The 72,089-nt window shown below is 41.0% G+C and overlaps 1 protein-coding gene across 3 annotated transcripts; it reads right to left on the reverse strand.

Annotated features, from left to right (window-relative positions):
• Nucleotides 1–30,098: 30,098 nt before the first annotated feature.
• LOC109163645 (myb-like protein P) lies at nt 30,099–36,901 on the reverse strand. 3 transcript variants are annotated; one of them, XM_019312397.1, is made up of 3 exons: nt 36,647–36,901; nt 31,479–34,201; nt 30,099–30,498 (listed from the first exon to the last, which is right to left on the reverse strand). In XM_019312397.1, the coding sequence occupies exons 2-3, from the start codon at nt 32,615–32,617 to the stop codon at nt 30,441–30,443; spliced, it is 1,197 nt and encodes a 398-aa protein (XP_019167942.1). In that variant the 5' UTR covers nt 32,618–34,201; nt 36,647–36,901; the 3' UTR covers nt 30,099–30,440. The 3 variants fall into 3 exon arrangements, with proteins under 3 accessions (XP_019167942.1, XP_019167941.1, XP_019167940.1); XM_019312396.1 differs by lacking the exon at nt 36,647–36,901 and adding an exon at nt 34,299–35,282 and having other exon boundaries at nt 31,479–34,187; XM_019312395.1 differs by lacking the exon at nt 36,647–36,901 and adding an exon at nt 34,299–35,282.
• Between the last annotated feature and the right edge of the window lie 35,188 nt (nt 36,902–72,089).

A 72,089-nucleotide genomic window follows, 5' to 3' on the forward strand; every position in this document is an offset into this window, starting at 1 on the left:
ACCTCCACCACCGCCACTGCTAGCGTCCACCACCACTCAGATCTGGAAGGATTCGCTATCTTTTCGCTCAAAATATACTCGCCGGAAGAAGTAGAACCGGAGATTCAAGCTTATTCAATTTTCCGTCTCATTTCGGCCCCCTTTTCCTACGAACTATGGAGACGAACAAATGGCGCATCTACGATCGGGAATATGGAGCGAAGGGAGTTGACAGAGCAGGAGACTGCCATCTACGATCGTCAGATTAGGGTTTGGGGCGTTGATGCTCAAAGACGGTATGTTTCGCACTTACACGCTCACTTAGGTTGCCATTGGAACTCTTAAAGGATTTATTTTAGACTATCATTAGGACTTATATTTGCTTGAATAAGAAACTGCAAAGTATTTCCTTTATCTATATTTGCAGTTCTGCAAAAATATTGTTTTAGCTAGAGTTGGTAGTTTGACGATGAATGATGATCGCATGGTGACCGAGGAAGTTGCTAATTTCCTCATTCCCCCAGATGAAAATGTTTTCGGTGGGAAATCTGTTGCCGAGCTCTATTGTGATTCATTGAAAGATCAGGATTCAACCCTGTGGTTTATGTTTCTGTCCAAAAAGGTTAGTTAACTTTATGAGTCCTGAGACTATTGAAACAGCTTGCATTAAAAATTCAACTTAAGAATAGCATTTTCTCTTAAGGCACCTGACAAGATTTGTGCTTTTGGTAAACTATGCTTAATTTATATGGCTAACATTAACTCTTAGTAAACGTTAGAATTAGAATAGATCCCTCTAGTTGTATTTAATTAATTTCTTGTCATATTGTTCTACATAATTTACATGCCACAGTATATTTCAATAAGAGAGTTACATGTTTTGTACATCAAGCTACAAGAGTCAAGGACTATACTTAAAAGACATGTAAATAGAAGATTGAGTTTCTCAAGACTGCCATTATTTACTATACTTGGGGGCTGCTACTTAGACTATTCCAAATGTTATTGTTAGTATACATCAAATTGCAAGCATTGCTACCTGTTTATGTTTGAGAAAATGTGCATGACATTAGCATACCTATTTCTCAATAATCAAGACTGCTGATATGCCCTGTGTCTGCTTAAGGGCCCTTGCATAGAGGATTACACATATTACTACTTTTATCTCATATTGCCTTGAGATACTATGGAACATGCGTATGTTGCAGTTGTCATCATATGCTCACCAGTGAAAAGTTATATCGTGGGTTCAAGTCTTAGAAATTACTACACATCTGAGAACAAAGTTGTGCTTGCCTACAACCTGCTCATAACCAAGAAGCTTCATATCAAGGAATTTTGACTTTGACGTCATGAGGGACTATGTATGAGGGTTGCAGTGTTGCACCCACATGCTGCTTTTAGTGTTTTTGCATTTTCAACTTAGGATGGGAGATCAAGATACTGAATTCACTTGGATGTATTTTCAAAGTCATGTTTGTGTTATAAAGATGTTCATATTTCATATTGAAAGTGTTGGTTTTAAATAACATAGTATCCTATTCTAACGACACTAACAAATTCACTATTTACATTCTAAGGTGATTTTTCAAGTTTTGATGCTAATTTCTTTGATAAGTTTGACGCTGTTGTTATCAGCCACTGCTCTACAAGTTCATATGTTCTGACTTCTTGTACTATGTTTGAGGCTATTCATCAAAGGCAGGCTCATCGGCGTGCCAACGAGGATGTTTGATTGCACAAGCGAGGAGCTTTGAAACACTCCTGAGATGCCCGGATTGCAATTAAATTGGATTGCTCAAATGCCCTCTCATTCTCTCATCGCTCGCCTCGGACTCACCTGTGACCTGTCCCACCACGAGCCTAGAGTCACACCGGACCTTGAGCTTTTCAACCCTCATGCTTAGCGCAAGCCGGAGCCTTCCCAAGAGCTCCTCGTACTCGGCCTCATTGTTAGATAGCTTGAATGCGAAACGGAGGGCGTAGTAGGCCTAGAAACTTTCCGGGGTTATGAGGACGACCCCTCCTTTACAGCTTTTGGCGTTGGAGGATCCTTCCGTTGAAAGGGTCCACCAATCCTTGTCTTCGTCACGGACCGGCTCCGTGGCCTCCCGGCTGGTGCCCTCGACTATAAAGTCAGCCAGTGGTTGCCCCTTGATAGCGGGTCTGGGCTTGAACTGGATGTCGAACTGACTTAGCCGCATGACCCACCTAACCAATCTGCTTGCCAACCCCAAGGCCCTCAATACTGCGTCTAGTGGTTGGTTGGTGAGGACATATACGGGATGGGCTTGGAAGTAGTGGCCGAGCTTCTTCACTGTGACATCCACTACGAAAATGTCCTTTTCCACGGGTAGTAGACTGGTAGCTGGACCCCTTCGTTGTCCCGGACAAGCATGGAGCTGACGCGACCTGCGAGATGCCGAGGTACAAATATAAGACCTCCCCCTTGATAGGTTTGGATAGGGGAGAGAGCGACAACAAGTACGCTTTGAGGTCTTCGAAAGCCTTCTAGCACTCTTCGGACCATTCGAACCCCTTGGTCTTTTTAAGCACTCCAAGGAATGGTAGGGATTTTTCGACCGACCTCGAAAGGAAGCGGTCGAGGGTTGCCAACCGCCCGTTGAGGCGCTGGACCTCTCAGATGGACCTCGGAGGTTCCATGTCCAGGATAGCCTTAACCTTATCAGGGTTAACCTGGTCAATGTTGGGTTAACCTCCCTCCCTCGTTGTTATGATGATGGTTGCGTCGAGAGTCACCTCCTCCTCGTATATCCTTCGGACGGGGCGAATTGACCGCCCCCTGGGTGACAGGAGCTTGGGGAGGTCGGGTGCTCGGACCGCTGCGCTCCCTGGTGGGAGGTGGAGGCGGGGCCTGCACCCCTTGTTGAAAGGCCACCACCCCCACTTGGAAGAGAGAGAGGTTCGGAACGGGGGCGGCGGGAGGTAGTGCACCATCGCTGCGGTGGTTCGTGAGTCGATCCCTCATGTCTCGCCCCGACCTGATGGAGGCGGACGGTTGGAGGCTGGGGACCCCATTGGGTCCATTCCCGGTCGCGACTAGCTGAGTGCCGCGGGAACCGTTGGTTTGGCGAGAGTTGGATCTCGATCTTTCCATGGTAGCTGGTCGCGGTAGACCAAAGAATAAAGAACACGCTTGAGCTGATACAGCAACTCTCGACGAGAGCAGCAATGATGGATTTAATTAACCCAGGGTGACTCGAATTACTTAAACACGATAAGAATATAAATTATAAATAACGAAGTAACGAAATGATGTCGTAAGGTCGTGGAAATCGTAGGTCGTGGAGACTGTAGGTCGTGGAGACCGTAGGTCGTGATGACCGTATATTATATTGAATATCGCTAATAAGCTATTACAATGCTTGATTAAGACAATAGCAGTAGGAAAATAATGAATGTGTCTTAATGTGTGACACCCCATAATCCAAATTCAATTAAGGGATTAATTAAGTAATTAATCCTAATCCAATTGGTAATTTAATTCGTTAAATTCCTGAAAATTCAATAGTCGGGGAATGTTGTACCTAAAGCTTTGTGAATAATTCCTGACTAGTCAACCCATAGTCAAATGTTGTACCTAAAGCTTTGTGAATAGTTCCCTTGTTCCCTTACACTTTTCATCTTAGTAAGGGTAAAGAAGACATTTCCCTTGTAATAGTCTTCCAAGCTAACCTAAGAGACACATTTCATTTCTTCCCAAACACTCTCCAAAATCATAAGCTCTTCATTCTCTCTAAAAAGCTAGATAGCTTTCTCTCCAAGCTAAATCTAGGGCTATCAAGATCCTCCAAGTTTTTCTCCAAGATTCCACCTTTCCTACTCTTGAGCATCTAGGAGGGTAAGATCTAAGCTCCGTTTTTGTTTTTAGTGTTTTCTAAGGTATCTTTTTCTAGAGGTGAAATCTTTATGATCTTTTGATGTGTTCTTGAAGTGGGTGTGGAAAAGGAACCTTGTTAGGAGCTTGTGAAGTGTTTTAAGGGAAGGTTAAGTCTTCAAGAGGTAACCCATGCTCTACAAAATCTATTTTGCTTACCTATATGATGATTTATTTGATTCTACATGTGATTTTGCTATGAAATGTGAGTGTTGATGCATTGTCTTGTGAAAATGCATATCTAGAGCTTGTTATTAGGGTTCATGTATGCCATTGCTTGGCAATTCCTTTGATTCAAGTCATTTTGTTGTATTTGGTGAGATTTGGCATGTTTTGGACTTGAATTTGAGCTTGGAGTTGAAAATCCCCGAAGGGATTATTTTGGTACAGGTGATGTACCCGCGGGCGAAACGGCGGGTAGTGCACCACCCGCCGCCCCACCCGCGGGGTACACACTCGTGGGAAAATGGTTCCCGCGGGTGGAACCACGGGTGGTGGTCTACCCATGGCCCCACCCGCGGGGTACATTATGTGGTTGGTTGGGGATTTGTTCCCCGTGATTCTTTTGACTTGGTATTTGGCCTTTTGACTTCCCGATGTTCTTTTGTGGAACTATTTGAGTGTCTTCTTGTTGTTTCGTATGTCTAGAACTATATAGTAGAAGTCAATGTAGGTTTTGGTGTCTTGAATCATGCTAAGTGTTCAACATTGTGATTCGTTGAACCGTAGTGAGTCTTGTGCATTCTTCGAAACTACCTTTGGTTTACCCATTTGATAAGCATGCTAGTTCGGTGTTTAAATGCTAGCGTGTGTGTTATTTGTCATTTCCTATTGTGGATGATGACTTGTGTTGTGTCCTTATTCTCTTGTGTTGTGCATGTCGGGTGTTATTCCACTGAGTGATGGCAGAATACGCCTTGAGCCGTTCTTGTGTGTCGTTGTACTTCATGATGTGTTTTGGGATGTGTTCCTTTGTCCTTGTTATGAGTGCATGGAGTCTTGTGTTTGACTTCTACTCTTGGATTTGAACTTATATATACTATATCCCGTTTCACAAATGATTTTGTATATATATCCTATCTGTGTATGATACTTCACATGTATTGGTGGGTTACCAGCATCATTCGCTGACCGGGCGTCGTCCCATATATTTATGTGTTTCTTTCAGGTGCTGAGTAGACGAGAGCGCGGTCTAGAGGCAGTTAGTATAGATCCCTTGAACCTTGTGATGGTTTGGTCCTGCGTGCCTTTGTTAGACTCTAGACTTAATGTTGTTGACTTTGTCTTTGGATAGATAGGTTATGTTGCAGATGTTTACGCCTGTGCGTTCATCGTTGGGTGGGCGTGGCATAGCACTCTACGTTTTCCATATATTCCATATTTAGTCTTCCGCTGTGTATGTTTTTATGGCTAGTTATCTGCATGATTAAGGTTAAAATTAGTATGGAAATTGAGGGTGTTACAGTTGGTATCAGAGCCTAGGTTTGAGCCTAGGATGGTAGGGTCTAGACTCTTAAGTGGTTAAGTGTGGTTTGAGACCTTAAGGTGAATGTAAGAATCTAAGTGTTTAGGCTTAGGATTCTTAGGATGCACAGTGAGCTGAGCGTTGTTTATAGTTGTTTGCTTGTTTGTTGTCTTGTTGGTAACTGTGTTGTTGTTGTAGAAGCTTTGCGATGCCTCCCCGTCAGCGTGCGCGTACACCGGAAACCCCGACGAATGAGCAGATTGCCCAGAATCTTCAGCAGTTGACGTAGACTATGCAGACTCTTAGTGAGGCGTTGTTGAACAACAATCATCCCGTGCCACCTCCTAAGCCTTCCGGGCATAGGGACATAGGGCGTCTCGTGTCGGGCCATAGACCACCAACATTCGCGGGTGAGGAAGACCCCGTTGTCCTGGAAGAGTGGATGAGAACGTTTGGTAAGATCTTTTCAATTGTTGGGTGCTTGGAGGAGCGGAGAGTAGAGCTTGCGACGTTCTACTTCAGCCATGAGGCCGATTTGTGGTGGATACACGAGGGCCCAGCTTGCCTCGAGGAGCCTGAGTTTAATTGGTCTGCCCTGAAGGATCGGATGCATGAGAGGTTCTACCCGGCGCATGTGCGAGCCGCGATGTACGAGGAATTCCTCCATCTTCAGCAAGGATCTTCATCGGTGGTTGAGTACCACAAGAAGTTTCTAGAGTTTGCACGCTTCGCTCGGATGCTTGTTCCTACCGAGCTCCCCAAAGTTGAGAAGTTCGTAGCTGGCTTGAACTACGAGGCACGAAAGGCCTTAACCATGAGTAGGCCGAGCTCTTTGAAGGATGCATATGTGAGTGCCACGGATTTGTATCGTGTTCAGCAGCTACAGCGAGGGTCTTATGAGCTTGCAAGAAAGAGGACCGAGAGTGGAAGCTCTTCCAACTACAAGAAGCAGTGGCCGAGCTTTCAAGCCAAGAATGTGTCGTCTCCGACCCAGGGATCAAATCGAGCGGAGCATGGAAATCAAGCCAAGGTGTTCCCTTGCCGTAGATGTAGGAAGGTGCATGCAGGCCAGGATTGCAACGACTTCGTGTCACGATGTTTCCGTTGCGGAGAGAAGGGAGACAAGATCGCCGAGTGCCCTCAGCAAGTCAACCAAAGGGCGTTGCCACCACCCCCAGGACCCGGAGGAGCAGCAGGAGGTAGCTCGAGCCGTGGAGCAGCCGAGGCCAGACCATCAGGGAGAGTCTTTGTGATGGGGCGATCGCAGGCGGAGACCGAGGGCTTAATTGAGGAGGAGTTAGCAGGTAATCTTTTTCTAGCCTACCCTTGTCTTTAGAACGCATCTTGTTCTTTGTTATCTACGTGTGTTGCCTTGTTTTCCTTCGTTGTTTGTTGGAGTCGCCTTGTTATCCTTGTTATGTTTTCCTCCTTGGTGAATGATTCTTTTGGACTTGAGTGTAAGCCTTTCTTGATGAATGATTCTTTTTAGTTGTAAGTGCAAGCCTTTCCTAGAGATAGTTGTTTATCCCTAAAATGAGTCATGCTTGGGTTAATTCCATAATCTTTGCACATGTATAATTTGAAGCATTCTGAAAATCCATAAAATCCTTTCTTGTGAAATCTAAAAAACCAAATAATAATTTTTAATTGCAAGCTTTGAGTTTTGAACTCAAGTATACCTTTTGCCAACCTAACCCTTAAACCACTTAAGCTAATTATATTTCTTAAAACCTATCCAATTTTTATTCCATCTAAATCATAAATTCTCACTTTATCCAAATCGCCAAATTAAATCATCTTCTTTTCCCAATTTTTCCCCAAATCCCTAAATCCCAATTTTCTTTTTCTTTCCCCTCTCCCTACCCGTGAGTCAGCCGAGACCAACCCCCCTCCCTCAACCCGTAGCAACCACCTGTCACACGCCGGTCCCCGTCGTCGTCGAAGACCAAGCCGTCACCGCCGCCGCCGGGCCGTCGTGAGAGAGAGAGAGAGAGAGAGAGAGAGAGAGAGAGAGAGAGCAGCGAGAAGAAGGAAGAAAAAGAAGATGAAAGCTTTGGGTTCCTTTTTATTGAGCTTTGGGTCATCTCCTAATCATGCCTAGAAGATCAAGTTTGGCAAGAAAGGTAGAATGGGTGGATGCCCATTATCTCGTTCTTGAAGGTAAAGATTTTGACCCGGAATCTTTCTCTAGTTCTTTGTTGGATATGCATAGATAACAAGGGTTGTTAGATGGGTTTCTCGCCATAAGGGTCAAGACATACCCAAGTTTGGTTAAGGAGTTTTACCGTCACATAGTTGTGGCGAAGGATGGTGGTAAGATTGAAATCACCTCTAAGGTGAGGGGTGTGAAAGTGGTTTTGTCTGAAAAGAGGCTAGCTCAGCTTCTGAGTCTATCCGCTTCGGGAGTTGCTCAGTACAGTGGTAACTCGTGGATTAGTACGGATACCATGGGGTACCGGGACTATTTGATTTATTTGTTGGGTCGCATGAGTGGTTTCACTCAAGCTTCAAGACCGGAGAAGAAGTGGTTGTCCGTCGAGCAAAGGATTTTGGTAATGCTTGTGTCAGATTGCCTGTTGCCCAATAACAACAAAAGTCGGTTGTTGGGAAAGTTGGAGTGCACCTTTGCTTTTTATCTGAAAATCATGGCAAAGTTCAATCTACCGGCTTTGATGTTGCAACATATGGTCTTCTGCCGTGATCACAGCCGAAAGAGCCTACCGTATGGTATGGTGCTGAGCTGGATTCTTGCCAAGAAAGGTGTGAGTGTTGATGGTTGTATACCGAAGCCTGTAGGAAAAATGGTGTTGGATGCCATTAATCTCTGGAATTGCAACTTTTTCTAGTTAGACGATGGTGATTACATCACTCTTGAAGAGGTTGCTAGAAAGACCCCCGATGAAAGAGTTGAGTTGGCGGTTCAGCTCGAGATTCCTACTGGAAAGTTGAACCTTGCGGTCCAGAGCTTGGGAGGTGATGTAGAGGACGATGTTGAAGCAGGCCATGAAGAGGAAGTGGAAGCGCAAGAAGCTGCCGAAGCTGAGGAAAGTGATTCCGAGAGTGAAGAAAACCGAAGGAGAAGATAAGCCCGAACCAAAAGGGAGCACGATTCTATGACGCACGAGGAGCGTGTGGTCACCTTGCTACGTCAACAGAACCGGATGATTGAAGAAGGCTTCGCTTTTATGAAGACACAGTTTTTTACCGTCCACTAGAGGTTAGATCAAATTGAGCCCAACTCAAGTCGAAGAGGAGGTGATGACGAGGAGTCCGAGGAGAGCACCGATGAATCAGAGAGTGAATCGTTTTAGCATGGTGTTGTGGTAATCCCGTTCACCTTTCCTTAGTTTGTTGTTACCTTTCAGTTGTTGTTACCGCTCGTGAGTTGCTTGTTGTTTGCCTTGTGTGTTTGTTCTTACTTGTCTGTTGAGTTGAGTAGTTAGATTTGTGGTTTATGTTTTGAGCTAGTTGTTTAGATCTTGAGTGTTGGTTAGAAGTTGGTAGTTATGTTTGGTTTAGAGTTTGATATGCTCATTATCTCCGTTGGTTATATCCTTCGATCCTTGTATCAATATAACTTCTTGTTTGCTTTTGATATATTTTGAATCTGTGAGTTTTGATCCAAAGATGATGTTCTTGACGCTCTTGTCACAATGTTGTTCTATTTCACCGTTCGTTCTAATTCGTCGTACCAAAGCTTCAGGGACGAAGCTTCTTTGAAGGGGGGAGAGGATGTGACACCCCATAATTCATGCTCTACAAAATCTATCTTGCTTACCTAAATGATGATTTATTGGAATCTACATGGGATTTTGCTATGAAATGTGAGTGTTGATGCATTGTCTTGTGAAAATGCATATCTAGAGCTTGTTATTATGGTTCATGTATGCCATTGCTTGGCTATTCCTTTGATTCAAGTCATTTTGTTGTATTTAGTGAGATTTGGCACGTTTTGGACTTGAATTTGAGCTTGGAGTTGAAAACCCCCGAATGGATTATTTTGGTACAGATAATGTACCCGCGGGCGGAACGGCGGGTAGTGCACCACCCGCCGCACCACCCGCGGGGTACACACTCGTGGGAAAATAGTTCCCGCGGGTGGAACCACGGGTGGTGATCCACCCGTGGCTCCACCCGCGGGGTACGTTATGTGGTTTGTTGGGGATTTGTTCCCCGTGATTCTTTTGACTCGGTATTTGGCCTTTTGACTTCCCGATGTTCTTTTGTAGAACTATTTGAGTGTCTTTTTTTTGTTTCGTATGTCTAGAACTATATGGCAGATTCCATGTAGGTTTTGGTGTCTTGAATCGTGCTAAGTGTTCAACATTGTGATTCGTTGAACCGTGGTGAGTCTTGTGCGTTCTTCGAAACTATGTTTGGTTTACCCGTTTGATAAGCATGCTAGTTCGGTGTTTAAATGCTAGTGTGTGTGTTGTTTGTCCTTTCCTATTGTGGATGATGACGTGTGTTAATCATCGTTGTTGTTGGATTGTGATCCATTCCTTGATTGAGTATGGTTTCATATCTTTGTTGTGATCCGTTGATTGATTCCTATCGTGGTGTGGTGTGTGTGGCTGTACCTGGATTGCACGATTAATGGTATGGGACATTAGTCACCAAGGTACGGCAGTGGTCCTCGTGGTGGCCATGACGTGATTATGGAGTTTGTGACCTTTGTGTAAGGTTCACGTATTTGTTTTGGGGTAACATGTGTTACCGTGTGTGTGATTGGTACCCTCGTGTACTATGAAAGCGGTGGTATTGTTGGAGACTGTGGAAGAGGGGACGACGGTCCTCAGAGGTATAAGGCTGGACTTGGTGTATAGGGGTCCTGGAGGTACAGGTTGGAACTAGCTATAAGGTTGAGGGTAGCCAAAAGGTTGGAACCGGGCATAAGGAATGCATATCAATTCGTGATGGGTGATGTCACGAAGGCATGTGTTTCCATTGTTGTGTATTTCTCTATTTGTGACATGTGTTGTCACAAGGGCATGTGTTGCCAACGGTTGTGTCTTTATTCTCTTGTGTTGTGCATGTCGGGTGTTATTGTACTAAGTGATGGTAGAACACGCCTTGAGCCGTTCTTGTGTGTCGTTGTACTTCTTGTTGTCTTGGGATGTGTTCCCTTGTCCTTATTGTGAGTGCATAGTGTCTTGTGTTCGACTTCTACTCTTGGATTTGAACTTATATATACTATATCCCGTTTCACAAATGATTTTGTATACATATCCTATCTATGTATGATATTTCACATGTATTGGTGGGTTACCAGCATCATTCGCTGACCGGGAGTCGTCCCATATATTATGTGTTTCTTTCAGGTGCTGAGTAGACGAGAGCACGGTCTAGAGACAGTTAATATAGATCCCTTGAACCTTGTGATGGTTTGGGCCTGCGTGCCTTTGTTAGACTCTAGACTTAATGCTGTTGACTTTGTCTTTGGATAGATAGATTATGTTGCAGATGTTTACACCTGTGCGTTCACTGTTGGGTGGGCGTGGCATAGCACTCTACGTTTTTCATATATTCCATATTTAGTTTTCCGCTGTGTATATTTTTATGGCTAGTTATCTGCATGATTAAGGTTTAAATTAGTACAGAAATCGGGGGTGTTACATAATGAGACAAGTTGGGGGGTTTTATACAAGCCAAACCCCCCAACCGCCCCACCTAAACTGAGGGGTGGTTGCATCTCCCGAGTTGACCTCGCCCGGGCCGAGACCGGGTCTACGGGTCAGCCGTGCCGAGCTCAACATGGCAGAGCTCACCATGGCCGAGCTCATATTGCCGACCTCTTGTGGCCGAGCTCACCATGGCCGAGGCGCCTTGGGCCGAGCACGGGGCTCAACCTCGAGGCCCCGGGTCCATTCCATACTTCCTTGCTCCGTTTTCCCGGGTCGATTTGCTCTGATCATAATATATCCATCAACAACGAACATTCTAATTATATAAAAAAAAAGTAAAAATAAATAAAATTGTGGTTATGATTTACTAACTCAATATGAAATTATTTTTGCAGGTTCACCAATAGTGAATGTTATGGGACAGTCTGTTTCAAATGGTGGCGATGGTTTTGCCTACCCAAATAGTTGCATAACGGATAAAGATTGTGACAAAAGTTGTAAATGTCCCCCAGGCAGTAGAAATAAGTGCGATGGAGGGTTTTGTGTTTGTGGTTGTATCATTGGTAGTAACAATGGCCATTAATTGAGATTAATTTCTTAATGAATAATATGATTTTTTAAATCTACTTCAAAATTCAACTTTTGAAGAGGCTGCTACAGAAACTCATTAGCTTAAGGCGATGGATGAGGAGATACGTGCCATTGAAAAGAATGGTACCTGGGAGTTAACAGATTTACCTCCTGGAAAGAAGCCAATTGGAGTAAAGTGGGTTTACAAAACAAAATACAAGTCAAATGGAGAAATTGACCGTTTTAAGGCACGGTTAGTAGCAAAGGGTTACAAGCAGAAACCAGGTATTGATTATTTTGATGTTCTTGCTCCTGTAAGTAGACTTGATACAGTTCGAATGGTTATTTCTCTTGCTGCTCAAAATGATTGGAAATTGCATCAAATGGATGTCAAGTCTGCCTTTTTGAATGGTTTTCTTGAAGAAGAAATATATGTTGAGCAACCTGTAGGATTTCTAAAGAAAGGGGAGGAAAATAAAGTGTACAGGTTGAGAAAAGCCTTGTATGGCTTAAAGCAAGCGCCTAGGGCGTGGTATGGTTGCATTGACTCATATTTTGTTGAAAGTGATTTTATGAGATGTCCTCATGAGCACACTTTGTATGTCAAATGCACGGATTCTGGTGATATTGTTATAATCTGTCTGTATGTTGATGATCTGGTTTTTACTGGAAACAACTTGAAGCTAATCTCAAAATTCAGGGAGGCACTCATTAAAAGGTTTGAAATGACTGATATGGGCCTTATGTCTTACTTTCTTGGCCTTGAGGTTGTTCAGATGGATGGTGGAATCTTTATTTCACATAAGAAGTATGTTGCTGATATTTTGAAAAAGTTCAAAATGGAAAAATCCAAACAAGTTTTAACGCCGTTAGCTGAAAAGTTAAAGGTGTCCAAAGATGAGTGTGGTAAAAATGTGAATGTTACAGCTTATAAAAGCTTAATTGGGAGTTTGAGGTATCTGGTGGCAACAAAGCCAGATATATCTTTTGGAGTTGGAATACTTAGCAGATTCATGGAAGAACCAAAAGAATCACATTGGGCTGCAGCAAAGCGAATTCTGAGATATGTCAAAGGTACGAGTAATGATGGACTTTTTTACTCTACTAATGAAGCTGTGGAACTTGTTGAGTACACAGACAGTGATTGGGCTGGAGATATTGAGACCAGAAAAAGCACATCAGGATATGCCTTCTATCTTGGTTCAGCCATATTTTCTTGGTCGTCAAAGAAGCAGCAAATTGTAGCACTTTCAACCGCAGAAGCAAAATATATTGCAGCAGCAAACTGTGCTACTCAAGCAGTTTGGCTGAGGAGAATTTTGGAGTTCTTACAACACAAGCAGGAAGCACCTACAACTATTTTTCGTGACAACAAGTCAGCAATATCGTTGTCCAAGAATCCTGTCTTTCATGGTCGCAGCAAACATATTGATATCAAGTATCACAAAATCAGAGAGTTGGTTGCTGAAAAACAAATCAACATTGAGTATTGTTCAAGTGAATGTCAAGTTGCAGGTATCTTTACGAAACCGTTGAAGACAGAAACATTTCTCAAATTGAAGAAGGAAATTGGAATGACCAATATATCCAACTTGGTTTAAAGGAGGCAATGTTATAATAATATTATAATTATTAAACCAAGTGTGGGTGGCAATAAATGGGATTAATGGCATTATCAAACTAAGTATGTGTGTCATGCATGCAATTGGAGTAGTTTAGTTGGAAACGTGGCAATACATGTGGAGAAAGTGAGGCAGCAGTACGTGGATCATGGTTGCAATGCATTGAGCATTATTTTCCCTATTTTCTAGCTTTACTAGTTTATCCTTCACTATAAATAGTTTTGTTATCAAGCATTTTATTCATCAATCAAATTCACTCCTCTCTCTTTCTCTCAATTTATATATTCGTATATATAATCATATATATATACACATATATACATAATATAGATATATTATATTTAATATATCTTATAGATGTATTATATTTAATATATCTAACAAAATTCAATATTGCTCTATTTTGTTTTGATACATATGCAGCCATGAGGAATAAGTCTTGGAGTTAATTACCAAAATTCATGGAATACATGGTTTTCTCCTATTGCAATTGCTGAATGATTATCACAAAACAAGGCCACAAGACTACTGATTTCAACTTTCAAATATATATATATGCCAATAGGTATAGCAACCATTGTATTTCACACACTGTTGAAGCCAATGCTCTATACTCAACCTCAGAGGATGATCTAGACACAGTAGCCTGCTTCTTTGTTTTCCATGAAATTAGAGAATGCCTAACATAAATGCAATAGCCAGTTATGGATTTTTTGCTTTCTGTGCATGTTGCCCAATCAGAATCAGAAAAACCTTGGATTTTAATATTGGGGTGTGAGGAATAAAACAGACCTTTACCAAGAGAGCCCTTCAAGTACCTTAACACTCTGTGAGCTACAATCAAGTGAGTGTCCCTTGGTTTGTCCACAAATTGACTAAGTTGTTGTACTGCATATGTTATATCTGGTCTGGTGTTTGTTAGGTACAAAAGCTTGCAAACCAATCTTCTATAAACTTCAGGTTGTTCAAGCAGAACCCCATCCAAACTATGAAGTCTTTGACCTGCATTGAAAGGTATATTTGCAGGTTTAGCTTCCAAGAAGCCATTTTCTTCAAGGATTTCTAGAGTATACTTCCTCTGACAAATGTTGATGCCCTTAGAGGATCTGAAGGCTTTAATGCCAAGGAAGTAGTTTAATGAACCAAGATCTTTGATCTTGAAGGAGTTATCCAGAAGCTGCTTTAATCCTTCAATCTGAACAGAACTTGTTCCTGCAACCAAGATGTTATCCACATACACCAATAGAGCAATGAAAGAATCACAAGTCTGCTTGGTAAATAGGGAAGGATCTGTGGATGATTGTCTGAAACCATTGTCTTGCAGGGCTTTAGTTAACTTGGCATTCCATTGCCTACTAGCTTATTTTAATCCATATAAAGATCTCAACAGTTTGCAAACTTGATTGGGCATATCAGTTTGAAAACCTGGTGGCACAACCATATACACTTCCTCCTGCAAATCCTATGAAGAAAAGCATTGTTTATATCAAGTTGTTGAATATCCCATCCTTTTGCCACAGCCACAGCCAAGAAGGTTTTGATTGTTGTCATTCTTGCCACAGGGGAAAATGTTTCAATATAATCAACACCTAGTTGTTGAGTATATCCCTTGGCCGCTAACCTGGCCTTATATCTTTCAATAGAACCATCTGATTTGTGTTTGATTTTGTACACTCATCTACATCCAATGGGAGTCTTTCCTGCAGGCAGATCTGTCAATAGCCATGTATCATTCTGAATTAAGGCTTTTATTTCATTTTGCATTGCTTTCCTCCATTCCTCACTTTTGACTACCTCTTTGTAGGATTGAGGTTCATGTGTTGTGGTAATAGAGGAGGCACACACTTAATGATTGGGTGACAAACTATCATAGGAAATAAATTTGTCCATGGGATAAGGTGAGGTTCTAATACTGCTTTTCATCATTGTGGACTGACAAAGATAATCTTGCAATTTAGATAGAGCATTTCTTGTTCTAGATGATCTCTTTGGCTGTGGAATGCTATTAGATTGAGTCTGCCCATCAACCTCATCTGATGTATCAAGAGAGGGCAGTTCAACAAAGAGGTTTGGTGACTGGCCATTCATCAAGGTATCATTGGCTGTCTCACCAGAATTGTTACCATTATCATTCATCAAGACATCATTGGCTATCTCATCAGTATTGTTATCATTATTTTGAAATGTGGCTTCAGGAATAACATGCCCTCTTGTTGGCTCCAATGAGCTAGCATCTGCCTCAACAGAAATAGGGATTAAGGGCAATGTTGGATTGAACATCTCTGGTGCAGTCTCATTTGCATCTGGATTTTTGTCTCTGAAAGGATAAATGTGTTCATAGAATCTGACATCCCTAGAAACAAAAGTAACTTTGTTAATAATATCATACAATATGTAGCCCGTGACATTAGCAGGAAAACCAAAGAATATACACTTTGTATCCTTAGATCCCATCTTGTTCCTCCCTGGTGAAATAGTTGCAGCAAAAACCAAACAACCAAAAGATCTGAAATGTTCATAGTTCACATCTTTTCCAAATAATATCTGAAATGGAGTACAACAACTAAGAACATCAGTGGGCAGCCTATTAATCAAATAAGAGGAATGTAGGACACAATGGCCCCAAAAATCATCAGGCACTCCAGACTGAAATTTCAAAGCTCTGGCTACATTTAGAATATGTTGGTGTTTTCTTTCTGCCACCCCATTCTGTTGGGGTGCGTACACACAAGATCTCTGATGTATTATCCCTTTTTCATTGAAGAAGGTGGTCATTATGAACTCACTTCCATTATCTGTTCTGACCATTTTAATCTTTGTTGAAAACTGAGTGTAAACCAGATTATAAAAACTCTGAAATATGGTTTGTACTTCTGATTTGTGTGTCATTAAGTGCAGCCAATTAAATTTATTATGGTCATCTACCATAGTCAAAAAATAATTTTCCCCTGTAATAAGTCAAAGCATTTTAAGCTCTTGTAACACTGACAGGGAAAATAGACCTCTTGTGTCTTGCAAAATGGCAGATATCACAAACAAAATCAAGAGGTTTAGAGGAAGATATATGAAAATTTTATTCCTTTCAATAATTGCACTTTATTCATGGGAATGTGCCCTAATCTACCATGCCACAATTGCAGAGAAAGACCAATACAAAGCATATCAGAATCTTTATTCACAGCACACAACTGCTTCTTCATAGGAGGATCAGAAAGTATATATAATCCATCTCTTTCTTTAGCAAAATCATCCATTTTCCCAAGATGTCCCTGAATGGTGCAAGAGTTAGGTTTCATAATGATTTCACAGCCTGACTGTCTCACTAATTTCCTTGCAGATATAATGTTGAAAGTGAAGGAGGGAATATACAACACATTCTGCAACAATATGTTCTCATGCAACTTGACTTCTCCTATATGTGATACACTCAGTGTTTCCCCATTTGGTAACTTAACAGATATTCCCTGAACAGAATTGCATGCTTCAAAGTACTCTAAGGAGCAAGTAATATGGTCAGTGGCAGCTGAGTCTAGAATCCAAATGGTGGAGGAAATTAAAACACTACTAACATGGAGATTAGAGATAAACTTGCCTTCATGATGTTTCTCCGTTGGATTTCTGAATTCTGGCCTCAATCCAGTAGTGTTGACAGTCACAGTTGCATTAGTTGAGGCTTGGCTTCCTTGATTTTGATTTTGCAATAGAGATAATAACCTCTGAAACTGATCATTAGTGAGACATATATCACCAACTTGGTTCACAGAAGCACTGTGGACCTGCTGAGCATCCTGAGACTGCTATTTGTTCTTAGATTTATAGCCTGCTACCCAACCTGGAGGATATCCATGCTTTTTATAGAATTTCTCAATTGTATGTCCAATCATTCCACAAAAAGTGCATTTAGGCACACTTTTCCCTACTCCATTACTAAATTTCTTCTTGTTGTTTAAGGCTAAAACTACCACTACAGGTTGGTCTTCTACACACTGATCTTGACCATTTGAATAGCATTGGCTTGAACTAGGTCATTACTCTTTTTATTAAGAGAATTCCTAAGCTTCCGTTCCATCTTCAAGGTCATATTGAGAACCTTCTTCATGGCTGGAATAGGCTCCATGACCAGGATTCTAGATTTGATATTTTCATACTCTTCATTCAATCTCTCTAAGAATCTTATTATTTGATCTTCTTCTCTTTCCTTTTGGATCTTCTTCATCAAAGTGCAGAAACACTTAGGCACACACTCACAGGCAGGAATTGGTCTCATTGCATTCATTTGTACCCATAAGGCATTACTTTTAGTAAAGTATTCATTAATTGAGAGATTACATTGAGAACATTTGAAAATCTCATTCTGTAACTCAGGAATTCTGTGTGAATCAACTTGAGAATACCTCCTCTTGAGAGTATTCCAAACATCCGATGCAACATCAAAATATAACACTCCTGCAATTGTAGGGCTTAGTGACTTGAAAATCTAGGAACACACTATGTTGTTACATCTCTTCCAAATAGTGTATTTCGGATCATTCAACTCAGGTTTTAGAACGGATCCATCTGCGAATCCGAACTTATTTTTGACTTCAAGAGCTATCTCCATTGATCTGCTCCAGGAGGCATAATTCACCTCAGACAGTGGTGGAGAAACCAGGATTAGGTTAGGATTTTCTGTAATATGCAGGTACCAGGGATCATCGAACTCATCAGCTGCACGTTGAGCATGATTTGGATATGGATTCATGTTCATCTGAGCTGGACTCTGGTTCGAAGAAGTTCCGGCAGAATTTCCGTTCTGATTTTCTATCATCACCACTGCGGCGTAGCTCCGACGCTTTGATACCATGATAAGATAGCTCATCTCATGGTGAAAGTAACAAAGTTTATTGATGAAGAGAAGCTAAGCAAGTGTTGTGTTGAAGAACTCCAACAGAAAAGGAAAGACTACAGCTTTTATAGAAAGGAAAGGGGATGGCAGTTATAACTGCCATCTTATTATGAAAAGACCAGAAGGCCCTTGGCCCTAAAACTGTTGCTTGCTAAACTGAACTGGGAACTGATCTGAGATACTTTATCATTGACTATAGCGAAATTATCAATTTGATTTTTGACTTTTTTTTTTATTTATTAAGTCTCTCAACTTTAAAAATCTCTTCAAAATTCAATATTGTTCTATTTTGTTTCGATACATATGCAGGCATGTAGAATAATTCTTATTAGAATTCATATTATTTTCAAATATTCATTTTTATTTTTATTGACATTATTCAACTCTTAATGTTGAATGTCGACTCCTAATAAACTAATTGGGGATAATGCAAATAGTGCAGTGCAATAACCTGCCCTCTCTAGTTTATGTTAATTACTAGTTTTACATGCGCATTGCGCGATTGAGTTAATGCCTAATGTTTATAATTAAATAAATATTTGAAAGAGTATCAATACAAGATTATATATGAGAAGTTCATACATAAGTAATTTAATATCAAATTTTTTTATTTAAATATGTAACTCATAGTATATGAATATAATGTAATATAGAAGAGTCATTATAATTGTTACTAAATTATTTTTTTTATTTGAATATGTAACTCATAGTATATGAATACAATGTAATATAGAAGAGTCATTATAATTGTTACTAAATTTTTTTAAATAGTAACCAAGTACTTTTTGTTTCAAATTAAAGGGTTCTAATGTTTTAATGAATGCACATATATACAAAATCAATGAATAAATCAACAGTACCAGTCAGTCCTTTAGGTGTTTTGCTCAGTGTTCATTTAGTTCAACCATTATTGTTGAATAAATTATTATGGATAAAGAAATTCCTAAATTAAGGAATTTAAATGTAGTAAAAATTTAAAATTTTTAATTATAACGTAACCCAAAGATATTGGATAATTGGTAAATATGATGTAACCCAAATATCAAATTGCTAAAGAAAGTGTTTAGTTATTCAACACTTTGAAGCAACAATTTGTTCCAAACCACTGAAAATACAAACATTACAATTTACAATATTTTCGATCACTTAGCGTTTTATAGAACGATTTCTCCAAAACCACTATATATTTAAAAAAAAAAATTACTATAGAGCCATTTCGACTCCTTGAATAACAAGAGCTAGTTTCACTGGCTCACTTTTAAATTGGAACCTTAAGGCTCCTCTCAAGGCTCCCATACTACTTTTCCCACCGATGTGGGAAAAGTAGCAAAACTAAGGGGAGTCGAACGTTTGGCTCCCCATATGTTTTATTTTTTATTTTTATTTTCTTAATTTGATTTATTTTATTAAATTATTTTTATTTTTATTTTTATTTTTTAAAAACTATTATTATTATTATTATTATTATTATTATTATTATTATTATTATTATTATTATTATTATTATTATTATTATGTATACTCTTAGATCATTTTAAATGTTAATCTAAACAGTTAATTTTTTCAAATATCTTTTTACCAATCGTTGATATAATTTGCTGGTCAAATTCGATAATATAATCCGCTAACGCTAACTGTTAACTGTTGATTGTCAAACAAGGACATTGCGAGGTAGTTTCCCACTTGAATTTTTTGTGTTATTTGAATACTCTCTTTGTCAACAAATTCTTCAAGTAGTTTTTTTTTTTTTTTGAATGCTACTGACTCTATTACAATGTAGTATCTGTTCATAACTACTTTCTCAACCTACTGAAGCACAAAGAGCCAATAACGCCTACACTCAGGCTCGAACTCACAACCTCTCATATTCCTCAAGTAGTTAATATGATTAACTTAATTATATTTTTTTAAATTTTTTCATGGTATTAATAAAATACTTGGTAAATAAATATATAACATTATTTTGTATCATAACGACTTTGATATTTAATTAAAAAAATAGTGCACAAAAAAGATAATAGACAATGTTGTGAATATAATCAATTGATGAATTTGAATGTAAAGAATATTTTTTACATTGGATAAAAATAAAGACAATATAACTAATGAAATTATTTCTCTTAACCAATTTATTGATAATGAATAAAAAAATTAAATAAAGACATTGTAAGGACAATGTAGCTGAAAAAGCGTGTGGATCTTGAATGCAAGACTTAACTTTAAGAAACCTACTAAACTTTAATATTCGTAAAATAATCTGGGTTAGCAACAGGTTCTAAGACAGAAGGTAAAACAAATAATAACACGAATAATAAATGGAACCAGACACCATGATGTGTTCACGCAGTTCGGAGCCCACTCTTACGTCTGTGGGGCTACTCATGTCAACCCAATCCACTAGATGATCAAAAGAGTACAAGAGAGAGTTCAATACACACAAGGTATTCACTACACTACTCTACCGACCCAGCTATCATCTATGACGACTGATCGTGCAAGCCAGACTTCATACTGAAACTTAGTGTCTTCAACAACAAGAACAGGATGGACGATATAGAGGACAAGAGGTGTTAAGATTGTGAATCATGTATTTCGTGAAAATCGTCATCTTCTCACTAATCAAGGCTGAAAGAGCTGCTTCTTGGTCCTCAAAAGCATCAGCACTGTAACACCCCCAATTTTTACCACATTTTTAAAACATAAATTCAAAGGAAAACATCTAATCATCAAGACATAAAGCAAGCGGAAGCTATATAAATTGGTAAGTGTTATGCCACACCTATCTCAAACATAGGTGCACAGGCGAGAAAACTAACAAGTCAACAAAACATAAAGTGTCTAGGCACACAGGCCGCTAAACTAGGATCACAGGCCAACAAAAGATAAAGTCTAAACATGGTACATAAACTATCTAGCGATCCACATCTAGCGCTCTCAGTATCTACTCAAAACCTGTAGAATCAAGGGATAACACCCGGTCACAGCGAATATTGCTGGTAACCCATCAATACGCGTTAAATAACATATATAGATAAGTACAATCAAAATCATTTTGAAACGGAATACAGTATATATCATTTCAAAACCAAGGAGAGAAGTCAACTTCAAAGACTCATCAATCACTCTCAAAGAAATGGGAATCACCACCCTCACAACAACAACAAGACAACAAACATGAAAGACAATACAACTCAGGATGCATTCTACTGATCACAAAGTAGAATACATCAAGACATGCTCATAAGCAAGGAATTTCCATTCACACAATGGCAACTACATGCCACAGTGACAACTACATGTCACAAGTTTCATAGTTCCAACCTTATGCCCTGTTCCAACCTTATGGCTACCCCCGGCCTTATTTCAGTTCCAACCATTATCTCCTAGTGCCACCCTGTACTTATGAGTCCAACCTTATACCGCCAGGGACCGTCGCACCCCCTCCAACAACCTCCAACATCCCGCCGAACTCTCAGTACACGAGGGTACCATTAATTTCATTCACACAGCCTCTAACATGTGAGCCAAGCTCAGATAACACACCACCAATCACAATCATAATCACACAAGATCATCATCATTACCAAGAAGACTAAGGCTCAACAATAACCTTAATCAAGTATCAATCAAAGGGTACAACGATTTACATGCGTTCATATCATAGGAATCAATCAAGATATCACAACAAAGACATGAGACCATACTCAACAACAAAGGATCACAATCCAACACTAAATGATTGTCAACACAAGTTGCCAATCCCAATAAGAAGGAACAAACCACACATACTAGCATTTCAACCTCAAAATAGCATGTTTAACAAACGGGTAAACCAAAATTAGTTCCAAAGAACGTTCAAGACTCACATTAGCCCAACGAATCAAAAAGTTAGACCCTTAGCACGATTCAAGACACCAAATCCTACATGGATTCCTAACATACCGTTCTAGACATACGAAACATCAAGATAACTCACAAATAGCCCAATAAAATAACATCGGGAGGTCAAAACATCAATACCGAGACAAAAGAATCACGGGGAATAAATCCCCGGACATCACCAACAGTGTACCCCGCGGGTGGGGCCATGGGTGGACCTCCACCCGCGGTTCCGCCCGCGGGTACAGATACCCGAGGTCACCGGTTCCCCGCGAGTGGGGCGGCGGGTAGGCCTCTGCCCGCGGGTACGTCCCTGCACACCAAAATATCCCTTCGGGGATTTTCAACAACAAGGCCAAGTTCAAGTCCAAAACACCCAAAATCTCACACACAACAACAATATGATTTGAACCTAAGAAGTAGCCAAGCAATGGCATTCAAGAACCCTAAGAACAAGCACTAAACATGTATCACCACAAGACAATGCATCAAATCTCACAAATCAACACAAGAATCACAAGTAGAAGCCAAGAATCATCATATAAGTAAGAAAATAGGTTTTGTAAAGCATGGGTTACCTTTGTAGCCTAATAACTTCCTCTTTTCACCCTTAAAAGCCTCTCCTAGAGCTCCTCTTCCACACCAACTTCTCACACATAACAAAACACAACAAAGATTCTAACTTTAAAAAAAACACCAAAAAGAAGGTTAAAAACACCAAAAAGTCAAGGATCTTACACTCCCTTATGCTCAAAATGAAGAAAGTAGGAATCTTGGGAGAAAATCTTACAAGACTTGGATGCTCAAATTCTAGCTTGGAGAAGAAGTTAAATCATTTTAGAGAGAGGCTAGAGGTTTTTGTGTTTTAGGTTGAAGGGTGAATGAAATGAAAGAATCTTGCTAGGTTAGCTTGAATCACAAACCTTTAGGTAGAAAGACATTCCTACCCTTACTAATGTTGGAAAGACAAGGGAACAAGGGCACAACTTAAGAAGCACAAGGTACAACCCTTTGACTTAAGTGACGTCAAAATCTAGTCCCTCGACTATTTAAATTTCAGGATTTTAGGAATAGATTAGCAAAGAGACTTGGATTAATTCTTCAATTAATCCTTGATTAGTGTTTGGATTTACGGGGTAGCACTTTATGATCTAGTTCCGCATAGATATAGGGTCTTGATAAAAAAAAAACAACCTTTGAAAGAGCAATTCTGAAGGCTGTCACTGCAACAGGTTCTGATCCAGAATAAAGCATAGTGTATTATTTTGACAACTAATTTAGCCAATACCTATATGGTCCAATGTGTCACATTTTGTGTACACTTACAAACTCCCCCTTTGGCAGTTAGTTGGAAAAATACATACTTATACAAGATATACTCTTAGTCTTGAGATTAAATTTATTAAACAACCAGAGTATATTTGTTAACAACTCTATGTCTGGATCAGATGCAGAGAGCGCTCCAGAAAAGATCATACCTCATAACCTCCTCATACCAGACTATCACACGAACTAGATCAAAACACGTAAAACACCTTGACATATCAAAGCAAGTAATTCATATTGGGCACAGAAAGCAACACATATTTGTACTACCAAAACAAATAAGAGCACTTTATCACATTAAGCAAAGAAGCACATTGAGAAAAAACAACTAAGCAAATAACCACACATTATTACAAAACACCAGTTTGTGTGGAGTCAGACCATCCAACCAAGCCAACAACCAATACAAAAAATGAACTCCCCCTCACTTGTACTCCCCATTTTTGTCTACTAATCTGCAAAGGGAAAGAAGATCATCTAGTGAGTCGAGCTTTCGGACGGAGAGCCAGAGTCTTCAGGATCTGCTAGAACTTCATGAGCTGCAAAACGAGCAGAAATGGAGTCTTCAAGAGCAGAGATCTTACGCAGAGTCAATGCGATCTTATCTTCAGTATCCACAACCACTGCCTGGAGGGAGGTAATGTTCTGTTTCAAGGCAGTTGAGACAACCATGTAATAGGATGCCTGTTGGCGAAGAGCTGAAAGCTCTAGAGGAACCGCTGGGACTTGGAATTTCTATGGTTAAGCTCTAGAGGTACGCTTAACCATAGATTCAAACACCGTGTTTATCGCAAAAAAAATTGTAAGAGTGAAAAATGGCTGTTTTGGAATTTCTTAAAAACCGAATGTAGAAAATTAAATTTCGGGTTGTTACAGTCCCCATCCCGTGACTGTTGTAAGTCAAGCACGCTTAACCATAGATTTCCTTGGCATCTAGTTGCCATATCCTACTTAAAACTAATTGATGATAAGTATGTGGACTTTAAACATTTAACCACATCCCTCATGGTAAGCCACAACGCCATCTCTCAAATTGAATAGAGACTGAATTCGGCCGACGCGCAACACACCGGATGGTGCTTCTTCCCACAGCACCGAAAGGTGCTAATCCCATTCTTCAAGATTAAGCTTTCAAAGCTTTCAAAATAAATGCATGAGGGCTCCCTCGACTATAATACATCTTTGTCTCCCGCTGAAGAAAGGAGGGCTCCCTTCCTCATTCATCTCCTGCAGAGACGAAGACAGTTGTCGACGAAGAAGGAAGGGGGAAAGAGAACGCTGGCCAGCCCCCACGCTCCTCCTTTGACTCCGGCGGAGACGAAGGAGGAGGGTCTGGTGGCCAGCGTTTGTTTTTTTTTATTATATAATTTAAAAATTATTAAAATAATTTCTAAATTAAAAATTAAATAAATTAGCCGGTTACCAGTGACTTGGTCGAAAAATTTAATGGTAGGACTAAATGTGATACAAATCGAATAGTCATGCACCTAATTATAAAATGTTAATAATCATGAACCAAATGTGAATCTAATTTGAAAATTTTAATAGTCAAGAACTAAAATTGATACATGTATTATAGTCGAGGGACTAAAATTGATATTTTCTCTATTATTGTAGCACGACCATTTTTGGTTCTCCATCAACAAAATTGTTGAAATATCGTTAAATACAAGTGATACAGTATATACGAAGGTATACGCTATTACACTGTACGATCCTAGGTCAGTTCCGGTCTCGGATCCAATACCTAGTCTGTTTGTTGGTAGGAGTACTCGAGCTCGGGATACCCAAACTATGGGTCGGCACTCTCAGGACATATAATACTAGTGTGAAGTAGGTCTAAAGTCCTCTCCCTCAACAATGAATGCGGTATTTATAGGAGGGGTAAAGGGACAAATTTCGAGCCCCGCGGCATGGAAGGCACGTGGGGCTCATGCACAGGCCTAGACCGGGCCCGATGGACTCTAGACACGTGTCGCGATATTTTTGACATGAAAAGACTGCACAAAGGTCAGTCAAGCCTGGGCCGACCCTATATGGTCGGTTCACCCTCAGTCTCTAGGCGACCCAAAGGCTCACTTACATGTTGGACTGGGTAAGACTATGGTCGGGGAACCGAGGGACTAGGTCGGGTCGTAGCCCTTGAGGATAGTGGGTCCGTAACCGACCATCGGGTCTACTGTCTGGTAATAACCCTATCAAGCAGCCCCCCTAGTTGGGAGCCTGACGATGGTTTGGGAGGAAGGGTTCGGGTGTAACACCCCCGATTTTACCAAAATTTAAAAGATTAATTTAAAGAAAAATAATCTAAACAACCATTCAGATAAAGCGGAAGTAAAGACTAAGTACGGAGGTGCTATGCCACACCTATCTCACATATAAGTGCACAGGCTAAGTCTAAACCAAAACTTCAATAACAAGTCATAGGGAATAAGGCACACAGGCCATAAGTCTAAACAAGGGAAAACATAAAGAGCTACACTATCTATGGTCCACTAGCGCGCTCTCCAAAGGCTACTCAAAACCTGTAAAAACATAGGGATAACACCCGTCAGCGAAAGATGCTGGAAACCCACCAATACGCATTAAGTATCATAACATATAGATATAATCAAAACCATTTGAGACAGATGAATACAGTATATATCATTTTAAAACCAAGAGAGGGAACATCAAGAGACACAACATAACACTCTCAACAAAGACCAACATCAACAACAATCCACAAGTCAATAAGGACAACAAGCAACATACTCAACATTAGGCACGACCTATCATCATCAAGGTAGAGTTCATGATAGACATGCTCATAAGCAATGAATACAACAAATCACACAATGACAAGTATCAAGTTCCAACCTTATGCACTGTTTCAACCTTATGGCTACCACCGGCCTTATACCAGTTCCAACCATTACCTCCTAGTGCCACCCTGTACTTCTGAGTCCAACCTTATTCCGCCTGGGACAGTCGTCCCCCACCAATCTCATAGTATTACCACCGATCTCTCAGTACACGAGGGTACCATTAAATAACACAATATTACCACCGATCTTGTGAGCAAAGCTCAATAATATTATCATCAATCTCATTCATAGTCACACATATTCATTATCAAGAGAATTGAGGCTCATCAATAGCCCAATCAAGTATCAACAACGGGTACAACAAATGTACAAGATCACATCATAGAAATCAATCAAGATGTTTCAATGATAGATATGAAACAATACTCAACAACAACAATGGACTTCAATCCAATATCAACATGATTGGCAACACAAGTTGCTAATCCTCAAAAGGAATGGACAAACAACAAAGTGCATCATTTCTACACTTTAGAACAAACACCGTCCTCGATGTTCACCATGAATGCGTGGTGAAAATAAATGGATGGGTCAAGAACATGAGCATCCCTTTCCACACTTTTGAAGTAGGAATGGGACTTGGGGTTTCAAGACTTTAGAATGAATGGATGGGATGAATGAAAACATGAAAGGCACACACTCAAAAATCTCTTTTATCTTCTCTTTTTTTTTTCACACTTTAGAAACTAAAACCAGGGCCAACAAACATAATAGAAATCTCATGTTATGAGGGAAAGAAATTTCAAACTCCCATGGCGACTATTCCCTCCAATTGATCCAAGCATCAACCAAACTTTGCCCTGATCAAGGTTTTCAAAAGCCACAATCAATCAAGTTAGTAAAGCATATGTTCAAAAAAGTGAAAGAGTGTTAAGGAAGCTAAGTGGACTAACAATCCCTATATGTACAATCTTTTTTTTTTCTAAGAAACAATAAGAACAATAAATATAAAATGAAATGAAGCTAAAACTAACCAAGCATTCAAAATTAAAATAAATGTTTAAAAGTAAAGCATTCAAAAGTAAAGAGTACCAAAGCAACTAAAAAGCAAGTAAAGGAATGTAAAGAATAGTAAAAGCAGCAGCACCCCACGTACGAGGCACCTAATGTCCAAAGTGGGACAACATTCATCAACAAGCTAATGACACATCTCAACCCCAACAAAATAAAAAAATCACAAGGTAACCAAATCAATTAACCCTCCAAATGTAATTTTTTTCATGACATATAGCTCCTCCGTTGTGTGAAGGTGGGTGGAAATGGTGAGTAAATTCTTCCTAGAGCTCATCAATGACCTCCCTTTGAGATCTAATCTCCTCACCAAATGTCTCTCTTTGATTCCTCAATTATTCCATTGCTTCAAGTTGGAGTTGGTATTGGAATGCTTGCATTAACCCCTAACTATTCGCGGTGGCATAGTGTTGTGGAATGTCGGGGAATACGGGTGGTGGTGGCATTTTTTGTTCCTCTTCATCATCAAGTACACGAGTCATCTTTGCATGGTAAAGCTCCACTTGGGGAAGTGGTGCCATGGAAGCTATCCTCATTTCATGCCTTAGCTTGCCTTTCAAATCTAGGTCTTGGCAGTGCTTAGTAAGGATTAGCCCATTGGAAACATTTGTGGTGTCATCTTGACTTTGTGATGAGAACCGCTTTTTGCAAACCATGCCCATGTTAACCTTATTCCTCGTCCCCATGCTCCACAAGTACTAAAGATCATTGCAATACACCTTGTTCAAGTTTGATTTTCTCCCATTAAATGTTACCTCCAAGATCTTCCTCACCGCCTTCACATCATTCCGTGTAATATATTTGGCATTGGCATGTGCCGCATCCCAAACCACCAATTGTTGCTTATTCTCCTCCAATAGTCCGTGACTTCTCTATCAGTGTAAAAATCGGCCCTAAGCAACTTGTAAGCCGAGTCCCTTTGTTCCTCCACGATATGCCAATCCCATGAGCACTCCAAGCTCATCTACTGATATGTTGTATTGTCCCTCACTTTGTAGTCAAACTTTATGGTAGCCATGAACTCGTAGACAAGTGGGCCATAAATGTCCCCCCACCGTTCAAAAACGGGCTACCTTCTCCCGGAATCCATAAGAATCTAGTAATGGCAAGTCCAAGTAATATCATGCCATTACGCTTACGTGGAATCCTAGTTTATAATTTTTTTTTTAAAAAAAAAAATTATCCAAATATATAATTTGCTTTTCTTTTTATTTTTTTTTCTTTTTTAAGAAAACCATGGGTTATATCCAAGATAGCTGGTGTCTATTCATCATACAGACATACAGTCGTGGCTATCAATAAACAATCATAGTTGTCTAATTAACAAACAATAACAATTATTGTCAATGCCCATAGCTAACTATCCACCTTAGAAGTCCAAATCTAGACCTTTGTGACAAAGGCGTCTATGGATGGCTTTGCACTAGAGATTGTCAGGTTAACGAAGGTAGTTGTTGTCACCATCATCTTTGACTGTCATGATTGTCTCTATATTTAAAAAAAAAACAAAAAAAAAAAACAAAAAAAAAAAAACAAAAAAAAAAAAAAACAAACAAAATCCACGTAAATCTTTCCTGACAATTCCAAATTTAATCCTAGACTATAGTTATTAATTATTACGATTTATTTTATGTTATAATTCTCACGTTAATATTTTTACTATTATTATTAACATTTAATTATTTTAAGATATTATTTTTACCACTTATATTATTATTATTATTATTATTATTATTATATTATTATTATTATTATTATTATTATTATTATTATTATTATTATTATTATTATTATTAGTTTCTTTTCAAGTTTTGTTAGTATATAATGACCGTGAGGCAAACAATAACAATATAACCATAATTAAATATTCTTATATTGTATTTCGTGAGTCACAATAATAAAATAACAATAATTAAATATTCTTCAATTCTATATTCTTCTAGGATTTCTATTACCATCATTAATTATTTCCTAATTTACCAAAATTAAATAATTTGACCAATTATAATGGAAGATTATTAAATAACGCACTAGACAATTTTTTAATTAAAAATTTTAAAAATTCATTAATAAAACATAAGGTTCTCATAGTTTTTTCTTAGAAACTATTTAATAAAGCACTTTTTTTAGAAATTGGTGGGCCAAACCGCCTACGGCAGTTTGTGGTGGATAGATCTCGAAAAAATACGCAATTTCAAAAAATTATTTGTCCAAAACGGACAACCGAGTCAAAAATTATGCCTTGCCGAACTTTTGACACTTCACAACTTTAACCCAGAATTATTGTACGAATGGGAAAGTAGAAATCAATATATTTTATTGAGAAGAGAGATTTTTTAGAACCAAGTGGCTTGTAGTCCACTGGTATTGGGTTGCTCCCCTACGTGGGAGGTGTAAGGTTTGAACCCCAGTTGAGGCAATAGTGTGTATATGTAGGGTATCCCCTTATTTTATAATAATAAGAATAATAATAATAATAAAAAGAGAGATTTTTTAGAAATTGGGCGGGAAGTTAAAATTTCAGGATTTTGTTATTATTATATATAGTATAGATAAATGTGCAAAGGGGATTGTATTACATTATTTTATAATTTCAGAATAGAATTTTTACCCAGAATTATTGTACGAAGAAGTTAAAATTTCAGAATTTTGTTATTATATATAGTATAGATTAGATGTGCAAAGGGAATTGTATTACATTATTTTATAATTTTAGAATAGAATTTTTAACCCAGAATTATTGTACGAATGGGAAAGTAGAAATCAATATATTTTATTGGGAAGAGAGATTTTTTAAGAATTGGGCGGAAAGTTAAAATTTCAGGATTTCGTTGTTATATATAGACTATAGTATAGATTTATCAATAAAATTGCTAAATTAAATATTTACCAAAGTCACATATTATAAGATTTTTTTTCCGATATTCTTTATGGAATTAAATTATAAATCCATCTAAATTACATAGCTCGAGTCACTATTAAATATTATGATCTCGGTATTGAAGTAGCATAGTCTAAAGAGAGTACAAGATTTTCCCAAATGCCACAATAATACAATGGTGCAAAATGACCAAAGTACTGAAATATCAACTTTCAAGAGAATAATTGAATAAAAATCTGGGATCCTCCAGACGAAGGAAGATTGCATACTAATAATCTCTTCCTTGTGGGTATTATTATCCTCTACCAAAGGCCTGTCACATTCTAGCAATCCCTTATTAAAGCAGTAAATTGAAAAACTGAGAAACTAAAAGTATAGGGGCATCAAGCACCCCAAGCAAAATTTTGAGCTTGAGAAAGGAAAGCATGATAGATCAGTCTTCTCTGGCTATCCACTCCACATCCTTTCCTTCAATCTCATCAATACCCATACTGCATAAAATTTTCCAAAAGAGAGAAAAATTAGTTTAGAACATTGATTACAAAGCACAAACATGGATGAAAATAAATGCAGAACATTTCTTGAACCCTTTTGCTATAGATAAACATTAACAATCATAATTAGATGCGACGATTTGGATGGCCGTTTGGCTTTTAGCCAATTCAGTGGACCACTTTTACGCTACAGGCCAAAGGTTGAATTTTAATGCTCTCATAAAACGGGATAAAAATAGATTAAAAACAGGCCAAAATAAGTAGTTTTCACTAACCTAGTACAACTTATAATTAATTTGAACAAATTGAGAAACTAGCAAATTTTATCTTCTTGACATTCTGACCAACCCACAAACTGCCAATTTGCTGCTTATAACCATAACCAAAATACTATAATCAACATCAGATGGAGGCTATTAAGGAGTACCTTAGCAGGTTTTCAGCTAGATTGAGATCCCAGTTCAGTGTGTGTAATTACTAATTAGTATAACCACATCACTAATTATAACCCTTGCACCACCCCTCAGTGGGATGTGGGGTGGTGGTTGAGGTGGGCCATGCCCCCTTTCAATAGTTATATTGGATGGGTCTCTGCCACACCAAAGGACCAACACCAGCAAGACCCAGATTCTTTATTTATAATGTTCACAAAAGACGATGTTGATGGGACTCCTGCAGGCTAACCCCTTGTTGCATCGTTTTCAGCCAGGAAACTAAGAACTCACCAAAATAAATGTTAAAAATCTATTTCCATTTGTTTAATCTTCAAGTGCTAATGATTTAACAAATAAAGAATTGCAATGCTGAGGAAAGAAAATTTAATAGTCTGACAGGAAAAAAAATATTATAACACAGTAGACATTAAAATAAATCCACCTAGTGAAAGAAAGCCTGGGATCGGAACAAAAAACATCTCTATTTTTTAAAATCCTTTTCATTAAAGTGAAACAAACAAAAAAGAAGGGAGAAATGCTTACCATGGCAAGGCAGGATTTTGGAAGTAATCTTCAGAGTAGTGATCATTCAAGCGTTGCTGCAAACAGCTTTCATTTGCATTCAGCCAGGCTGGGAATTCCATGACTTCATCAAATGGATAGCACCCATAATCTTCAACATTTTTTATTTTCTCTTCGCCAGGGTCAACTTCCGTGGTTTTCAGGAACTTGAACCACCAAGCTGAAGTGGCCAAATTCAAGGTGTCATTCAACTCCATTTGGTGCTGCTCCCCTATTGACCTGATCTCTGCCATTTCCTTGTCATCGAGAGTGGGATGCAACCCGGAATTTACCATCTCAGCTTCCTCCATTGGATGCACTTCTTGCGAAGCAGATATACGTGGGCAAGAACTTGAAGATGAAGATGATGACGATGAAGAAGAAGAAGAAGAATAAATTGATGGATTGCTACTGCAAAAATAAGGCGTAGCATCCAAATTGTTGAAATCTTGGAAATTGAGATTCAAGCCTAACGGTTGGCTTGGGAGTGGGAAATTGAGGTTCTCTTGGATAAGTGATGGAGTAACAGATAAGTTCTGATAAGAATACTGATGCAGGGGATGAGAGGAGAAGGGTGAGTGGGAGTAGTTGTCCATGCAACTTGGAAAATCCTTGGCCGTGGCATTGGAATCATTATTACTTGAATTCCCCCCAGAATTGAGCTTCGGTTCTTGTTCTAATGATGATTGTGGTGAGGGCTGCAATGGCTGATTCTCTGTTTGTGATTGCTGTTGTTGTTGCTGCTGCTGCTGTTGCTTCATAGCTGCTCTATGAAACTTCAGAGCAGTCACAATTTCTCGCCGAGCCTCAGCCATGTTTAGAAGCCTCTCCTGATAAGGTCTGCTAGTATGAAGTCTTTTCCGGGCTTGTTTTTTACGTTGGGGTGGTTGGCATGGCGATGGCTGTGGCGATGGCTGCAACACTTGCGCCTGACTAGTAAAACCATCTCCAGCCAAATCACGGTCTGTAGAATTCGAGGGTTCTTTAGCTCTCGAAGAAGTCAGCTGTTTCACAAGGCTCCTAATATAGGCACCAGAAAGCGGGGGCTCTTCTGTTAGTTTGTCAAGCTTTTCAATTTCCAAACTTGCTTTATTTCCTTGCTTTGAACATCTTCCCCTCATCTTTTTTCCTCTCTTTTTGATGAAAATTTGGTTTATTTTAGGTGGAAATGAAAGTGGAAACCTGTAATTCACTTTCTGAGAGCCAAAGTACAATATGCAGATAGAGGCAGAGGTTGGGAAGGACCTGTGGCTATTATAAATAGGCTGGCATAAGTCTAGGGTTTTCAGTTCTTTGGAGTTTTCCCCAATTTAGAAAAATCACTAGGTTGTTCATTTTTTAGCCTTAAATGGGCATTTAAGAAGAAGTGCCGTAGCTGTTTTAGCCTTCTCTTGCAATCCAATTTGCAATTTTTGTTTCTTCCCTTTCTTTAGTCGAGGTCAATTGGTCAAATATATTACGCCAACATCGATTAAAACTACCAGGTCGACTCAACTCAATTAAGTCTTAATGTTAATCTAAACAAATACGAATGTTATTTCTCCGTTTTGGCTCATTTTTAAACCCCGATTTAGTTGTACCATGGTACTACCACTTCTTACATAAATGCATATCGTCAACCGGGATAAACCTCAACCATTTACCCAAGTTAAGGAGCAAGAAGACCTTAATGCTCAAGTTCACAACACTTTTCAAAGCATAAGTTCATTACCCTCTATGTTATGCAATTCTGCAAAATTATTTGATCTCGTCTTCCTTGAGAGACTGGTAAAAGTGAGATCAATTACACATCATCTATGCAAAACGTGACAAATTCCTAAATCCCCAAAGTTTCATGGGAAGAACCTGCAAACCTGCAGAATTGTTATTTTTTTTTTCTGGTCTAATTCACAACTTACACCCTTTACGAGTTTAAGGAGTCCTAATGTTACATGTGCCTTGCAGATTTAGCCATGACAGTTTGAATTGTTCAATATATTATACAAAAATAAATACTTAAGAAGGATCCCAATCCTTCAGAACAGCAATCTCCATCATCTACTAATTACAGAGTAATTACTAAGACGCCACTCTAAGCATAAGACTTTTTTAATAGTTTATCCAAGATTTTTTTTTCAAAGACTATGGTTTGTAATATAGGACCAGCCTCTAAAGATGTCAGAGGTAGGCTACAGAAACTGACAGTGGAATCTACATTAGTGTTACAGCCTACTTTCTATATAAACAAATTGTGAAAATAAAATGGCTAAGCGTACAAACTCGTAACAACAAGGTCACGGGTTCGAATCTCAGCCTTCTTGGTTTGAGTCGGTCAGCAATGGGCAACCTAAGCTGGTTAACCTCCTTGTGGTCCTTTGCCAACTAGGGTCACAAGGCGGGGTTTACCCAGTACAGACCTTCGGATAGTGACTGCGGGATTCCCTCATCACCCAAAAAAAGAAAATTGTGAAAATAAAATTAACTTCCATGCTTTTCAAATGATTGAAGATTATTAGTGTCTTTTTTTCGGAGCAGAGAACTTGGACATTTTGTAAAACCATTGCACATTTGCACAGCCTGTAAAAGACAGAAATGCTCCATACCTTCCTTTCTATAGTGTCACTTTTCCTTCCTTTATTGCTGTTGTCTTCCCAAATGGAGGCGGTTTAATTCCCAACACTAGTTGGCCCGCAAACGGCATGGCTCCTGAACCTTTTACAAGAATCCTGTACAAGCAAATGAAATCTGATTGTTATGGTTTTAACTTTTTAACATCAAGACAACAGTGAAATGCAAAAGTTGCGGTATTCACGAACGGCCTACCCTAAAAGTTGAGGGATGAAAGAAAGAACTGAATCCCGCCCATTTCAGATGTGTTTGTGGTGGAGACAAACTAGTGAAACTACATAACGCCTTCCTCTCCTCAAGAACTCAAAGCACGGCAAAGTGTTATGTTTCTTCTCTGGATATAAGCTTAATATTTTAATTAGAAGAAAGTTGAAACTGGAAAAGTGTGGATCAGCTTCAGTAGAGCACAAATATTTAATAGTATTTCAACTTACTACCTACCTGACAGTAATTGCTTGTCCAGAATTACAAACACTTTTTTTTTTTTACAAATCGACGCATAGCAATGTTGTGTACATGGGGAACAAACAAAGTAATTTGTCCCAGAACCAAGTATTGAAAATGTGTAAACAATTGATATGCCTATCTGGAGTAGTGAAGATAGAAACATCCAGACACACACGTATGCAATTCAATAATGTATTTCGAATGTAACATGTTACATCAAATATTATTAATCAGGTGTGATTATGCAAGTTCGTATTTAGGTCAGTCAATTCAATTTAAGTATACTTCATCAAGATATTCAATAAAACATTTATCAATAATAATGATGAAGTTGGAAGGAACAAAAAGGAAAAATTGCTGTTTTCTGCTCTAAATAAGGTAAGGAAAACAATGAAGGCCATTGCTATCTAGACCATATCTAACATGGAAATGTAAAATGAAGAGGGAGCACAGCCAAAAAGCTATTAATAATCCAACCGTTGACATAAGGTGCATAGGTAAAAGATGTCAGGCAACTAATTTTAGCCAATTGCATTAACTATATGATGGATATTTAGTGAAAGAAAATAGTGTCCCCCTTCTTGCAAAATGTAAAATCAGCAACGATTTTGTTCGTTCCCATATGTAAATCCCTTGTGGTGAAATCAAGAAAAAGGATTCATTATCTATAAACAAAAATGAAGTTACAAACCAAGAGTAATCATAATCCAAATCTCTTATATTTGCTAGTCTAACCCATTGGTCCGAACCCAGAACCCAAACAACGTGTGAACACAAAGTGGACCAAATAGGCTATAATACCATGTTATGGTCTGAACCCAAACAACGGGTGAACACAAAGTGGACCAAATAGGCTATAATACCATGTTATGGTCTGAACCCAAACAACGGGTGAACATAAAGTGGACCGAATAGGCTATAATACCATGTTATAATCTATAAGATTGGGCCAAAGTCACTCAACTAGGCTATAATGCACATGAGCCAAACTGCACTAAAAGACTGAATCTAATCAATTAACTAGTCTACATGGCCTTATAAACCCATATATTCTCTCTTATATTTTCAATGTGGGACTCTTAACAAAATCCAACCATCCGGAAATGCACAAATAGAAGTATTGATTACCATCCTAATCAGACATGGGAGTCTCATACAAAAACTTGTAAAATACAAATCATGTTTCTTTCTATACTCATAATTTGCTAGTAAGGGTTGATAACAATCCTATCCAATGCAATCATAAATGTTTTTGTGGTAGAGCTCTGCCTTGTGGTATAGATCACAGAGCACTTAACTACAAACAAATGAAGATGTTGTACCCATTTCATAAAGCTTATTTAATCCAATTATTGAGAATGTAAACTAAATCATCTACAGAACTGCTCTAATTTTGGAATAAGCAACGATTATGAATTATGTTCAATCATTATCAGGTACACCATCCCATAGACCTTGTAATAAGGCTACATAAGTTAGAAACTTTGTCACTCTAAATAGGAAATCACAGCTTCAATCTTTATTTTTCTCTCATAACCAAAAAAATTAATTAGATACACAATGATGCAGCTAATCTAGAAGTTGATGTGATAATTGATTATTCAAAATCTATAATCATAACCCATATATTACTCATAATAATAAGATTTGTGATCTGGAACCATTAATGATCCAAAATCTAACTTTTGAGCAAAAGGTACTCCAGATTTCAAGATTAATTCTGCAAGCTCCATATCAATGGGAGCTTGTGAGTGAAGGGCATGGCCCCCTTTTCAATTTCCAAACATAAAACCCATAAAAGTAGCAATTTTAGCTTTCCCTTTGAGTTTTCTCCTCCAATTATCAATTAGCTCAGCCCCAAAAAAGACAATAATGGTCACAAAATGTTTTTTTTATTAAAAACAAAGCAGGGGTGCCTGTGATGACAATTAAAGTCACCAAAACTTGCAGGAGTGAAGGATAAGAATGTGAATGCAAACACAGAGATAAACATGTAGAATAAAAAATAAAAAATAAAAAAAAAGGAATTGTTTAATGCCCAGAAAGAGATAAGAGAAATAATAGTAAAATAATGGAGGGGGGAAAGAGAAAATCACCAGTTTTGGATAACATGAAAAGGAAGAGAGGGTTGAGGAAACCTGTTTCCACCAATCCGCTTCTCTTGCGCACAGAGACTTGCATGCTTGCCGCAGAAATGCAAAAATCACTGCAACTTGCAATACCCTTCAATGACGAATAGCTTTCTTCCACCCAATTCCCTCCTCCTTTTTTCTCTCTCTTCCCTTCTTCTCTTTGGATTCCTTTCCCACCAAGATATCAATGAAATTTTTTCTTTACCTTCATCCACTCCAATGTTTTTTGTGAAAACTTATTGGAATTTACCAAAAGCTAGCCGTAATTGAGTTGAAAAAAATAATAAATTAAAAAATTAAAAAAGCTTTTTTCCTCCAAGAAAGTATAGTGTATACTCTATTTGCTCCATACGACCCTTGACGTTGGAATGAATCCCTATCATTCGATTATACCTTTGAAGTTATACTTCTCTTTCATTCAACCACACCTTCTAGGAATTAATTACTGAAATAGTTTATTAACTATAATGAAATTACCAATTTTGTAATTTAATCTTTGATTTTTTTTTTAACTAATTAAGTTCTTCAACTTTAAAAATCTTAACCAATTTGATCCTCCATTTGTTTTGTCGTTAGACATACGTTAACTCGGGTCCATCAACCAAGCCGAATAGTCCACCAACCCTGTTGGCCGACCTCTGTCTGAGCGAAGGGTCTCGACCCACTCGCCTACAAATGGTCCATCTACCTTGTTGGCCGACCTCTGCCTGCGCAAATGGTCTCGGCCACCTTGGGTTCAAGTCGAGAGACTTCGACCAATAACAACTAGTACCCTAGAAGTGATATGAGATCCGACCTCGCCTATCACCGAACGGAAGAGATTTTGGATCCAAAGTCGAATGGCTTCGACCTAAAACCGCTAACGCCCTAGGGGCGATACGAGGTCCGACCTTGCCTATCGCCGAATGGAAGAGCATTTGGGTCCAAAGTTAGATGACTTCGACCTGAAACCGTTATACCCTACGGGTGGTACGAGATCCGGCCTCACCTATCACCGAACGGACGAACTACGGGCTCAAGGTGTAGATATTTCGACCTAATGGCTAAGCACATTCATTAAAAAAAAAAAAAAAAAAAAAAAAAAGTAAGAAAGCAAACAAACAAACAAGTAAAAAAACAAAACAAAAAAAAAACACAAAAAAAAAACAAAAAAAAAACAAAAAAAAAAAAAAACAACTCGAGGACGTCGGGCTCGGCCGACTGCATTTTTGAAGGTTCGAGCCCGCATAGGAGTTTAGATTGCGCCTTATCAAAATTTGGACTCTAAACTCGGGGTTGGAATAATGCTAAAACTAAGACGAGCCTTGAGCTCGACCCGACCTCCTTAGGTCAAAATTCAAAACTAGGCCGAGCGAGCTCCGAGCTTGATCATACTTCCTTAGGTCAAGACTAGCCCGAGATCCGAGCTTGACCCGGCCTCCTTAGGTCAAAACTAGGCCGAGCTCCGAGCTCAACCCGACCTCCTTTGGTCAATGCTAGGCCGAGCTCAGAGCTCGGTCCGACCCACTTTGGTCTAAGGCCAAGTAGAGCACAAGCTCAACCAAGTTGAGCGTGAGGGACTTGAATCCAACCACCTTGAGGTGGCTATGTTTGAGGTTGGACCTCAAGCCTCAAAGGTCATCCGAAGCGAGGTCCAGGTCTTTGCATTTGAGGTTGGACCTCAAGCATTAGAGGTCAACCGAAGCGAGCTCCAAGTCTTTGTGTTTGAGGTTAGACCTCAAGCCTTAGAGCTCGTCTAGAGGGGAGCTCAAGCCTTTGCGTTTGTTTGTGGTTGGACCTCAAGCCTAAGAGCTCATCGAAGGTGATTTCCAACTCTTTACGTGTGTTTGAAGTTGGACCTCAAGCCTTAGAGCTCATCTCAAAGAACTCGAGTGAAAGAGCTCAAGTAGACGGGCTCATCTCAAGGTGCTCAAGTTAAGGAGTCCTAGTTAAAGAGTTCAAGCCGAAGAGCTCGTCCAGGTAGCTCAAGCTCGACGCAAGGAACTCAAGTCTAAAAACTCAACCCAACGAGCTCATGTTTAAGAGCTCATCATGAGGAGCTGGAGTTGAAGAGCTCATCAAGGGGCTCAAGTTGGGGAGGTTAAGTCAAGGAGCTCGACGCATGGAGCTCGAGTGGAAAGGCTCAGCACGTTGGGCCCAAGCCAAGGAGCTTGGGTTGGGGAGCAAGAGCTCAAGTCCTTGCACCCATGGAAGTTGGGATCTCAAACTTTGGAGCCCAACCCGAGAAAGGTATGGAGCTCGGGTCCTTGAAGTTGTTAAAGGTCGAATCCCAAACTTTGGAGCTCGCTCACGCAATACAAAGAGAGTTAAGCGCAAACTGTTGAAGGAAAATATGCGTATACACGTGTGACTTCAGTGCTGTGTTTTGGAGGAAATAGCACCCTGTTGTCCAAGATCGTGGAGTAGGAGTACTCTCTTTTGCTGATGACTTCTCATAGCTCAGAGAGTGGGGGATTGATGATGAAATAATTACAAACAGATCCAGAGCAGAATAATATAGAGCGGACCAAGCCTGAAGCACCGGACCCGGACCCAAGCCGAGGTCCATCAAGGCAGACCATAGCCGAGGTCCATCAAGGCAGCGGACCTCCCCAAGGTCGGCCAAGGCAGACCTTGTGACAACCCAAAAATATTTTTCCTAAATTATATTTTATAAATTCCAAAATATTTATTTTCACTCTTCCAAATTTTTTTCTAAAAACGGTGTATGAATTTAATATTTTAAATCGAGTTTTTAAAATCAATTCAACACCAATATTTAGCCTATTCTAAAAATCCTAAGTTTCGGATATATTTATGTACCAAGTTTTGACCCAAAAAGTCAATCTGAGTGAAACCTTTGAAACATGAACCAAATGTTTTAATTAAAACTATTTTATAGGGAATCCATTTTTTACCCCAAAGTTGTGCAAAATTATTTTAAGGCCTTAGTCTATGTTAAAGAATGAAACCAGATGATTTCTACAAGCCAAAGTGAATGCCTGAATTTTGAACAAGCTAAATTACTCTTCTACCCTCATTAACCAATGATATCTACCTAGAATTTTGGACCCCTATATAAGCATCACTATTACATCCATTTCTCCCGATCCCCTCTTTTGCCTCTCCACTCCAACTCTTAGAATTCTGCCAAGAAGAAGAAGGAATTACAGTAAGTTATTTTGCTTCCATTTCCTCCATCCATTTATCTCATCTCTTAGGATATCCATCTTTGTCTTCCAATCTCTGAGTTTTCCGTAAGCATTGTGTGTATCTATGTTTGTTTGAGGAGAATATGTGGTGATGGTGGTAGCATCTGAGAAAGAGAGAAAGGGGATCCACACAAGAGAAGGCAAAGCACAAGGTGTAAACCATGGATTCCCAAACTAAGATTTTTGCTCTGTAAAATGCTAGAAGTTTGAGTGTAGATGTTTAGAAATGTTAGAAAATATTTGTGGATGAGTTGTTTGTGTGTTGTTGATGTTTTATGATTGTTTGGTTGTGATCTAGAAGCATATTATGGATGCTCTATGTTGTTTTTGTAGAGAAGAAGGCTCTGGTACACATTGTCTGGTGCACCAGACAACCTCACGGTCCTAGCCAACGGACCTAGGGAAGATCCACCGGCTAGCACCGTGAAGTAGCGGACCATGGGAACGGATCCCAGTTGGATCTGTTACCCAAGGCCGCCGCTTGGCGGAGCCAAGTGGCGGGGCTTCACAAGCCCCGTCACCAAGCTCCGCCAGGCCAGTTGCTAAGAAAGACGGGCCCTCTGTGGCTTAGCCATGTGTTGCTCGGACCAGGATTCGTGGGCCCTTGAGGCTCGGACACTCGGGCTCGTTACAACGCGCTAGTTTGAGTTGTTCTTGATTGATTTTGAGTTAGAAAGCATGGTTAGCAGATAGAAGAATTGAAATTTGAATGCTCTGTATTTGTTGTCTGTGAACTTGAGTCAGTGAAGGAAATTTTAGCATTTGAGTATATGAATGGTTGAGTAGCATGATTAATACTCTGTTAGCTCTTGTTGAGAAGATTTTCTAAGTTGTTGAATTTATTGGCATGAAGCAATGCATTTTCCATCTTCACAGTGAATGAGCACTCTAGCATATTTCAAAGATTAAGTACATTGAAGGCTCTAAGTAAAGCCTAAGTCCTATTTCAAAACCTATATCTATTTTGGAAAATCTATATCTTTTGCATTGAGAAGTTTGCATGATAAGTTGATTTCTAAAATGTGAGAAAGAGATATTGTTTATGTGCATTGAAAAACTTGCATAATTAATTTGGGTTAATTAATTTGGACTCCCGGATTAATATAATCCATCAATGAGAATTTAACAATTATGGGAAGAAAAAAATTTGTAACCACATTTTCTAAACAAATTTTGTGACATTATCAAAGTATGAAAAATGAAGTTAAAAACAAACAAGATATTACTGGTTAAAAACATAAAAACAATATTATAATTACATCATTTAAATTTTATGAAAATGTGCTTTTTATTCATTTTACATTTATCAGCTTATCAAAAAGTTAATTTTACCAAACACTTTTAAGCATAATCAACTAGTTAACAGCTCTTGAGTTTTCATCTTCTAGCTTATAGCTTTGCCAAACATAGCCTAAATGTACAAATATTTTAAAACATTTTAGAAAATAAAATTTTGTGTACTGGATTTTGTATTATGACTATGTTTGGCAAACCTAGCTAAAAAAGTAGATGAAAGATGAAAAGCTATAAGCTAGAAGCTGAAAACTGAAGAGCTGTTAAACTAACTGTTATGCTTAAAAGTGTTTGGTAAAATTAGCTTTTTGATAAGCTGATAAATGTAAAAAGACTAAAAATGGTATCTTCATAAAATTTAAATAGTTTTGAATTTAAATTGGTTTGTTTACATATTAAAATTTAACATTTTGAAATGAAACTATTAGCATAATCATGATCTAGCATCCCATAACAAAGTAGCAATATTGTCAATACTTATGCTGTGGAAATGTGTTCCCCATGCGCATGATGAACACAGGGGTAGCTCCATAATTTCTATACTCTAGATTCATAATTTTATTTTTTTTTTTGAAAACGTAGATTCATAATTTGATTTTTCATTTGTTGTTAGATCCATAATTTCTATACATGCCTACGGATATGCGAGATGCAATATAACAAAATATATACAAGTAATATAACAAAATAACATATATATGCCTAAGGACTGGCGCTAAGGCTATTGGCCTGTTGCAGACTGCGGAGGGCGGCCTGGCGGTGTGCAATGGTCGATGGGTGATGCCTCGGAGTGCGGAGTGGCTCTGCTTTAGTTACGATTTGTTCAAATGAAGATGAAGGGATTGTTGGGCAGTGAAAGTTGCATATATAGAAGAAGATAAAAAGGTTTTAATTGGAATAGGTAAAAGATGTCATTTATTTAAAATGATAGTGTAACACCCCTGTTTTTCATACTTTTGAGCCTAGTTACTAACGTTCAATTAAGGGTAAAAGAAAGGAATAAAGATGACGTTAAGATAGGTTAAATCCAAATAAACATCCACAAGAGGGTGCTACCACCACAACTACCCACCCTCGAGTAGTTGCACATGCTAAAACATCGAACAAAAGTCTAGAGTCACAAGCTTTTCAAACAACAAAAAGAGGTTTGTGAACCCCGGTGTCTAACCACCGACAAAATAAGGTAGTCTAGCTACATCAATTCTCTAACAACAGACTCCAAAATAAGAGGGAAGGGTTACTAAAGCTAACTAACAAAATAACCATCTAGAGCTACACACTACAACCTCGATAAGTGCGCTCTCATCATGCATCAAGTCAACCTGAAAAGGGTTATAAGAAAACATAACCGGTTAGCATAAAAATGCTAACTAAAGATCATTCGACCCTGTAACATAGATATAGATATAGATTTTGGAAAATGGTTTAATAGTCACACGTATATCACATAAGATCATAGTAAGGTACAACAATCAATCAATGAATTACAAGTACGGATAGTTCACGTATATAAGCATCTATACTTACATATATATGTATATAAATACACAATTCATACTCATGCTCATAACGTATTAATGGTACCTACGATGCAACATGTATACAAAGATGTCAATGACTTTCATACGTACACTAGGATGCTTCAAGATAGATAACATGTGAGAGAGATAAGTGCAATGCAATTCTATATTTCCATGCTAGGTACTCAAATAGTAAGAATGTATACTTTACTTCCCATGTAAACATTTTTAAAACATATGCAATACAGAAAACGAAGCTTGGTAAGTATAAACATCATTTATATAGATACGCTCACTCTCAAAATATAGCAATATAGCTTTAGTACGGGAGGACCTTAATCAATCTCATCATATCACTTGGTTCTCATTATTTCTCATCATATTTATCATTCATTCTCATCTTTCTCATCATATCAAGAATCTGGGTCATGGGAGGCAGGCACTCCGCTGCGGCGAAGCCCTGGTGAATGGTGCTTCCCACACAACCGCCACATCCGTACCAACGGAACCTCAATCACGTGGGGAGGTAGGAACTTCACGATTCGTGAGATGATCCTAATCCGGGCTCGGCGAATATCGGTTGGCCTAATGTCCTCTCGCCCACAAATCTCATATCAATTTCTCTTTCTTTCTGTCTTTCTTTCTTTCTTTCCTTCTTTCAGTCTTTCTTTCTTTCTTTGGAATCAGGTATTGTACTTTCACTATGCACACCCCCTAACTAGGATTCCAAGCCCAGCGGTAGTATCCAACCTAGTAGCCCGTGATTTTTCGACCAAGCTACTTCTATCATAATCACGCGGGATATTTCGACCGGACCTTTCTCTTTCTCATAACTTTCATAATATAATCCGAAAGAACATAGTCCTAACGGGAACCTCCAAAACATAAGTTTTTCTCACTTCATATAATAATAGTAATATAGTACATGAAACTTCCCTTTTCTATAGCGGGACTCATCATGCTATGCATGCCTTTCAAAGGAGTATAAATAGACATAGGTTTTCAAATATATATATATATATATATATATATATATATATATAGGTTTTGAGAAAGTCTAAGGCACTAGTATCGGCCTTCAAAATATATAAAGCTCTTAGTATGAAAACGTAGGTTTTAAGTACAAAAGAATGGGAAATAGTAATTCATGCATAAGTGACCGTGTAATCATGTCAACTTGCTTTTCAATGCAACTAACCAATGCAAATGGAGCATTTAAACAAATCCTTCATTATTTCATGATTTAATGCTAAATCAACAGTTACTCAACCTTCATAACATGGTTGCAGTAGGCGCTGGGCGCTAGTCGGGCGCCCGGGCAGCGCCTAGCGCCTAGCGCCTAAGCGGCCTAGTCGGCGCCTAGGCGGAATCTAGGCGGCGCTAGGCGGTCGCGAAAAAAACAATAGCAGACTTGCAATTTGACAATTTTAATGAGGTTGTTTTCAACATTCAATCAAATAACACATCCAAATAAATGACATAATGACAATTCATAAGTCATAACATCAAAAGAATATTAAAAAAAAAAAAAAACTCAAATGAAATACCCAAATACTTCAATCATCCAAAGATTGAAAGTATCAAACTAGTCTATGAGTGTATATATGACATATTATATGTATATGTCATATAAATGGAAAAAATTAGCAAGGTCGAGTCGGTTGGGTTAACTCGACAGAAATTGACGAGTTAACTAGGCGTAATCGGACGAGTTAGGCGCTAGGCGGCTGAATTAGGCGCTAGGCGGCGCCTAGGCGGCCGCTCTCCTAGGCGGGAGCCTAGGGCGGAAATCGCCACGGCCTATGGGCGCCTAGCGCCTAGGCGCCCATAGGCGCCGATTACTCGGTGCCTAGGCGGGATTTTTACAACCTTGCTTCATAATCAAAAGTACTCAAGTAGCACTTAGTAAAATCATATCTCATGCTTTGGTTGAAAAATGGGTTTTACTCACAAATCAAATAGGCACATTTCATGTATGCATGTCGTCACGATCCCGAGTCTCACGAGCCCACAAGTTATGTACCGGAACAACCAACACTGGGCTGAGCGTCAAAAGGTTTTGCCACACAGTGGCTGGGTGGGGCTTGGTGACAGAGCTTGGGGAGCTCTGTCACGAAGCTCCGCCTGGCCACGGCGCTGAGTGGCGGAACTCGAGAGGGTCCGCCACTCAGTTCCGCCCTCTAGTGGAGCTTGCCAACGGATCCCACTCGGATCCGTTGGTTGGCTCCGCTAGGCCAAGCGCTCAATGAGGCAGTGTCCTCTGAGCTCTGAACACGCCATTTCCATAGCGAAAACTCCACTTCCTAATAAAAAATACGCCTCGAAAACTTCACAAAACATCATATAATCATCAAGATACCAGCATCAACACATAACAAACATATAAACACACATTTATCCATATTTCTAAGCATCAACACATCATAAACACAAATAACACCTTTAATATTATAACAAGACCAAAATACTAGGTTTTGGGAATCCATGGTTTATACCTTGAGCTTGCTAGACCTTAGTATGAATCCCTCATCTTTCACAAAACATCATATAATCATCAAGATACCAGCATCAACACATAACAAACATATAAACACAGATTTATCCATATTTCTAAGCATCAACACATCATAAACACAAATAACACCTTTAATATTATAACAAGACCAAAATACTAGGTTTTGGGAATCCATGGTTTATACCTTGAACTTGCTAGACCTTAGTATGAATCCCTCATCTTTCTTCAACTATGACTTCCACCTTCACCTCCTATTATCCCCAAAACAAGAACATAGAACATATATCATTCACAAACATACATACACATTTAATAGGGATAAATGAAAGGGAAGAAGGTGGAAGATGGAAATGAATGGAGGAAGATGAAGGAGAAGGAAGGAAGATGAGAAGAGATGAAATGCTCACTGTGATTCTCTTCCCTTGGCAATGAACTCCCTGAGTTTTTGGAATGGTGGAGACAAATGGGAGGGATTAAAGGTTCAAACAAGTGAATAGTATGTTTATATAGGCCACGAAATTCTAGGTGAGAGAATGAGGGGAATGAACAGCTAGGCAGGGGTAGTTTGGTCATTACACGATTTAAAAATCTCGGTTTATAATTTTGGGTCAAAAGTTGGGTCAAGTTCGGATATAAATACGATATAATAAATATTGGAATGTGTTAGGTTCATTTTGAATTCAAGTTTGGGTTAAAAACTTAGCTATCAGTTTCACAGGTACTCTCAAATAGACATTAGGAGTTTAGGGTCAAAATTTTGGAAAGTAAATATATCATTTAAATAGAGTATTCAAAACCATAAATAAATATATAAATATTTTATACTAAATCATTTTGGAAAGAGTTTAAAATATTTTATTTACTCGTTTGGCCAAAAATCATCGTAGGAATAAAAATAAATTTTATTTTGAAATTTTATAAAATAGAAATTTGGAGAAAAATATTTTGGGTTGTCACAGATAAGGATAAAGATGGAAAAAAAAGTTAGGAAGCTACTAGCTTATTTTTGAAATGCTACCTAAAATAACATTTCAAAATAAGCTCATATTTTAAGCTACTAGTTTATTTTGAGACACTACCAACCGAGCTTATAGCTTATTAGTAACTTAAAATAAGCTATAAGCTCCTAAATAAGCTCTGCCAAACAGAGCCATGTTAGATAAATAAAATTATACTTTTTATTTTATTAAATATTATATTTGACGAAATAAAAGTTTTTTCTATAATATCAAATAACACTGAGTGCAGTTGTATTCAGGTTATGTTTGGCAAACCTAGCTGAAAAGCTATAAAGCTAGAATTTGAAAATTGAAAAGTTGTTAAGCTAGCTGATTATGCTTAAAAGTGTTTGATAAAATTAGCTTTTTATAAGCTGATAAAGGTAAAACGATTAAAAATGACATCTTCATAAATTTTAAATAGTTTTAAATTTAAATATGTTTGTTTACCCATTAAAATTTAAGATTTTGAAATAAAATTATTAGCAATTCTGTTTGTTCATAGTACAACAAAAGTACATTAATGGATTTCATAGTACAACAAGAAAAGTTAGCAATTATGTTTGTTCAAGCATAATCGATTTCAACATATAAAAAATTTCTTAACTAATTAATTAATTGAGAATTGAACAAAGTTAATTTCTATGTGTACCAAATGCTTTTGATTTAGGAAAATATGACTTAAATATTGCCCACTCAATTGCTAATTGCACGTGCTGATTAATATATATTTCCAGGGTGAAATACTAATACAAGGCCGGATTCAAGGAACAAAGTTTGTGTCATGTACATAACCAGTTTGAAAACAAGTAGAATACATGCAACCATCTCTAAAAAGTATTTTTTTTTTTTTTTGGGGGTGCATATAAAGAATATGATTGGTCAACTCAAACTAACAAGAAAACCAGACACAACAAAGCAGAAGTGAAAAGGTTATTCAAGAATCAAGATGGAAGCCCCTAAAAATGTTGTTCAAGAATTGACGCTCAACAGTCTCCACGTACATACCCTTCATTTACCATTAACTTTACATGCTTCACAGTTCCATTCTATTTTGAAGTTTCGCAAAGATATGACATATGAATCAATTAACAATCAATTCAAGCAAAAAATACATTTAAAAATAAAAACCCAGAGTCGGACAAGCAACCAGCAATGACCTAAAATAGGAGCAGGCAATTAAAACACCAAACTTGAAAACAAAATCGCCTAACATAATACAGGGTAAAAGAAAAAAATCACAGACAAATTTTTGTCTCACATACAAACGGACCCAAAGAACATATATACCAACACACAAAATATAAAGAAAAACCATACCAGGGATTACACAGTTGCTAAAGAGTTGTTCGAATGAAGATGAATGAGGATGCTTGGCGGTGAAGGAGACGCAGAAAGAGAAGAATAAAAAATATAGGAGAAAAGAAAAGACCAAAAGAATTTTAATTGGGAGGGGTAAAGGAATGTCATTTATTTAAAATAATAAGGATAGGGATGGAAAAAAAATTAGAAGTTACTAATTTATTTTTGAAGCGCTACCTCGGATAGTATTTCACAGTAAACTATTATTTTAAGCTATTAGTTTATTTTTGAAACATTATCAAACAGAGTTTACAGCTTATTTATAGTTTATTAATTAAAAGTAAAATAGAGCATCATATACATGTTTATATCAAATATTATTAACACTAATATCAACTCTATCCATTACAATGTACTAAAAATAGTATGCACAGTTATAACCGATGTTATCAACATTATAACAAAAAAATGTCAAGAATTAAGGTAAGGTATTCTAAGACAATAACAAATTTTTCTTATAAAATTAAGGGTGCGTTTTGTTCATGGGTTTACACATTAAAAATATGCATCAAAATCATCATTCATTATTGTGTGGACCATGGTCCACACAAGTTGTGTGGGCCATATTTTGTATTACTGTAAAATAATGTACATTCAATACAAAAATAATGTACATTTAATACAAAAATAATGTACATTGTATTCAGGGGATGTACATTATTTTTGTACTGAGTATACATTATATTGTATAATGTACATTTAGTACAAAAATAATGTACATTTAGTATATTAAAAATGTACTTTTTGTTATGGTCCACGTAACATTGTATGGACCATGGTCCACACAATAATTTGTCCAAAATCATAGTTATTATTTGGTTAACAATTTTTTATAACACAACTATGAATTTGATTACTCATTCAATCAAAACCCAATTCCCTAATTAAAAAGGGGTATCATTTCATCTTATATTGGTAATTTGATTTTTAAGTTTGGGTTAGTGTTTTTAAATTTTTGTTTTGGTTTTTGTTCATATTAGTGTTTTGGATATCATTATATTAGGATCATTTGCCTTGACTTTTTATTTTTATAATTTAGAAACTTTTATTTTCATCATACATAATCAAGCATCAATACTGGTAATTATTCAAATCTCACTATATTACCAAATATACAAATTAAAATATTTTCACCAAAATCCATTATCATTACCAAAATCAATTACAATTACCAAGTATTTGATTTCACTCATATTCCAATTCTTATGTGTGAATCAAAAACACCCTAATATGTTTTAAGATGGAAATATGTTTTTTCTCAAAAAACAAAAAAAAAGAAAAAACAAAAACAAAAGAAAAAAAAAAAAAGAAATATGTTGTATTACTATTATTAGCCATGATTGATTTGCCATAACTGCGTACCGGTTACGATATGATGATGTGTAGGCCATATGGCATTTTGATCAAATAAGTTAAAAAGATGAGACAAGCACATTTGACGATCCACAAATTTTTTTTTTATGTAACTTTTAAATTTGGTATTGTTAAAGTAATACTGTTCGACAAGTTAAGAAGCGTCAACCAAAAGTCATCAAAAGACGTTGAGTTCGATAAAAACGGTTGGATCCAAACTCGATCATCCAAATTCCAAACCAAGCCCAGATTGGGGCAAATTTTACTATGAACCATGATATTATGTAGCAGTGTGGTCTATAAAGTAAGTATCATTTTAATTAAATTTTGATTTCATTTGATAATATTGTTATGTTTTTCAATTTTAATTTCTACCCACACAAGTTTTATTACAGCAATATCAAAGTATTATTTTAATTCTACTACAGTTTCATTTGACAATATACATTATTGCATGAGCTCTATTTTGTAATTTCATTTTCCACACACACTAGTTTAATTATAATAATATTAAAGTACTATTGTTATTACATTCTAGGTTCATTTGACAATATATATTATTGTATGACTCTGAATTTTAGTTTCATTTTCCATACACACTAGTTTCATTATAACACTAAAGTTTCATTTTAATTATACTACAGTTTCATTTAACAATATACGTTGTTAAATGAGCTTTATTTTTTAATTTCAATTTCCGCTCACACTAATTTCATTATAGCAACACTAAAGTGTCATTTTAATTCTATTACAGTTTTATTTGACGACCATGGTGCACCTAGCATTGTGGACCATGGTCCACAGTATAACAACTTGTTGGAAAAATAGCATTAAAATGACATTTTAAGTGGCTATTTTGTGGTACAATTATCAGTGGGATCCACTTCCACGATTTGGGTCGGGTCAAAGTGGATTCGGGTTCTTCGTAGTGAGACGAAGAGATTGATATATTGTACGCTCAAAATGGATAATGGGTGAATGAGATATTGATTCTCAAAGTAGACCCATTTGAGTTGGAAAATGAAGGGAAAAAGTGAGCTTTTGTCTCACATTGGTTTGGGAAGAGGATTTGCCCCACTATTTATACAAGAGCTCTTTTTAAACTTATTGAATGTAAAGCATAGAGGCTCTCTTTCGCGCAGGGAACTCGTGTGCGTCGGCACTTGCGGGCTAAGTTATGTCAACTTCCGGTATCATTTTCCAACGCAAAGCCACTGGTTGAAAGTTCGGGGTGGTCGAAAGTTGGTCTTGGCTGAGACCATGGTACAAGGTCGAAAGTTCGACCTTGGGAGGTCGAAAGTTAGCCTTGGCTAAGACCATGGTCCAAGGTCGAAAGTTCGACCTTGGGAGGTCGAAAGTTGGCCTTGGCTGAGACCATGGTACTTTCGACCTTGGGAGGTCGAAAGTTCGCCTTGGCTGAGACCATGGTCCAAGGTCGAAAGTTCGAACTTGGGAGGTCGAAAGTTGGCATTGGCCGAGACCATGGTCCAAGGCCGAAAGTTCGACCTTGGGAGGCCGAAAGTAACACAGAAGAGGGACCAGCACCTGTGTGATTAAATTCATTTGTTACGGTTAATTGTCAATTAATTCCAATTTTAAAATTTAAACTTAATCTCACTTAATGGTGGCTGTTTCAGGTGTTACAAAACGTGGATTAAATGCCAACTAAATGCTATTGAGTACTCCAACCCCTATATAAGAAGGGAGTATGACAACAGATGTTTTTTACACAAGAGAGAACAAGAAGAAAGCATACACACTTGCACGGTTTTAGCTCCAAAATACTCTGCTCCTACTCCTTTCTTTGCCTAATTGTGTTCAAGGCTTTGCTCTAGTTCGCAGGGTTCATTCGTTTGGGTGCTCAAATGTCGAACCGTAGCACGTTTCATCCTGGGAAATCTAGGCCACAACGCTCCTAGTACTTTTGGGAGGTGGAAAATAAGGTTTTAAGGAAAGAATGATATCTTGACTCGCGCTAAAAACCCTATACCCAAACACGAGCCAATATCATTCTTCTTTCGGTTTGGATTATGCTTCTAAGCAAAAATTATCTCTCTATATTTGATTTTGTCGTTGGATTGGATTTATAATCTGAGCATTATTAGTTTCAATTTTGGTTGATATATATTGATATATCTTTTTTCATATATATATATATATATATATATACAATCTTTGGGTCCGTTTTATATATATTTGTGTGTATATATATATTTCAGATATATATTCAATAATATTTTATATATTTTCGTGTGTATATATAAATATTATTTTGGGATATTAAATCGACTCTTGGTTCATTATCACCAACAATCTTAAAACCTTATTTCTTATAATGAACAAGTTGATGAATTCCAAAAGTGTTGGATCCGTGAATGTTGCTTGTGGTGCACATACAAATGATTGGAACGGCAACGATGTTGCACATTCTGAGATGCCAGTTGATGGCAGCAACATTGGAAATGATGTTTCCATGGGAGTTGCTAAATCACACGATAGTACTGCAGAGAACTTTTGTTCACGATCCGGTAGACTAGTGGCTAATGGCACACAAGTGGTACCTATTGTGATGCCTAGTGGATCGGCTAAAAGCCACGAAGGATCCAATGTTTATGTGACCAGTACATGGTCTGAGGACTATTGTAGTGTTACCAATGACTTCGATCGTAATCAAAGGAAACGCAAGCGGAAGCTTAGCTTTCAAGAAGATTATGAGAAGAAGGAGAAATGCCACTATGAAGCGAACCGTCATCCTGGTGAAAAGGTCAAGGATAATTTCGCTATGTTTAAAACATGTAGATGGTTGGACGAGTGAGGTCACAACCGAGGTACCCCCGATGTGCGCAATGGGACCACCCTTTGTGGAGTGGACAGTTGAACAATGGAACATGGCACACGGGTTCAAAGGATTACTATGGATAGGAATAAGGAATTTGTTTCCAATGTATTTTTCCTATTCATTTATTTGTGGAATAAATATTGTAGTATCCTTGTAATATTTTTATTTGAATAAAAATATAATTGTTCCATTGAGTTGTTGAATCTTGATACATACGAATTATTTGTTCCATATGGACGCCTACTGCATCACGTAGCATTATGTGAAAAATGCTAAAATGGCTTAACGGCCGTAACGAAATGTAACAAGCGTGTTACATGTTTGAAATCGCGCAAAAGGACTTTGGTTCTGGTTCACGTAGAACGATAAGGATTTCAAGGATCAATTTGTCAAAAATTGGGATAACTATATAACTGTGAGTGTCACAGCTCAAGTGTTGAATATTTTAAATAATATTCTGAGAACGATTATATGAGTTTGATTCAACTAGTCGGAATTTTGGTTGATTTGATAATGTTAATTATGTTAAAATTAACTTGATCAAAAATCCAAATTATACTATTATGAAATGTAATTTGAGACAAATTGTTGGGGCGTCAAAATTAAGCTTGAGCTTAACGAAAAATGCTAATTGAATTTAGGTTTGTTGAAGTGATAATCTTAGTGCTTAATAGCACTGGACGTCCAAATTATTGAATTAGCAATGTGCAAGGGGCTAATTAAATTTAGCGTTGTAAAGTGCGTTGTGACTAGCACTTAAGGAGGTTTGGATAATTGTGTAATTAGCTAATAATCTTAGTGCTAGGTAGCACTGGAATTATAAATTAAGTAACCTAATGTTGCTGTGAGTTTATAATTTAAAGCAATAGAGATTGCTTTGGAATCGGTGCGTTAGTTTGGGAACAATGATTCGTGCTTGGTATAGCATGATTCGTGCTTCATTCCTAAGCACTGATTCGTGCTTCAGCTTCGGAAGCATTGATTCATGGTCTTGGCATTTCGGTAAAATTTCGAATGGATTCATGAGGGCTAATCTGTTAGCACCCACGAGATGTGTTAACGTGTAACACATTTTTATTCTTTATAAGAATAAAAGAGAAAACCAAATTAATTGTGGATTAATGTGGTTATGAGCGATCGATGTGGTGAACACAAAACACCTACTGGTGATTTCTGCGCAAGCGTTGGTATCGTACTCGAGCGTACGACACGGTATGACGTTGATAAGATCGGCTCTACCTCAAGTTATGTGGGGTGAAACAATACTTTGGACAAGTAAGTACCTTTTAAATAAGGTTACCCGCATGGAATTCTTACGAATTGTGGGTACATAGGAAGTTTTCCTACTAATGCCTGAAATGTGGGGGGTGTCTTACCAAAGGCGTTTACGAGTTCTTAGTACACGAGTCCTATAGCTTGGTGTACATAAGAACACAATAAATTGAATCAAGAAATTCATCGTTCTTTGAAGATGTATTTCTGTGAAGGTTCAATATCGGACCTAGCACTTTGAAATGAACTTTAGACGTAGCTATGGTTGGAGGGTATGAAAGAGAACCCGAGCTCGAAGCTAGACGTAGCAAGAGAGCTAGGATTGGAACAATCCTTTGGTCTAGATTTCTAACAAACATACTAGAATGTGATGCGCATATTCTAACTTGTTTACTAGAAAATGAACTGTATTTTCTGACAAGGTTGTTAGAAGACGAGTCTCGAACGTATGTAGAAGTGGTGACTTCTACAGGTGGATCAACCTGAGAGAGGCTACCAAGGTGAAGTGGATTCTATCTTAAAGAATCATACTTGGAACTGGTTGTTCTTCCTCCAGGTTGTAAAACCTCTGGATCCTAAGTGGATCACTAGTCGGAAGATAAAACCGGTTGGTTATATTGAAGTAAAATGGCCGGGCTTGTAATTTTAGATTACATGCAACGCGAGTGCCACGGTTACTTCGATATATATATATATATATATATATATATATATATATATATATATATATATATATATATATATATATATTCTCTTGTGATGAGAATGAAATCCATTAGTATGATACTTGCCATAACCGTTTAGCGAGACTTGGAAGTTCATCGAAATAGATGTATCGCTTTCTTAGTAGACATGGAACGACCTGAGGGTTTGTGGTTCCACGTTGTGAAAAGAAAGTGAGTAAGTTGGTGAGATCATTGTATGGTTCGAAACAATTGCCTTAGTATTTGGCATGTGAGGTTTTGATCATACAATAATGACCAACGAGTTTAGTATAAACGAAAGTGAAAGTGTGTCTACGTAATGCGTACGATAGTCAAAGATATCACTGTTTGTTTATACACGATGAACTCATCGTTGGTAGCAATGATCAATTCTACCAGGAACATGTTAAATTTGAGATTTGACATGAGAGGTGTGAGTTTGGCAGATTTAATCTTCGAGATTAAAATCGAGAGAAGACCGTATGGTCTCGTGTTAGGCCAATCTCACTAAGTCGATTAAATCCTTGAAAGGATGATAATCAAGTGGCTTGGACACCGTTAGATACTAACGTACAACTAGCCAATAATCACGAAGATTGTACTTCCCACGGAGAATACATTCAGATTATTGGTAGTTTAATTATATCTAATGGGTTGTACTATGCCGGATATTGCCTTTGTGGTTAACGAACTTGGTAGACATACGAGTAACCCTAGTGATACGCACTAGAAGGCAATAGTGAGAGTTATGAGATACTTGAGGTGTGCTCGTGACTTTGGACTGCACTACGTGGGGTATCTAGCTGTACTTGGAAAGTATAGCACGGATATCAAAGGACGCTAAGTCCATTAAAGGCTACGTGTTTACGTGGGCCAGTGCAGTTGGTTGTATGAAAATTCTCGAAACGATTTCTAATAGCTAAGATCCATGACGGGATCAAAGTTGAGAGCCTTACACTCGTGTCGCGAACGAGTAGGCCGAATGACTATGCCATTTTTCCGGGAATGTTCCTAGAGGTAAATTCGTACGCCAAATTTGTGTGCGTTGCGATAGTCAAGCCAAAATTGGTTAGGTAGAGAGTTAGATGTGGAATGGTAAGTCTAGACTTATAAGTCGTAGACATAATACCACTAAACAATTTCTCACAACAGGGTTTATCTCTATTGACTACGTGATGTCAAAAGATAACGTAGCGGCCGATAACTCGCTAACCCAATGGTAAGCAAATTGTTGTGGAGAATTTGGAACGGGGAATGGGTCTAAAGTCCTTGGACAAAAAGTTCTATAGTGGATACCCAACCTAGCTGGCACCTAGGTTCAATGGGAAAACTAAATTATGGAACGGAGCGTGTCACTATAGGGGTCTCGGACTCCCTACCACTCCTCGTTAAAAACAGTGACTCCCGCACGAGGCTAGCATGTTGATGCTTTAATGATTCGAATGTCGGTTGACATATGTGAGTATGCGGGATACTCGAGAAAGAATCACCTATGTAAGAGAGAAGTGAGGATCGCTTCAAAGGAGAATTGATGAGTACAATTCTTTAGAAACTCTCGCAGAACCAAGAACGGTGACCCACGAGCAAAATGGACACACTCATGAGAACAGAGCATGGTTGGGAGGTTCTTGTGTGAGATATGTCATCGTCTACGCAAACGGCAGTCGGTTCAAAGACATCGCGTTCTACTGTACAACCAGTAGAGTAAACATATCTTCACAAGGGATGGTTCAAAGGGTATAGTGATCCTTACCTATCCTATGCAGGGATTGGCCGTTGAACACAGTTGTTTCCGATTTCAAAATACCCTGAAAATCAATTTTTCATTCATGTGGGGAATTGTTGGAAAAATAGCATTAAAATGGCATTTTAAGTGGCTATTTTGTGGTACAATTATTAGTGGGGTCCACTTCTGATTTGGGTTGGGTCGGGTAAAAGTGGATTCGGGTTCTTCGTAGTGAGACGAATAGATTGATATATTGTACGCTCAAAACGGATAATGGGTGAATGAGATATTGATTCTCAAAGTAGACCCATTTGAGTTGGAAAATGAAGGGAAAAAGTGAGCTTTTGTCTCACATTGGTTTGGGAAGAGGATTTGCCCCACTATTTATACAAGAGTTCTTTTTAAGCTTATTGAATGTATAGCATAGAGGCTCTCTCTCGCGCGCAGGGGGAGGGGTGCAAATCAAATCCAAAACTGATATCGAAAATGCTTGATTCAAGCCTAAGCTCGTCTGCGCCGGCACTTGCGGACTAAGTTTTGTCAACTTCTGGTATCATTTTCCGACGCAACGCTACTGGTTGAAAGTTCGACCTTGGGAGGTCGAAAGTTGGCCTTGGTTGAGACCATGGTACAAGGTCGAAAGTTCGACCTTGGGAGGTTGAAATTTAGCCTTGGCTGAGACCATGGTACAAGGTCGAAAGTTCGACCTTGGGAGGTCGAAAGTTGGCCTTGGCTGAAACCATGGTCCAAGGCCTAAAGTTTGACCTTGGGAGGCCGAAAGTAACACAGAAGAGGGACCAGCACCTGTGCGATTAAATTCATCTGTTACGGAATTAATTGTCCATTAATTCCAATTTTAAAATTTGAACTTAATCTCACTTAATGGTGGCTGTTTCAGGTGTTACAAAACGTGGATTAAATGCCAAAGCGAGATTGAAAAAAAGCTTGATTCAAGCTCGTGTGCGCCGGTGCGCCGGCACCTGCGGGCACGAATGTCGTCCGGAAATTGGGTGGCCTTGCGGGCTAAGTTATGTCAACTTTTGGTATCAGTTTTTTCCAACGCAAAAGCCACTTGGGTTCGGCCAAGACCGAGACGAGCTCGGTCCAGGCCGAACTGGACTGTAGTTGTTACGTCAACTTTCAGTATCCGTTTTTCCAACGCACAAGCCACTTGGGTTCGGCCAAGACCGAGACGAGCTCGGTCCAGGCCGAACTGGACTGTAGTTTCGGCCTCCCCGAGGCCGAAAGTGAAGTAGTATAGTTTCGGCCTCGGGCCGAAACTTAGCCTGTCTGGGTTGGCTGAATACCAACAGACAAATGTGGGATTAAATTCTTCAGTTACGGATTTAATTTTTCAATTAACTCCAATTTCAATTCTGAATTTAAATCCTGGGTAATGGCATGCTGTTTCAGATGGTACAAAGCCAAGTTTAAATGGCCTTGTTTAATGCTATTAAGGACCTACATCCCTATATAAGAAGGGGTAGAGTGCAACAGATTTTCTAAGCACATAGTGACAAGAACACATAACACAGGAAGTGTTTTCTCTCCTCAAAAACTCTGTTTCTACTCCTTTCTTAACCCTAACTGTGTTCATGGCTTTGCTCCGTTCGATGGGTCCGTTCGTTTGGGTGCTCAAACGTCGAACCGTAACGTGTTTTATCCTGGGAAACCTAGGCCACGACGCTCGTAGCACTTTTGGGAGGTGGCAAATAAGGTTTTAAGGAAAGAGTGGTCTCTTGACTCACGCTAAAAACCCTTACCCAAACACGAACCATCTTTCCTTCTTTCGGTTTTAGATTATGCTTCTAAGCAAAAATCCCCCTCTTCTGATTTAGTTTGGCTGGAATTATAATCTGTGAATTATAAATTCCATTTGGTTGATATGTATATATCTTTTCTATAGATATTTATGCATATAACCATGGTGGTCTGATATATATATATATATATATATATATATATATATATATATATATATATATATATATATATATATATATATGATACTGCTAATTATACGCAAGCAATATGAAATACCCGAGACCGTTTAAAGCAAATAAAAGACTTTATTGATCACGGTAAAGGCCCTAAGTACAATCTACTTGGTTGCTCTGAGTACCGACTGAGTGCAGTCGGGATTCTCTAACAACAACCTATCGATCGTCCAAAAGTCCCCTACACTGTAGCTACTGTGGGTATTTATAGCCGCTATGCCGGGGACAGGAGTCCAGCCGTTCGGCATGTCTTCCACGTAGCCACCACGTGTCATCCTCCCGGGTGCCCTGCCTGTCGTCGTGAAGAGCCGCCACGTGTCCTTTGTCAGCTCTCCCGCCGAAGGGCTAGCGCTCGGTGGTCGACACCATCACTCGGGCAATTCCCGGTTCCTTCCCGACCGGGTTCTTCGTAAAAGCCCGACCTGTTACCTAAAAAGACAGAAAGACAAAGACAAAGGCAATCCGGTCGTGGTGGGAGTTTATGTCGGTCGGGATATTCCCTACCAAAAGCCCCCCAGCTCGGGCCTTTTTGACCATCCGGGAAAAAACGGGACGGGATGAAAAAGTCCAACCGTCAGCCATCAAACCGACCGGCCAGCTGTCATTCCTTCCCTCACCACGTGTCGGCCACTGCCGGCCTCGGAATCAGCGCGGGTCGTGTCACGCAAGTGGATTGGTTTCCCGCCTAAATGCTCTCCTATAAATAGGCCTTTGAAGCCTCCATTTGAACTTTCCTCAATCCACTGAAGCAGTCGGTACCCTTAGAGAGTCCCGAGCAGCAATTCAGCGATCCAGTCGAGCGAAAGCCAAGCTTCAAGTTCTCTTCAAGTACCAGCAATCGGTAAGCTCTTGATCCCTTAGCTTCTACTTTGTTCTTAGCTCTGCGTAGGAGTAGGATAAAGCTAACGTTGAACTAACTTCGCGACCCCTGTACTAACCCGACCGACCTTTAGGTAGATAATATGTCGGATTCGGATAGCCAGAACGTCTCGATCGCAGACTACGACAACACAATCGAGCACAGCAGCGAGGAGGTGGACAACATGTCCTACTCCCCAGAGGTCGAACAACGACCACAGCCCACTCCCGACCAAGCCCCCGAGCCAGCAGGGTCATCAAGCTCGTCAGGGACCTCGGGGTCGAGCTCCAGTGGGTCGGGGAGCGAAGAAACGTCCACGAGCGGACGAAACCTCCCGGACGAAGGCGTTAGGGAAACGCCTACGAGGGTAATAGGGGATTACCCTCGAGCCGAGCCTGAGGGCGGAGACCGGGCCAACGAGGCCGAAGCGGATGAAGAGGACCCGACCGGGCCGGCGCCGCCGGGCGGGGACGGGTTTGAGTTCCTCAATAGTGAAAACGTCGAAGGCCAAAGGAGCTTGCTAACAAAGGGAGAAGCAAGTAGGATCGCGACAACTATCGCTGGTCGGGTCGAGTTCGACACCAGCAGGCAGCTCGGAAACATCATCGAGCGGCACCAGGGGAAATGGATCGGGATGCATTATGATTCGCTAATGGTCCCGATCACGTTCCCCTTTTCCAGCCTCCTTACTGCATTCTTGGGCTACTACCAGGTTATGCCCGGGCAGATTTGCCCGAACGCGCATCGGATCATCGCCTGCTTTCCCCAGATCTGCAGTCGGCACGACGTAGCCTGCACGATGGAGCTCTTCAACTTCGTCTACCAAGTGAAGGTGCTGGCGGCTGCGCATGGGGGAGGATTTCTGATGATACAATCCCGAGCGGACAAATGCTCGATCGAAGGGCTGCCCGGGAACAACCGGGGGTGGAAAAACCGGATCTTCTTAGTGAAGTACGATCTGTGGATCCTCCCGGTCGAGAGGGTCTGGAGTCAGCGTTTCCGAAGACAAGTCATCCCAATCGAGACCCAGGCCCTTATCGATGCCGTCACCAAAATCTCGGGCGAGATTTACGAGTACCACATTTTCAAGACGCCCGAGTCCCTCGAAGCGGCTGACTTGCCCGAGCCCGTATATAATATACGTTATAAGTACAAGCCCGAGCCCCGGGGCGTTACGATCGCAAAGATGCCCGCTCGGGGCAAACGAAAGGGCAAAGGTGTGACATTAGCCCTTTTCTCCGAACTCAAAAGCCCGACTGGGCCTTTAGCTCGACCTAACCTATTTTGTTTTGTTTTGCAGAAATGGCCGGTTTCGGAGACGAGGACGTCCCTCTGCGCCCAGTGGCCAAGATCTCTCTTGGCAAGAAGAAGGGCCAAGCTAAGCCGGCCGGGGAGGAAGAGATCCCGGTTGCCCGACCCATCGGGGCGTCGACCGTCACTACGACCGAAGGCTTCGTGGTGGACGCTTCGGAGGTCCTGGTCGCCCGAGTTGCGGTCGTGAAAGGGAAAGAGAAGGCGGCGGAGAAGACCGCCGCAGAGACTGGGGCCTTGAAACGGCGCCGGGAACAGCATAGCCCGACACCCTCGGGCGGGGGCAACAAAGGCGGATCCTCGATCCTTGCTCGGATCGGGAATGCCGGGTCGGCCAAGGAGGACCTCTCCAAACTGACCCCGAGCCAGGTAGCCGAGAAAATCAGCCATGACTTGGCTGAGGTAAGCACCCTTCCGTCTCCTAAATTTTCTTCTAAGTAACTCCGCCCGGCTAACATTTGATCGTGTTGTGTACTGCAGATCTCCCAAGCGGCCCAGTTCCTTCAACAGCGGGCCCTTCAGGCCAACGAAGCTGAGGCCTTGAAGAAAGTCGCCAACCGGCGACTACAGGAGATTCGAGAGCTGGAGGCTCAGCTGAAGAAGGTCAAGGCTGAACGGGACCTCTCCGAGCAAGTCGCCCAGCAGGCGATCGGGGAGGCAGCCGAGCTCAAGGCTCGTCAGAACGACCCGGATAAGCTCGCCCAGCACCTATTTCAAGATACCAAGTCGGGCGCTCGGTTTCTTCAGTCCGTTCGGGGCACTAAGGTCGGGGAGAAGCTGATATGGACGTTTGGCCGATGGGCTTACAAAACCGGTCAGCGGAAAATGCGTGATCAGACCAAGAAGATCGTGGAGCAAGCCCTTGAAGGGGATGATCTGCAGTTGGTCTTGACCACCCTCCCCGACGAAGTAGCCGACCCGGGGCCAGCCCCTTTTGATCCAAAGGATCGGGCCGCGGCGAGTGGGGCTGAAGCCGGCCCGAGCGGGGAGGAAGCGCCGAGGAAGGGCGATGCCGAGGCGAGGAAGTTGAGTAGTTTTTAATTCTGCTTCTTTTGTAAGTGATATCCCGGTCCCGAATTTGTACCGGGCACTCCTTTAAATCAATGAAACTCATCTTTTGTTAAACTTGCGCCGCTCGTCCCTCTTCCTGTATCTTTATTTTTGTTCATGCACAGGCCGACCCTTAATGCTCGACCTCATGGCCTTTTGGCCCGGTCCTGCATTACTCGACCCGCTCGACGCTCGAGATTTCAACGTCCAACTGGCCAACCTGATCGGGTTTACCCGATCTCCAGGCCTGTCAGAAATCTTGAGATTACCCAAGCCTCTACGTCCGGGATATCTCCGAACAACGGACTTAAGTCAACGTCATATTGGCCAACCCGATCAGGTTTACCCGATCTTCAGGCCTTGACGAAATTTTGGAAATAGGTAAGCCCCTGATAGCCGAGTTTTCCGGAGCGATGGGCCTACGGACACTCCCTTATAGGTAAGCCCCTGATAGCCGAGTTTTCCCGAGCGATGGGCCTACGGACACTCCCTTATCCCAGCCCCCACACTATTGTGCTCTCATGGCACGAGTGAGTGCAATAGTGGACAAGAGGTGATCAGATCGGGGAATTATGCTGTGTGCTCCTGGCTTCCCCGACCGGTGGCGTGACTCGAATGTCCGCCGATGTGGAGCGCGTCTGACCGGTCGATAAATTCGCCCGGTCGGTGTAGCTTGAAGATAAATTGATCTGCGTGCACCGAAGGTAAAGAAAATGACCGACCGGGCCGCCGCATGCAAGCGGTCAAGCAATCACCGATCGTATATACATTAAAACCTTCCCGCTCGCAGGCGGTTAATATCTACAAACATAGGAATTTAACTACAAACACAGGTCAAGCCGCCTCTTCGTCCAAAGATTACAAAAAATAGGCTTAATGCCTAAACATAACGAGGTGCTCAGAATTCCAAGTCCCCTCGATTACCCGACCGGTTGTCGTCTCCAGTCGGTATGTACACGCTTTTGGTATTCGGCCATACGCCGAGCGGCTAGCTCTCTTTTTTCTTCGACCGCATCGAGGTCTACGGCCATCGCATGCTCATTCTCCTCCGCATTGTAAGTTCTCTCTCGATCAGTCGGGATCCAAGCCTCGATCGGGAGTCGAGCTTTGGCTCCATAAACTAGGGCGAAAGGGGTCTCTAAAGTAGCTTCTCTCGGGGTCGTCCGATAAGTCCACAGCACATATGGCAACTCATCGGCCCAACTACGACCAGCCGAATGTAGCTTCTTTTTCAGACCTTCCAAGATCGTCCGGTTAGCATTCTCCACTTGTCCGTTTCCCTGCGGGTAAGCCACCGACGATCGGATGTGAGTCGTCCCGATCGTGGCCAAAAAGTTCTGGAAGTACTGGCTTACGAACTGGCGGCCATTGTCACTGATGAGATGTACGGGCACGCCAAAGCGGGAAATCACATTTCGCCAGAGAAAACGAGCACATTGCTGAGAGGTGATCGTGGCTAGGGGCTCGGCTTCTATCCACTTGGAGAAATAACCAATGGCGGCAATCACGAACCTTCTCCGACCAGAGAGCTGAGGGAAGGGGCCCAAGATATCCACCCCCACCTAGCGAAAGGAATTGCGGTCGTGACTGGTTGATAGAAGGTTGCCGGTCGTCCGGGCATCCGGGCGTACAGTTGGCACGTCTCACATTCCCGAGCTAACTTTTCACAGTCTAGCTGGAGGGACGGCCAATAGTACCCGATCAGCATGATACGACGGGCAAGCGATCGGCCTCCTTGATGCAAAGAGCAAATTCCCGAGTGAAGTTCCTTCATGACTAAATCGGCCTCAAATGCGGTCAAGCAACGCATGAGAGGGCCTCCATACGATCGCCTGTAGAGACGGCCATTCAAGACTTGGAACCTCGGGGCTCTCAACTTGGCCTTTCGAGCACGCTGAGGGTCGTCTGGAAGTCGACCGTGCTCGAGGAACTCCTTCAGATCGGTGATCCAATTGTCTTCTGCCGGTTGGATTGGATTGACCGGTAGACGATGGATGCTATGTCTCGGGATCACCAAAATCCGAGCTATCTTCGACATGTGTTCCGGGGCATCTTGAGCCAATTTAGATAAGATATCTGCGTCGGCGTTATCCAATCGGGGTATATGTCGGACGGTATACCCCCGGAACTGAGCAAGCTTCTCCATGGCAAGGTCTCGGTATAGCTGCAAACGCTCTCCATTGACTTCATAATCCCCGAGAACTTGCCCGACCACGAGCGCGGAATCCGTTTGAGCCCGGATGTATTCAGCCCCCAAATCCCGAGCACACTGTAAGCCATTAACAAAGGCTTCGTATTCGGCTTCATTATTGGTCGGGTGGAACTGATACATGAGAGCAAAATAAACCTTGAATCCTTCCGGGCTCGTGACCACCACCCCTCCTCCTGCTCCTTTCTTGCTACTCGACCCGTCAGTAGCCAACGACCACCACTCAGCCTCGGGATCCGCTACCTCGGGGGTCGGGTATCCCGGGCGGTGCACTCGACCAAGAAATCAGCAAGGGCCTGACCTTTGATAGCTGGTCTTGGTCGGTATTCGATCGCGTATTGTGTCAGCATTAACGCCCACTTGACTAGGCGGCCGGATGATGAAGCGGTTCGGAGGACTGGCCCGATCGGCTGATCGGTCAACACGCGAATTGCTCGACCTTGGAAGTAGGGAGCCAACTTCTTCGCGGCAATGTATAAGGCGTAGACGACCTTCTCTAGCTGGGAGTACCGGAGCTCGGGACCATGTAGCGCGTGGCTTACATAGTACACCGGTCGCTGGACCCCTTCCGGATCGGTTCGGCACAACACTGCGCTTACTGCGCGATCGGACACGGCGAGGTACACGTCTAGCTCTTCTCCGAGCTCAGGCTTTGAGAGCACGATCGGTGACATGAGATATTCCTTCAGCTCATCAAAAGCCGCTCGGCACTCTTCGTCCCAGACGAATCCATTAACCTTCCGCAATACCTTGAAGAAAGGTAAAGCGCGCTCGGCTAGCTTGGAGAGGAACCGGCTGAGGGCTGCCAACCGGCCGGTCAATTGCTGGACTTCCCGAACGGTGGAAGGTGGTTGCATGTCCAGAATCGCTTTTACTTTGGCCGGGTTGGGCTCAATTCCTCTCTTGGTCATCATATAGCCGAGGAACTTGCCGGTCTGAACCGCGAATGTGCACTTGGTCGGGTTCAGCCGCAACTGGTACTTCCTCATGATCTGGAAGCACTCCTGGAGATCCCGAGTGTGGTCGGATCGGTCCCGACTCTTGACCAGCATGTCATCGATGTAAGCTTCCATCGTTCGGCCCAATAGATCGGCAAAGAGCATGTTGACCATCCTCTGGTAGGTCGCTCCTGCGCTCCGGAGACCGAACGGCATCACTCGGTAACAATACAGCCCGTCCGGGGTCACGAAGGCTGTCTTGCTCTCATCTTCATGGTGCATCATGATCTGATGGTATCCCTTGAAGGCATCCATGAAGCTCATTAATTCGGCCCCGGCCGTCTCGTCGACCATCTGGTGTATGCTCGGTAGAGGATACGAGTCGAGCGGACAGGCCTTGTTGAGGTCCGTAAAATCGATGCACATCCTCCATGCTGGGGGCTTAGGAACAAGAACGATATTTGCCACCCACTCGGGATAAACCACCGGACGGATGTGCTCGATCGCCGCCATCTTTTTGACTTCTTCTCTGACAAATTCGCGGCGATCGGAGGAAAGGTGTCGTGTTTTCTGCACGACCGGCTTGGCTGAGGGATCGACGGCCAATTTGTGACAGATGACCGATCGATCGATCCCGGGCATGTCTTCAGGCCCCCACGCAAAGATATCAGCATACTCCCGGAGTATGGCTAAAACTTCCGCTCGAAGCTCGGGGGTGAGGACTCGGCCAATCTTGATCTTCCTATCCGGGCGGTCCTCGGACAGGGGAACTTCTTCTATTTCTTCGGAAGGCTCAGGTTGTTCCTTCCGATCCTTAACCTCCTCCTTGGCTATGGTGTTCACCCGGGAAGACGGACCGGAGTCGCGTATATTAACCGCTCGGGTGTAACATTTTCGGGCGGATTGGACATCGCCACGGACCACACCGACCCCATTGGGGGTGGGGAATTTCATGCACAGGTGAGGCATAGAAATTATCCCACCGATCTTCATAATGGCGGGTCAGCCCAAGATTATGTTGTGGACGCAATGGAGGTTGACCACAACAAATTCCAGCTCCGTTTTGATCGACTTTGGAGGTGCGCCAATCTCGACCGGGAGCGCTATTTTTCCCTCGGGGTAAATAAGAGCCCCGGTAAATCCTGACAGTGGTACACCGACCGGAGTCAGCTCCTTCCTGTCGAGGCCAAGCTTCTCAAAGACGTTCAAGTATAGGACGTTCACACTGCTGCCCGTATCGACCATAACCCTCTGGACGTCTGTCCCCTTAACGTCAATCGTGACCACGAGCGCCTCCATGCCGTGGTCACTGCTGCTAGGTTGGTCTTCAAGGGTGAAGGTTATGGGCTCCATCTTCTACCACTTCCCGGTCTCCCGGGAATCCACTATAGCGACCGGGCAATTAGTCCGCGGTCGGGAAGCATCTTCCAGTCCACCAAAAATGACATGGATGGTAGGCTTTCCGGACGGGCGGCTACCAGACGGAGGGTCAGGGTCCCGTCGGTCATCATGACGATCGTCCCTTCGATCGTCTCTTCGGTCCTGACCTGGTCGATCGGAGCGGTGATGAGAACGCCTGTGATCTCTCCGATCGGTATTCTTCTTATTGTCTTCTCTCTTCCCCACGCACTTGTCCAATTTTCCCATGTTAAGCAGATCTTCCAACAATTGGCGCAAGTGGGTACACTCCTCGGTGTCATGCCCGGCGCATCGATGGTAAGCACAATGCTTACTCTTGTCAGGGCCGTCTCGATCGGGATGGGGGAGTTTGATGAGATTGCAGGACTGAGCGTACTGCATGGCCTCCGCTGCGGATCGATTCAAGGCCGTAAACTCGCCAGGCCGGGTGCGGGATCGGGGGTTGTCATCTCCCGACCGATGTTCCGCCCGGCCGGCCGGTTTACGGGACGAGGAGCCGACCTCCTGCAGGCGCTTTACGGCGTTCGCCTCGCCGGCGTTGGCATAGTCTGTGACCCTCCGAAGGGCCTCCTCATAACTGATCGGGGGGTGTAAGATGAAGTCTTGATACAAATGTCCCGCCCGGAGAGATATGTGAAGCATATGGGTGGCGGTCGCGTCGTCCATAGGCTCGACCTCCCCGACCGCTGCCTTCCACTTGACGAGGAAATCGGTCAGGCTTTCCCCTTCTAGCTGCTTGGCCTTCTCAAGATACATGTAGGACTTTCTCACCACTTTGGAAGTAATGAACTTCCTCACAAACTTGATCGCCAAGGTATCAAATCTGTCGATCGAGCCCGGTTGTAAGGTCCGAAACCATTCCGCTGCTCGACCAGTGAGCGTAGAGTAGAATGCCCTACACATTACGGCGTCTGAAACGCCCTTCATCATCATGTTGCTGTAAAAATCATTCACATGGGCTTCAGGGTCTGCCCGTCCGTCATAACTCTTCTCTCCAGAGACCTTCAAGTCGAGCGGGTAAGGCTGGGCCATTACCGCTGCTGTGAAAGGCGTCTGGTGCAGAGTCGATTGGTTGACCGGGGGTGTTGCAGGGTACGCATTCCTGAGCTGCGCAACTTCCGCCTGGAGGTTATAGAGCAATCCTCGAGTTTCATTGAGCTCGGCGGCTTGGACGGCTTGGGCTGTTTCCCGAGCGCGTCGCCGTCGGTGTGATCTCGACCCGCTATGCCCAGATGAAGCCTCCTGACTAGCGTCTTGCATGTGCACGTCTCCCGGTTGGCGATTCGGATCTTGGGGTCCCAATCTTTGCCGCATTTCCGGTCGAAGACGGTCAAAAGCTACCGCTCGGGCAACTTCTTCAGGGTCCTCCGCTTGAGCGGGAACCTCTTCTGCTTGCTGGGCCTGCCGTGGTGCCTCCATCGCAACAGCACCCCCCGACCCCAACCGCGAACGAGCCGAGCGTCGAGCCCGGGAAGTGGGCTGATGCTGCGGCTCTACCTGAGCGGCCGGGTATACTGGAGGGGCGGCGGCTGGAGCCGTGTACGCAGGCGTGAACGGTGGGTAACCAACCGGAGGAGTGTAGTACATCGGTTGGCCTAGCCAATACCCATACGGTTGAGGTGGGACCGGGTACGGATACTGACCGGGATACATCATTGGTTGCGGGTATTGCAGACCGGGCGTCTGAAATCCCGGTTGTATGTAGTTCACCGGCTGTTGGGCGGCCGGGTATGTGTTTGATGGATGCGGGGGCGAGAGGTTGAGGTTCAGATCGACCGTCTGACCTTGCTGTTGGGTAGCGTGATGGTCAGATGAGCTCGCCGCATCGGCTTGGTCGTCGGCGAAGTTGTTGTATGCCCACGGATACATTGTTGCAAAGAGACCGAGTACTCGTCAAGACGTAGCTTTGTTGCACCGGGTCCCCACAGACGGCGCCAAAATGATACTGCTAATTATACGCAAGCAATATAAAATACCCGAGACCGTTTAAAGCAAATAAAAGACTTTATTGATCACGGTAAAGGCCCTAAGTACAATCTACTTGGTTGCTCTGAGTACCGACTGAGTGCAGTCGGGATTCTCTAACAACAACCTATCGATCGTCCAAAAGTCCCCTACACTGTAGCTACTGTGGGTATTTATAGCCGCTATGCCGGGGACAGGAGTCCAGCCGTTCGGCATGTCTTCCACGTAGCCACCACGTGTCATCCTCCCGGGTGCCCTGCCTGTCGTCGTGAAGAGCCGCCACGTGTCCTTTGTCAGCTCTCCCGCCGAAGGGCTAGTGCTCGGTGGTCGACACCATCACTCGGGCAATTCCCGGTTCCTTCCCGACCGGGTTCTTCGTAAAAGCCCGACCTGTTACCTGCAAAGACAGAAAGACAAAGACAAAGGCAATCCGGTCGTGGTGGGAGTTTATGTCGGTCGGGATATTCCCTACCAAAAGCCCCCCAGCTCGGGCCTTTTTGACCATCCGGGAAAAAACGGGACGGGATGAATTAGCATTGAATTAGCACTGTGCAAAAGTCTAATTAAATTTAGCATTGTAAAAGGTGCTATGTGACTAGCACGAAAGGATGTTTGGTTAATTGTGTAATTAGCTAATAATCTTAGTGCTAGGTAGCATTGGAATTATAAATTAAGCAACCGAATGTTGCTGTGAGTTTATAATTTAAAGCAATAGAGATTGCTTTGGAATCAGTGCGTTAGTCTGGCAGCAATGATCCGTGCTTTGTATAGCATGTATCGCGCTTCATTACTAAGCACTGATTCGTGCTTCAATTTTGGAAGCACTGATTCGGGTTTGTGGCCTTCGGTCAAAAACCGAATGGATTTGTAAAGGCTAATCTATTAGCTTCTACGAGATGTGCTAACGAGTAGCACATGTTTATTCTTTATTAGAATAAAAGAGAATAACCAAATTAATTGTGAATTAACGCGATTACGAATGGTCGATGTAGTGAATATGAAACACCTATTGGTGATTTCTGCGCAAGCTTTGGTATTGCACTCGAGAGTACGGTACAGTATTCACCTCAATCGAACGTTGTTGCCGAACATAAATTTCAAGACGTTGATAAGTTCGGGTCTACCTCAAGGTATGTGGGGTGAGACAATACTTTGGACAAGTAAGTACCTTTTAAATAAGGTTACCCGCATGAAATTCTTACGAATTGTGGGTACGTAGGAAGTTTTCCTACGAATGCCTGAAATGTGGGGGTGTCTTGCCAAAGGCGTTTTGGTTCTTAGTACACGAGTCCTACGCTCTGGACGTACATAAGAACACAATAAATTGAAGCAAGAAATTCATCATTCTTTAGAAGGTGCATTTCTGTGAAGGTTCAATAAAGGACTTAGCACGTTGAAATGAACTTTCGACGTAGCTATGGTCGAAGGGTATGAAAGAGAACCCGAGCCAAAGCTAGACGTAGCAAGAGAGCTAGGATTGAAAAATCCTTTGGTCCAGATTTTCTGACGTATATGCTAGAATGTGACGCGCATATTCTAACTTGTTTACTAGAAAATAAATTGAATTTTCTGACATGGTTGTTAGAAAACGAGCCTTGAACATATGTAGAAGTGGTGACTTCTACAGATGGACCAATCCGAGAGAGGCTATCGAGAGTGAAGTAGATTCTATCTTAAAGAATCATACTTGGAACTGGTTGTTCTTCCTTCGGGTTGTAAAACCTCTAGATCCTAAACGGATCACTAGTCGGAAGATAAAACCGGTTGGTTATATCGAAGTAAAATGGCCGGGCTTGAAATTGTAGATTACATGCAACACGAGTGCCATGATTACTTCAAGATATATTCTCTTGTGATGAGAATGAAATCCATCAGGATGATACTTGCCAAGAGCTGTTTAGCGAGACTTGGAAGTTTATCGAAATGGATGTATCGCTTTCTTAATAGACATGGAACAACCCGAGGGTTTTGTGGTTCCGCGCTATGGAAAGAAAGTGTGTAATTGGTGAGATCATTGTATGGCTTGAAACAATTGCCTTAGTATTTGGCATGTAAGTTTTATCATACAATGATGTGTCACGAGTTTAGTATAAACAAATGTGATAAATGTCTACGTAATGCGTACGATAGACGAGGTTATCACTATCTGTCTATACACGATAAACTCAACGTGGGTAGTAACGATCACAGGATCAATTCTACCAAGAACATGTCAAATTTGAGATTTGACATGAGATCGAAGGATATGGGGTTGGCAGATTTAATCCTCGGGATTAAAATTGTGAGAAGACCGTATGGTCTCGTGTTAAGCCAATCTCATTGTGTTGATTAAATCCTTGCAAAGGATATTAATCAAGTGGTGCGGACACCGTTAGATACCAACGTACAACTAGCCAATAATCATGAAGATTGTACATCACACGGAGAATACATTTAGATTACTTATCTAATGGGTTGTACTAGGCTGGATATTGCCTTAGCGGTTAACGAACTCGGTAGAAATACGAGTAACCCTAGTGTTGCGCACTAGAAGGCAATAGCGTGAGTTATGAGATACTTAAGGTATGCTCGTACTCTAGACTGCACTACGTGGGATATATAGCTGTACTTGGAAAGTATAGCACGGATATCAAAGGATGCTAAGTCCATTAAAGGCTGCGTCTTTACGTAGGCCAGTGCAGTTGGTTGTATGGAAATTCTCGAAACAATTTGTGACAGCTAAGATCCATGACGGGATCAAAGCTGAGAGCCTAAGACTCGTGTCGCGAGCGAGTAAGCCGAATGGCTATGCCATTAGTTCGAGAATGTTCCTAGTGGTGAACTCGTACCTCCAATTTGTGTGCATTGCGATAGTCAAGCCAAAATTGGTTAAGTACAGAGTTAAATGTGGAATGGTAAGTCTAGACTTATAAGTCGTAGATATAATACCATTAAACAATTTCTCACAACAGGGGTTGTCTCTATTGACTACGTGATGTCAAAAGATAACGTAGCGGCCGCTAACTCGCTAACACGAGGGTAAGCAAATAGTTGTGAAGAAGTTGGAACGAGGAATGGGTCTAAATCCCTTGGACTAAAAGTTCTATAGTGGATACCCAACCTAGCTGGCACCTAGGTTCAATGGGACAACTAAATTATGGAACGGAGCGTGTCACTGTGGGGGTCTCGGACTCCCTACCACTCCTCGTTAGAAACAGTAACTCCCGCACGAGGCTAGCACGTTGATGCTTTAATGATTCTTGAGTATGCGGGATACTCTAGAAAGAATCACCTATGTAAGAAAGAAGTGAGGGTCGCTTCAAAGGAGAATTGTTGGGCACAATTCTTTAGAAACTCCCGCAGAACCAGGAACGGTGACCCACGACCAAAATGGGCACACTCATGAGAACAGAGCATGGTTGGGAGGTTCCTGTGTGAAATATGTCATCGTCTACACAAACGGCAGTCGGTTCAAAGACATCGCGTTCTACCGTACAGCCAGTAGAGTAAACACATCTTCACAAGGGAAGGTTCAAAGGGTATAGTGACTCCCTACCTATCCTATGCAGGGATTGACCGTTTGAACATGGTTGTTTCCGATTTCAAAATACCCCGAAAATCAATTTTCATTCATGTGGGTGATTGTTGGAAAAATAGCATTAAAATGACATTTTAAGTGGCTATTTTGTGGTACAATTATCAGTGGGGTCCACTTCCGATTTGGGTCAGGTCAAAGTGGATTCGGGTTCTTCGTAGTGAGACGAAGAGATTGATATATTGTACGCTCAAAACGGATTATGGGTGAATGAGCTATTGATTCTCAAAGTAGACCCATTGAGTTGGAAAAATGAAGGGAAAATGTGAGCTTTTGTCCCACATTGGTTTGGAAAGAGGATTTGACCCCCCTTTTATATAAGAGCTTTTTTAGAGCTTGCAGAATTGTATAGCATAGAGGCTCTCTCGCGCGCGCGGGGGGAGGTGGGGGGGAGGGGTGCAAATCAAATTCCAACTAGACGAGATTGAAAAAGGCTTGATTCAAGCCCGAGCTCGTGTGCGCGGGCACGAATGTCGTAAAGTTATGACAACTTTCGGTATCAATTTTTCCAACGCAGCCACTTGGGTTCGGCCAAGACCGACACGAGCTCGGTCCAGGCCGAACTGGACTACGCTCGTGTGCGCGGGCACGAATGTCGTTCGGAAATTGGCTGGCCTTGCGGGCTAAGTTATGACAACTTTCGGTATCAGTTTTTCCAACGCACTAGCCACTTGGGTTCGGCCAAGACCGACACGAGCTCGGTCCAGGCCGAACTGGACTACGCTCGTGTGCGCGGGCACGAATGTCGTTTGGAAATTGGCTGGCCTTGCGGGCTAAGTTATGACAACTTTCGGTATCAGTTTTTCCAACGCACTTGCCACTTGGGTTCGGCCAAGACCGACACGAGCTCGGTCCAGGCCGAACTGGACTGTAGTTTCGGCCTGGGGCCGAAACTTAGCCAGTCTGGGGTGGCTGAATACCAACAGACAAATGTGAGATTAAATTCTTCAGTTACGGATTTAATTTTTCAATTAACTCCAATTTCAATTCTGAATTTAAATCCTGGGTAATGGCATGCTGTTTCAGATGTTACATAGCCAAGTTTAAATGGCCTTGTTTAATGCTATTAAGGACCTACATCCATATATAAGAAGGGGTAGAGTGCAACAGATTTTCTAAGCACATAGTTACAAGAACACACAACACAGGAAGTGTTTTCTCTCCTCAAAAACTCTGCTTCTACTCCTTTCTTAAGCCTAACTGTGTTCAAGGCTTTGCTCCGTTCGCCGGGTCCGTTCGTTTGGGTGCTCAAACGTCGAACCGTAGCGCGTTTTATCCTGGGAAACCTAGGCCACGACGCTCCTAGCACTTT

Source organism: Ipomoea nil, unplaced genomic scaffold (assembly GCF_001879475.1).
Source record: "Ipomoea nil cultivar Tokyo-kokei standard unplaced genomic scaffold, Asagao_1.1 scaffold3030, whole genome shotgun sequence".
NCBI classification, from domain to species: Eukaryota; Viridiplantae; Streptophyta; class Magnoliopsida; order Solanales; family Convolvulaceae; genus Ipomoea; species Ipomoea nil.

Coding starts and splice junctions, on each gene's coding strand:
- LOC109163645 (XM_019312397.1), bottom strand. CDS start 32,617: ATGAGGGGAAGATGTTCAAAGCAAGGAAATAAAGCAAGTTTGGAAATT. Junction 30,499..31,478: donor CAAAATCCTGCCTTGCCATG/GTAAGCATTTCT, acceptor AATTTTATGCAG/TATGGGTATTGATGAGATTG.